The sequence below is a fragment of the Dromaius novaehollandiae genome, chromosome 3, assembly GCF_036370855.1.
Source record: "Dromaius novaehollandiae isolate bDroNov1 chromosome 3, bDroNov1.hap1, whole genome shotgun sequence".
NCBI classification, from domain to species: domain Eukaryota; kingdom Metazoa; phylum Chordata; class Aves; order Casuariiformes; family Dromaiidae; genus Dromaius; species Dromaius novaehollandiae.
In genome coordinates this window covers 82,704,135-82,776,223 of record NC_088100.1, presented here as the reverse complement: position 1 = coordinate 82,776,223, position 72,089 = coordinate 82,704,135, and the positions used below count along the sequence as shown (strand labels likewise).

The 72,089-nt window shown below is 42.5% G+C and overlaps 3 long non-coding RNA genes across 3 annotated transcripts; 2 read left to right on the top strand and 1 right to left on the bottom strand.

Moving 5' to 3' along the window:
• Positions 1-4,620: 4,620 nt before the first annotated feature.
• LOC112993536 (uncharacterized) lies at positions 4,621-10,582 on the bottom strand. The gene is made up of 3 exons (XR_010388471.1): positions 10,016-10,582; positions 8,682-8,865; positions 4,621-6,930 (listed from the first exon to the last, which is right to left on the bottom strand). It is a non-coding gene; the product is annotated as an uncharacterized LOC112993536 (long non-coding RNA).
• A 7,141-nt stretch (positions 10,583-17,723) lies between these two features.
• On the top strand, positions 17,724-20,368 carry LOC112993511 (uncharacterized). Its single transcript, XR_003261731.2, has 4 exons — positions 17,724-17,876; positions 19,061-19,090; positions 19,488-19,549; positions 20,232-20,368. It is a non-coding gene; the product is annotated as an uncharacterized LOC112993511 (long non-coding RNA).
• A 2,661-nt stretch (positions 20,369-23,029) lies between these two features.
• LOC135327900 (uncharacterized) lies at positions 23,030-27,027 on the top strand. The gene is made up of 3 exons (XR_010388470.1): positions 23,030-23,092; positions 23,737-23,813; positions 24,385-27,027. It is a non-coding gene; the product is annotated as an uncharacterized LOC135327900 (long non-coding RNA).
• The last annotated feature ends 45,062 nt before the right edge of the window (positions 27,028-72,089 follow it).

Here is a 72,089-nt window from a genome sequence, read left to right as displayed (position 1 = left end):
CCTAAATAATGATCTTTTTTGAATTTCATTTAAAAAAAAATCATTCTCTTTCTTTGCCTTGTTCATGAAGATCTATAGATAGATGAATTACTTTCCTTGGTAGTAGCTTGTTAACCAGATGGCAGCATGAGGAGGGTGTGTAAAAGGATATTGAGATCTCCACATCCTCGATTCTTATTTCTTTGTGAAATAAGCCCATAACTGGCTCAGTGATTAGTTCAGGAGGATTTCTCTGGAGATCAGTACACGGCTAATATATACTTTGCATGCTCTAGGTCAGCTGAAGTGGAGACTGAGAGACAGTATCTTAATGGCACAGAGCATTACAACCCAGAAGAAATGCAAGACTAATTAAATCAAAGGGATTTTCTAGGTGCTACTGTTCTTGTAATGTTCTCAGCAAATTCTGAAAAGCTGCTAGTTTTCAGAATAATGCCTTTATAGATTAATATTGCTGATTCATAAGAGCTGTTATTTATGGTGGAAATCACACAACTGCCAGGTCTAAAGGCTTCTTTGGGGCTGAAGGCTTTCTGTACAGAAAGTTGTTGTTTGGAAACAAGGGACTGGTGTGTTACTGTAAAGGATAGGTTGTAAAAGGGATGCTTAAAAGGGGCTCAATATGGTTTGGCCTGCAGCCAAGGTCTTGCATAACAGGATGCCTCATAAAAGAAAGCCTCAGAGCTGTATGGTCAAAAGGCAGACATTTCTTTTGAGCAGAGATGTGCCAATGGGAGGCTCACTGACAAATCTTTGTTCATTATTATGTGTGCATATAATTAAAAAATTTTGGTGTTCACAGCCATCCCCAGATAATGTTGACTGATTTAGAGTATCATACTTTAAAAAAGGAAAAATAGAATAAGACACACCAAATGAAGTTCAGCCAAGGATATTTTCTATGGGTTAACTGATCAGATAATACTGTCCTTCAAGGAGTAGAAGTAGGAATGTCCCCAAACCTTGTGATGAGGAGCACAGAGGTGGAAGCTAGACTTGATTGTGAATTTGGGGTGACTGCCTTGCAAAGGCAAACAGCATCATGATATTCAACTCCGGGTAATCTGACAGGAGTTCAAAGAGCCATTTGCATTCAAGAGGCAAGCCAGGATACTTCTATGCTGGTATCAGAAACTTCACTGAAAACTAGCTTTCAAATGACAGTGGAAGAAGACTTTTAACTCCAGCCTAATTGGCAAGTATTTTCTTGTTTTACATTTAGAATGCACCAATTGTATTTTACAGTAAGGTGTGCAAGAACTCCATTTCTGGCCCCTTTCCTCTTCTAGAGGCAAAACTTGATGTCGGTCTCCAGAAACCACCAAAAGCAAGTGTAACAGGCTGGCTCCTAGCTTTGCAGCTCAGGAAATGAAGCAAAACTGCCTCAGTGGAAATGTCAAGCACAGTCTCTTTATAATTCCTTCCCATCAACATTATAATATTTTGTCTTGAGGGCTGCTGACGGTGTTACTGCAATATATTCAGGCTCTCCCCAGCACCTTAGTGAAAAAGTGTTTGCCAAAGCCCTCTTGGGCTCCTTTCAGTAACTCCAGAACCAGGATTGATCCATTAGTCCTACACGAAAGCCATGAAGCAGGGCTGTCACTCCTCAGCAGCTAAGGTACAAGTGGCTTTCTAGGTACCCCAAACCAATACATGCCTTGGTACATCCAGTTGGAAAATGACTGCCCGTGGCAAAGCTGTTTCTGGGGGGCAGGTTGGGTCACCTGCCCCCCTCTGCTCTCCGCTGGTAGGGGTAATCTCCTACAGCCCATCTCAGCAATTAATACAGAGAGCACTGGCAGTCTTGTCACTAGTTTTCCCTAATAGTAAAATGCTGGATATAAAGAATGCCATCAGCCTCTGCCCTCTGTAAAGCTTCTTGTTCCCTATGTCTTAGAAACAGACCGAAAGGCTGAGACTACTCGGATTTTCACTCAGATCACAAACACAAACCTCTCCAGAACCTGCTATTAAAAAGATGATGGCTTAAAAGAAGATAAAATATATGCAGTGTGACACATTCAGTATGCTTTCTCCAAAGAAAGCCTAGGAGTTGCATAAAAAGAGCCAGGAGTGAATACAGAGTTTGCCAAACCTCAATATCTATATCATAAGCCACAAGCTCTGTGGTTAAACTCTTCAGTGATCAAGAATGAATATAGACACAAGTATATACAGCCTAGACATGGCTTCCTCACTCTATCAAAGAAACAATGCCGAATACCAACGGCCCCGGAAGTTCCCCTGCCATAAACAAAGTAGTTTAGGAGACAAACCTGTCTCACTTCCTGCCTTCAAACTTAGTCTGGGATGTCTAAGGACTTGCACCTTTCAAGCTAAAGGAAACTGGTGTTCAAAATAGGCAATACAGTTGCTATATTCCATCACGTTTCCTGATGAATGTAGAAGGTGGGATGAATGACTGGAAAGCGCGACTCCAGGCAGTGCCTTTCCGCATTTATTAGCCAGGTCAGAGCTTCGAGGAATCCTCATCTAACCAGCTGGGGAAGGACAGATGTTCTCCAGAAGAGCGACATCAACAACAGATGTATCTACAGTCAGCTTCTGGGCAATGCCTCCTACAGCTGCTTGCTTGCACAGCTGTGTGAATTATCCACCCCCAGTAATCTGCTGTCCTCCCACACTACTTACCATGGTTTGATATGCGTCTTAGAGGAACAAGTTACAAACTGGTCAACAGTCAAGCTTACTACAGTCTTCTGAGGAGAAATCAGCTGTCAGCCTAAGAATTAAGAAAAAACTGTCGTGCACAATCAAGGTTCATACTTGGTATGGCTGTTCTGCATGTGAGTATAAAACCAAGACAGAAGAAGATCCTCTCAGGGACAGTTTATCTCTCAGTTTAACTGATGTAAATCCAAATCCAAAGTAGATCTTCTCCTTTCAGCACTCTGTTCCATATTTACACAGTCAAGAATGAGAGAATAAGGTTGTCAAAGCCAAAGACACTTCCTCAGTTCCCAGTGTGTGGTCATGATATAAAAAATTTGGTGTAATTACCATTTTGCAACAGCTCACTTTCTGTTTAAGTGTGCTACTGGGATACATCAAAGGAAGAGAAAAGATAGGGCCACAGCTTTAGACTCAGGAGATGAGAAGCTTGCTGAGGTGTTGCAAAGAATCAGAGAGAAATCAGGCAGGTTATTGCCCTCTGGTGCCCATTTGATGCTGCTGTTCTGGTTCTGGAAGCAGAAAAGGTTCCTCTGAGCTCCAGGAAGCAGTAACAGCCCTTTGGTAGGTTAAATCAATAGGTAACAAGTAAAGAAAAGCCTTCTCCATGTGCTGAGCTTCCAAGAATAACGTGAACCCATTGTTGTAAGTGCTCTCCTATTTAATAACAGCATTTTGTTTAGCTATGGAAATGCTTGTATCTAAGCAGTTACAGCACAGAGTACCTCTATGCAACACTTCCAAAATGATATGCTACCATGCTATAGCTTGCTTTTGCTACTGAAGAGCGAAGCCTGTGATAAACTGCTTGATAGAATAACAGCATGTGAGGGACAGAAAGGGTTTTTTGGCCAGTGCAGTGGGAATAAGGAAGCACGCTCAGTAGTCGGAGCTGATAGAGAGGTCAGGAGTGAGACAGCCTCCACAAGTATTTTCAGACCTAACTATGAGTCCTCTTCAGTTAAACATCTGGACACAGATCTAAACTAGATCTGAGTCTACTCACTTCAATTAGCCCACCTTTCATACATCTGGGGTTGATGATGATCTTGCTGATGTCTCATTTTGTTGACCTCAATAGGTTCAAATTCCAGACAGATAAAAAACAAAAAGCAAAATTGGAATGCATAATGGGTAACAAGAGGAGAAGGAGGCCCAAACTAGAGTTTATGTTAGTGGAATCAGAAATTACAATGTTATCACTCAATATATCTGCCAGCGTTTTGATGTAGACATGCTATCGTATAATCCTGATTTAATTCTACCAGACACATTAAAAAATAAAATAAAATCAAGGCCTGCCCCAACATAAAATGTAACTAAAATTCTGGCATCACCATATACTTTTTTTTCTTTGTATGTATACATTTCTGCATAGTTTGGAAGGTAACCATAGCATAGTCTAACAGGAGTCAAACAGGTCAATCTCTGTGAATTCAAGATAAAACTGCATGCCTTGAAAAAAAAGCTAGGTCTGGAGACCAGGCTTGAGATAAACAGCAATCTGAAAGATAATAGATTTGCCTGACATTGTTGTGTCCAGTAAATCATAACAAAACTTCAGAATATTGGAGAGAGGCCAGGAATTGGTGACTTTATTGTTTTATTATCACATTTTAGAAAGGTAAAACTAATAGCGCTGTTTACTTTAATTAATATTAACTAATTCTTAACTCATAGCTGCCCAAAATTATCCTCTTCGAACCAAAACATCCCCACTTTTCAGCTATGTTGAGAAAGTGGCCTGCTTTGGAACAGGGAACTGGGAATACAGGAAACAACTCTCTGGAGAGGAATATGCACCTGCTCAGGCCACATTTTAAACTCACTGCTCATTGTCCTTTTCCTATAATGGAGCGATATCTGTAGAAACACTTTGCCTTGTTAAAGGTAAACAAAATGACACTGCAAGGAAAACCAAGAAGACAACTCTTTCCATAGCCACATTTCAGACCTCTCTTTATTGTAGAGCTACAGTTACCAAAGGCCTTTACCCAATGTGCACCTGGTGAATACATGCAAAATCTGCAGTGGACAATGTGAAGAGATGAATGTGTGCACAGGAGTAAAATACAGGCTGTGGTGTACGGTACTCATTTCTAGGACAGAGACAGTCAGAGCTGGTTGCTTCTAATTTGCCTGCTTGGTTTCTTTGCACATATCTAGCAGTCTGGAGAACAGGCAGCTCCAGGTATTTGGTGCATGCTCAGGCAACATGAAAAATGGTGCACTGGGCTAAGCCAGTGTTCGTGTAGAAGGCCTCCAACTGATCTCTGCTGTTGTCAAACTGCCCTCGCTGTTTCATCAGCTTCAAAAAGTAATGCCATAGAAAAGGAGCTGAGGCATCTCACCGAGGTTTGTGGATGTGCCTACCACAACCAGCCACCTATCTTGAAAGAAATAGGCTGTTTCCTTGACAGCTGCCTTGGAAGCTAGTGAGCTTGGCTCTCCTTGCTGGGACCTATGCATCTCTGATGAAGTTACATGCCATGGTTGAATATATCTTCCATGGAGCAAATATTGGAGATGAAAACTCTTCTCTTGCATCCTCTTGCATAATGGGAAAGGGAAGAGTGACTCATTCTCGAGTACTGATATTAGTATGTTGGGGTTTGTGTCTAAATTCCTAATGAGCAGACTGTAAATATTTGCTTGGAGTTTCTTCTCTTGCAAGGCTAGACAAAACTCTCTGCAAACCACTTTGTTTTTACCATACTTGTGTTCTGATATCTTGTTTTAAAACATTTTCATCAAAGAGATAGTAGAAGAGTTTCAAGAATCTCACTATGTTAATCCACAGGGTCAAATTCAGAGGTGAACTGTCAGTTAACTCTCTAGTGCTCAGATCTTGTCAGAACTATGAACAGCTGCTCCCTTGGTGCAGAACAAGGCCACATCTACAGGATCTTTGCAAACAGATGGAACTGAACACTGTCTGCCATCCTTGCTGATGGGATATGAAGTGAATTGCCAGATTTTACTTTTTACCCCAAAATGTTCCTCTTGTGCTTTTGTCAGGAGTCAAGCCTCGACTGCTCTTACAAGATCCAATCATTTGAGTTTCCAAATGAGACGTTCCTCACAATAGATAAAGCAATTATTTACAAGATGACTGTGTATGTTCTGTGACTCTGTTTCCATGAGTCGAAAGGAAATTTGCTCAGTGTGCTCATGAGGTCTCCTTTAGATTTTCTTCCTTTCTTGACTTGGCAATGAAGGAAATAAAGAGCAAGCGACTTCCAGGAAGCTATGCATCAGGCTGCTTACATTTCTAACAGCACACTGGTGGCAGGCATTACCTGCTATAGAAGGTCAGAACATTTTCCTGGTCAGTCTCACGCTTCCCTTATGCTCCAGACACTTCAGGCCTGTTTGACTACTGTCGGGACTCCATGCTGAAAAATGAGATGTCAGGGACACACATGATGAACCTTCTCCTGGGTATCCACAGTTAAGGGTGATGTTTAAAGAAAAATGTGGAAGATTTTTAGAATATTCCACAAGTACTAGCCATTCCTTACCATGTGTGTATGTATATGTGTGTGTGAATGCTTGTGTATATATTCACCTGCATGAGTGTCTTGCTTCTTTATGATTCAAGATATTCAAGTGCCAAAAATATTGATGTCATCTGACCTCATGAGGCAGTCTGGCTTTCTTCAGATATCTGCTTCCAAATAAGTAAGAATGACTATTTTTTGCGGTATCACTTGTAGATGAACATAGAACTGGAAAAGAAGGACTGCAAAGATTCAACCTGCAGGGTCCAGCCATTTCAGCTGTAGATTTACAGACAGAGATTAAAATGTGTAACTTGATGAAATTCAAAGTTTCAGGGATAGAGATTCCACATTTATTACCCTGAGTCCTTCAGAACATATTGCTAAGGATCATTGAAATTCTGTAACTGTTTTTTACATACAGAAATGATCGTATCAGTAATGGTATGGTGGAATGAGTCTCCATTAACTGTGATGTAGTGACACAGCATTGGTTCAAAATGGTCTTCCAGACATACAACTGAAAATGCAATAGTTCAGGAAACATCAAATAGAAAAATGGGCACTGCCCAACTCCCTCTGTCTTCTTTAACTTTGAGTTCTCTTCTGTTTGCTTGGCTGACTGCAAGATAAACTTTTCCACCTTTATTCTCCAAATCTGTACTTCATTCAGATGATTGAAAATAAATTTTTTTCTGTGAAGTGCTGAGAGTGATTCAGACTAATCTCCTTTACTCTGATGGAAAATTAGGAAATAAAGAATGACAGTTATTTCATTTATAAAATCAGCTACTTTAACCTGCTGTTGCAATGTCCTTTTTCAGATAAAAGTAATTGGGGTGAATGTATAGCAGACAAAGGCTGTAGCTACAGCTCTTCCACGTTGGACATACCTAGTGACGTGGGAGGAGCAGCTGTCACTTACAACATCAATGAGACATGGGTTAAAGCATGGTTAAGTCATCTCTATCATCATTGTTCAGAAATGAGATGCAAGTATAACCTAACATCTCCCATAGATCAGGCACTCCCCCACCTGCTGGATCACACCCTATGGTTAGATATCTTCCTCAGGAGGAGGCTCTTACACATTGGAAAAGTGACACTTTAGAGTCAAGATCTTCCTTGCAGAACTGGGAGGAGGTTTTTGTTCCAAGGGACTTGCCTTCAAATGTGGGACTTGATGAAAGAAACAGCTTAGCCTCTAGTGAGGTAGAAAGAGCTGCACCCACTTACCACTAGTACAGAGCTTGACCACCTTAATCAAAAATGGAAAAGCAATACAAAACAACTTGACCTCCTCTGACCTCTTCCATGCAAATTCAATCATTAAATGTACTAGAGGACAAACATAAAGCAACAGCAAGAGAGAAAACAGCCCTTTTCTGATGAAGTTTAGAGTAAGTTGAGAAGTCAGCATGGTCATGCAAGGAGTAAAAGGTATGTCCTAGTGCTAGGTTTCACTATCAGCTGGCTGGTTGCATCAAGAGACATGAGGGAGCAGGCTGAGTAGGACGACAGGTATTGGAGGCATAACCTCCAGTATCAGATTATAAGAATGCTCACACAGGATAAGGCCAGAAGTCCATTTTCCCAGCCTCTTGTGATCTATAGAGATTTCCAGATCCAGAGCTGCTATTTTTTTGTTCAAGCTCCCAGCTACGAATATAGTCCCAAAAGAACAAGAAGGGGTCTTTCAAAAATACCTGACAGTTAGGTGGAACCTGACAAGTCCTGTGCTCCTATACTGTCTGATCATGTTAAAAATACACAGCTATCTCCTCTGTGCAGAATTAGAGCTAGGAGGTCTGTACCCACTTTGTACCTTTCCTTTCCAGGGCATATGAAGGTCCATGGAGTGGGGTAAGTTAACAATTGACTTGGCTCCAAATGCACTGGTTGTTTTTTGTTGATATAAGTCATTGTGACACAGTTTTTGGTGTGAGAGTGATTACTGGAGACAGAGCACTCCCACGCCAGGCATTTTTATTAGTGTCTGAGCAATGCTGGATGTGAGAATCAATTAGTCACTGAATCTGTCCTGAATTACAATTATATTCAGTGACTAATTGTGTGTGTTGTGGTCATCCTTCCCCTCCTCTAATGTGTTCCTGCCAATTAAGGATCCGGAGAAGATCTTTTTCAGCCTCTTATGTGGATGCAGGTGGGAAGGAAGATGCTTGTGGAGAGGTGAAGGGAACGAGAATTAAGAGAGTTTGCAGTACAGCTAATTTTTACCATTTGCTTAATCTATTACTAAGGGTCATTTGTCAAACTGTGGCTGCTGCTCCTGCCCCTCCTCCTCTTGTTCACAGTAATGAACAGCCTGGGAAAAAAATATTCCCTTTCCAAAGGATCTGCAAAGAGGAAGAGTTTATGATAATGGTCATGAGAAATGAGGGAGTTGTGCATGGATCAGTTCCCAGGACATGAAGGCCCTCAGCACACACTGCACCCAGGAAATGAGGCTAATCAACACCTACTTACAAGGACAGTGAAAAGAGTCTCCTCTTGGTGATGGTGATACCAGGGTCTTTGCTTCTTGCTTCCTGAGGCAAGTTGCTGAGCACGATACCCAAGCAATGTGGTGACTGTCTCCACAGGACTTTGTCTTTGTCTGATGGGGAGTTGCTCCTCAAAGGAATAAGGACGTTGTTCGGTACAAAACCAACTTGTCATTTGGCCAAAAGACAAAGGCAGGGACAAAGTGACAACATCACATAAAAGTTGCAGAGAACATTTTCATGGTAGAGACTTCAACTGTTGTGGAATGTACTCCACGGGGGCAAGCACGCACTGTGCTCTGCCAGCTGATGATAAGTGGTTGGTGGGACCTCTTGGTGGGAAAATGAATGAACTTTTCAGCTAGAGGGTTGATGGTAAAGTAAATGGTGGTATATGAGATATCTGAGGTTTGGTAGTCTGTCAGGTTTGTGACAGTTTTGGAAAAAAACTAGAAAATAGCTTTGAAAATTCAGTTTGGTCATTCCACTTTGGATCTAATTATTCTATCAGCAAAAACAAGCTGGTCCATCAGTTTGGAAAGCAATATAATGACATTGCCTGCAGCCAAATGAGGGATGTGTCACATTAAATCTCAATAGTCAAACTCTACTTTTTAAAAGAGCTTTTATTTTTATCTGGTGTGATTTCACTGGAGACAGTAGAAGTTGTCTCCGCATTCTTTATATATAACAACCAAGTGTATAAGATTAAAGAGCTTTTACAGAGACAGGATATAAAATCAAGTCAGGAAAAAGAACAAACAGATTAGCCTGGTGGCCTCTTTAAAAGGGAGTACTTTTCAAAGAGAAAAAGCTGTGTTAGTGTGCCAGTCAAATGATCAGAGTTCTGTCTTACAGACCTTTGGAAGGATTGCAGTTAAGGTGTTTGGTTTAATAATTAATAATAGTTTAATTAACTGAAGATTAGTTATTTAGTTGTTGGAGTGATTGTCTCTTTCTCAGCATGGCTGGCTTTGTGATATCTAAATGAGCTTGAGATGGCTTGCCTTTTTTATGTATATGGAACGTGGTGTTTTATTCCTTAGAAATGGGGGTGTATTAACTAATAAAAACATAAGGGGAGACTCTCTGGGCAGTTTACTCCAGACCTCTAGCAGCACAAGCTGGACCTATGTCCAGCTGGACCTAGGCCCACTCTGTAGCACTGACTATACTCTTAGCTCCCTGAATTTCCAGGACAGGGACCTGACTGAGGCATGCCATGCTACGCTTCTTGCTTTGCCTTTTACCCACAGTCTTGAACTCTTTCTTCATGTAAAACAGAATCCAAGGAGGCAGGAGAAAGATGGCACTCACCTGAGTTTCGTCCTGACATGGGAGTAAGCCCAGGCCCCACAGTCTAGACACAGCAACATGCAATCCTCTTACCTATTCCCTTTCAGGTGCTGGTTAAACTCCATCCAAAAAGCACTTTGGCATTCTGCTTGCATTTCTTCTATCAGAAAGTTCTTCCAGCACCTTCATTGTTTGGATTATTGGTAACCTACTTCTTTTCCTAATTTTATTCAGGGCTGGTTAGTGTATGTTTGTTCATGTGTCAAGGTTATTTTTAGCTTAAATAGCTCTTCTCAGCTCTCTGAGGTTTACCTCTTCTTGGTATATTTGCAGTCAGCAATCACATCCGCTGTCAGCCCTTGTTTTGCCAAGCAAAAATAGCTGATTTCTACTAATCCCTTGTAAAATGAATTCTTCATAAGGACAGCAAGTTACAGAATAACAGGCATAGATAAGTGCCTTCACTTGCAGTCAGCAGCTACCACAGAATCTTCCTATGCTAGAAAAGGAATTGCAACACACTTCAGCTCATAATCCAAGGCCAACATTTTCTAACACAGAGGCCAAAGTCCTTAATCTGTGATGAGGCATATAAGTAAAAGGTCACTTATACTGAGGTGATGAGCACTTTCATTGCCTATTGACTGCAGTGTCTCTAAATAATTTTCTTATTAACGAAGATCTTGAAGTACTAAGCATCAGCACCAATGCTGGACAATGTTGCCCTAATTGTTGGTCTTTTCTACTGTATTTTATCATATCCACACTATCCGTTCATGGGCATCCAGATCTCACTAGTTATTATAGCTCCTGACACCTGCCTGGAGTATGTAAATCTTATTTCCCCCCCAGCATAGGTCAACCTGAATCAAAGAGGAGACATGCATTCTCCAAGGTCAGAGAAACTCAGAAGTAGTCAAAGCAAATGACTAGTCAGGGATTCAAATCCTCAGACTCCTCCATTGATCTTGCTCTATTCCAAAGGAAATCAGAAAAGGAAGAAGACCAGAAAACTAGTCAAAATGTTTTGGGAGGTGGATGCTGATTAAGAGGTGTGGTGATGAGGTCATATTTAAGATTTTTTTCCCCCTTTTGTTTAACTGTCTAGATCCAGATAAAATCAGTAGACATTCCGGATATGCTTTGGAGGGTACAGTTTAACTTTTCTTTGATTTCGTCAGGCTGTACACTGGAAAGACAGGAAATGTCCATCTTTCTTGTCCCATTAATCATTTTAATTTTCAGCATTTTCAGTAGATGGCATGGTCTGTCAGTTCTCTGGGAAAGAAATGGCCTTTGTGCAGTTTTGTCCATAAATGGCCTACTGCAGTCCCCATTTGTGTTTCATAAGTGCTTCATCTCTATAAATAATATGAGGGTGCGATGCCCCAGCTCTTTGCTTTTGGCATTTTAATTTCCTTCCAGCCAGTATCTTTCTTTAATTCTTTCTTCCATTTTATTTATCTTTAATGAATAAGATCAGAATGGACCTGTCCTTTGTTTATTGAAATATTTTGGCTACAGCTTCTTCAATCTGCTTTTACATTTTGGATTAACTCATCATGGCAATGGGAACTCATGGAAATGACCCATATTTATTTACTGATTTAGATTTACTATGAATGTCTCTGCACTGAGTGCTATGAGCACTGGCCTCAGTCCACCAATCCTAGCTTCTCCAGTTACATAGGCAAAAATGTAAGAAATTCCTTAATTTATTACAGAGTTTTTAGGTTTTCTTTCAAGTAGTTCCTTCTCAAATTTCAGGGAATGCAACAAAAATCTGAGACATTTCAATAGAAGTTTTCAAATCATGGCAAGCCATAACTGCATTAAAAATAGGTGACATAATTTATTTGGTGTGACTGTACAATTTTGCAAATGTCTATCTTTTTTATTTACCTTGGCTGCTGCATTATGAGATTTAAAACACTCCTTCATGGCACGGACTTCTCCTTACCCAAAGTTTTTTCTGCAAAATCCTTTTTCTCTCTCTGCTGGCTCCCTCCTCCCTCCTTGCAGCCTGGCCCCCTAAGGAAATAACTGCCTTCTTCATACTTGACCATTGTTTCCAGCCCCTTGCTGCCTGGAGTTTAATGTTGGCTTGCAAGAGAAATTAATGGTAGAGAAATATAACCTGGGGACACTTTTGCTGAACTCATTGGTTACAGTTTACTAAAGACAGAGAGCCAAATTCCCAGCTAGGGTAACTTGTTTCATTTCCACTGACTTTCAAGAGGCTCTGAAGTCTAAGGTAAGATGGACTGCATTACTTTTGTGCTGGAGAGTATCTCATCCATTAGAAATGCAGCTGAAGTTGGACTCAGAAGGCAAAATACTGTCTGGAGTTAGATGGCCACAAGCTGATCCTTGTTACCCAAGAGAGTGGATGGAGGCAAGTGCCATAGCCCCATGTAGCCTGCCTTACACTCCGGCAGGACCTAAACACCTTCTTTCCCTGTGGACCTGTTGCTCTGCCCTGGTCCTGCTCTCACCTCCATAGTTTCCTGTCCCCATATCCTTGTCCTCACCAGAAGGCCTGCATGTGGGGCACCAACACTAGGTTGGACCCTGACCTAGGAGGGTCTGTGCCTGCAGGGTCAGCTCTGTCCATGCTTAATCCTCTGACAAGGCCAGGATTTAGATCCTGCCACTTGGGCTTTGTTGTTTAACCCTTCCAGTATGACAAACACATTTTCACAGCAATGTGAGATCTGGTCAAAACAGGGCTTGTAAGAGCTCAAAACTGAAGACAGAACACTGAAAGGAATTTGAGGAAGTAGTGGAGCAAGCCTGAGAACCTGCTTGCTTTGGAGAAACATCATGGCAAGATGACGTGAACTCACAGTGGTAATGTATTGCTCTTTTATGGCAGCTGGGGTCCCCCTTGGGTCATCAGACATCTTTTAAGTGATGTATTGTCATCTGGTATAGTAATTCAGTCCTCCTGAACCTAGAAAGTAATTTTGTGAACAGCAGCAGTTTGCAGATATCATGCATCTACTCAAATCTTAGTCAAAGCATAAGAAACTCTTCCTTTTTTTACTCTGGTGGATATGGGTTTTCTCTCCAGTGTTCTGGCAAAAGCAGCAGTCATCGGACAACTGAGTTGAGATACTTCAAGTCTTCTGAGGGAGACAAAAAATTTGAACTTTTCTCTTCCTCTGGTCTGATCACTTGGTGCCTATTCATTCTACTCCTCCTTCTGTCTGCTTGGGGTTCATCTTAACTAAATAAAAAATAGTTTGTGCCATCCGTAAGATCTTATGGTACAAATAACCTCTGCAGCAAACAGTCTAAAAGATGAAAAGGTCAAAGTAAAAATGTCACTGAAGCTTATCCTGGCCTTTTTAAGACTTGTTTCCTACAGGGAAAACACAATATATTGTTGTTATTCACTGGACTTTTTTTGTAGTGGGGAAATTGGTCCCGCTTCGTGTGTACCTGTATACACCAGAGTCATGAGGTAAAGGCCCACAAGCTTCCCTGAAGCCTCAGAGCATCCTGAGCTACATGAGGAAGGACAGAGGGAATTAAGAAGAGGAAATAAAAAGTCAAAGGAGAAATAATATTTTACAGAGTCAGGTGCAAATCTGCTAGTTATGGTTATGCTCTGGGACAGTATCCCTGAGGCCCAGACACAGCCTGTGTAGATTCCTGGGAGGTAATCCGCCTAAAATACAGCCATTAGTACACAACATAGTCACTGCTTCTCCCACAGGCCAACTTAAATAATACATATTTAATGTGATGACAGGCTTTGGGGGGATGGGCACCCAAAGAGAAAAAGAAGAAAGGGCCAGAGCACCACGCAAGCTGGGGAGACGCTCAGATTTGATTTCAGACATTAGCAACACTTGGAGGGGCTGGCATGTGATGAAAGGGAAAATTTAACCCTGCCTTGCATGGTGGATTATTGTAGCACTGATGGGAAAAATGTCCCATTTTCACAGCTTTAAGCACCAAAAGACCTTTCTGCTCACTGCTCGAAATGCCTGAGTGATCTCTCACCTAACCGGCCTTCATGGAGCTGAATAATTTTTATAGTTCTCTTTTAACTTTTGCCTAAAGAGAGTGTGCATGTGTATATCCAGCTCTACCCTCCCCGCCTCTCACAGCTAGCAATGCTTACACTCCTCCTTGCTACCTAATATCACATCCTCATTCATACCCTGACTCCAGTTGCTTGGGCTCAGCTACAGAGAACAAAGAATTGGGGCAGAACAAATCCGTGCAAACTACTTCTTAGCATTATATCTAGATAAGTAAAGACTCTTTTGTGTCTGATGTGGTCAGATAATGAAAAGACCTTGTGAGAGACGAGGGCTATTCTATCTCCAGTACCAGGAAAAGGGTATGGCAGTGGGAAGAGATGAAAAATTTCTCTTTAGACTGGTAGTTTTCACTAGATGAAACACAAGCTGGCATTAGACTCATGCTAAATAGAAGTATGAAATCTTTCTAATTCTGTATCTGTAAAGGAAGTGAACATTTAAAATGCCAGCACAGCAGTCAGTTGGGGATATTGAAGTTTTTATAAAGGGACGCTCTGTAGCTCAATTTCATATACTGACATTCTTAGTTGAACCTTGATCCAGCAAAGGACTTAACCATGTGTAACTTTAAACCTATTTGTTATCTCCATGGTACTGCTTGTATACTCTTAAAGTAGCAAAGCAGCAGAAGTGCTTTGGTGTCTCAGAGATGGCCCAGCACATTTTGAATCATGGACACGGGGCTCAGTTTCTATGTAATTCCATCAACTTTGCTATCTAGTGTTGGCTTGTCAGCTTAAAAATTAAACTTTGAACTACCTTTCATAATTAAGGCAGGTTTAATTTTGCCAGGATCAGGAAACAGTCCAAACAGTAAACTTGGGACAGGTTCACCACATGTTTCAGAAGTTTATGAACTTAGGTTGATCTGAGGTGAAAGCCCATTTCAAGCAAAACTCCACCCTTGTAGGCAAGTTGTGCCTAATTTACTGTGAGAAATTCAAATTTAATTGCAGGAGGAGGAAGAAACTTCAGAAAAGAGTTTTTAGAAATCTATGCGAAAGGCTTCTAAATACAAAACAAATTTTGTTTTACAAAACAAATGCACTCCACTTTAGAGGTAATTATATGCAGAGGAATTTAGACTTCATTTACTTGACAAAATCTAAGAGGAAAGACTGTATTCCCAAAGTGAAAGTTAGAGCAACATGTAAGAGGCATTGGAATGACACAGTAAGATATCCAAAAACAGTCCCAGAGACACACAGTAGATTTGGGAGTGCTCTTTCAGAGAGTTATTCTTTCTCAGGCCAGCAGCTCCAGAAACTACAATTGGGTTGGTGCTTTATATAAATTCTAGACTTTATATAAATTCTAGCCTAAAACTGAATGTTCTGAATGCTTACCCAGACATTTTAACCTATTTCTTTTAGACAATATCTTTGTCATACACAAGGCAATGGAAAGAATAAAAAGGAAGTTAATATACAGGAAATTTCATTATAGAAAAGAAAGCAGGTGTCCCTGAAACAGCCATGGAGCCCCAGTTTGGCAGATATTTTCAATTTGTTTAGAAATAATTTTGCTGTTCATTTAAAATTTCATGTGCCCAGCTTGAATTCTTTCCCCTAATCCCCTAATTTTTTGAAACTCAGGAGTGTTTTCCTATACAGAAGAAGGGGCAGATGCACAGCTGTACACAGTTTTAAATCAGATTTTAATGTTTCGTGTGTCACTCTGAAGTCTACTTTTAAAACTATTTTGTCCCCATTTGTTTGCCCTTTGACCCATAGAGAAGTTTGACTCGTGAATTCTTGCTCCCTACAGTGCATTTCCTGGCAGAATAAATGGAGTAGCAGGTCTTACAGGCTCAGTGCTGCTCTGTTCAAACAAAACAAAAATCCAGCCATGAGACACACAGAAGGCAGGTCGAGCCTTTAATCTTACCAGTGAGCAGGGGACTGAGTAGAGCATCTAGAAGTCATTAAATCTTCAATTTTCTGCCTCTCCTTGAGGCTTCTTGTCATTTCCTGTGGGATTGCCACAGAAATCGGACTCACTTCAAGTGCTCTGTACATTTTGGGTAGAAAAACTGCTGCAGAGAAGGGAACAGAGCCATGAGATAAAGCTTCCCCTCAGATAGCCAGGCATAACTCTCATTGCAAGTAGACTAGTCATGGCAGAAGGTGAAAGCTGGCTTCCAGGTGCCATGAAAAAGAGCAAGGAAAAACCTCTGCCCATGCTGGTGTCACAACAGTGGTGTCACTACCTGCAGTGCCTCCTGCAGCAGGCACGGCTTCTCCCCAGGGGTGTCTGCCCACCATTTAATTGATGACAGCAGTTTGCAAAGACATTTCCCAGCTCAGTCTAAACCAGCTGACTTGAACACTGCTAGCGGAATAGCCTTATCAGTAGGCAACTCAATGCGACTTAACTTCTTATTTACTCTTGCTTTGCAGCCTACACAGAGAGCTCTTCAACCTACTGAATTGGTTTAGACCATGGCGGGAGAGTAACTCACTTGTAGTATGGTCTTTGAGACTCTTTGCTGCTCTGTCCTGAAGTTCCAGGCCAAGCTTCTTTTCACCCTCAGCCAGTCTTTGCCACTACTAGTTAGTGGTCTGCCCTCCAGACTGAAACCCTTGGTCCATGGAGCATGTATATGGTGTGAGGAGACCATGTTCATCTCTCCCAGACTGCCCTGACATCGTGCGGAAGATCTGGCTGAAAGAAACCCCTGTTTGACCACTCATCTCTGTATTTCTTTTGAGGGCATAACAGTTTCTCTTCCTTGGTTCTTTCAGCTCCCTGGGATCTCCTCTTTCTCTTGATGCTTCTCCGTAGGCACCATCATTGCTTCTGCCTTTTGGGTTCATTGTCAACTTGGTGTTTGGTTGTCTTCTTTTTTCCTCTACCTTTTATACCCAGGTGACTTCAGTCGCACCTTAGACTTCAAAAACAAACCCTGTGTTGACCAACATTCCTCTCTATCATGGCTTCTCCTTTTCTATTCTACTTAACATTTCTGCCTGTCGCTTCATCCTCCCATCTGGCTGTGCAGAGCCAGAACAGCATGCACTGAATGCTCTTCCTTTGCAATACTCCCCCTTGCCTCTCTCACAGACAGTAACTCCACTGTCATCTACATCTGCATCGCCACTGGTAGATTTAATTCCTCTCTCTCCTCCCTCTCTATCACTCTGGCTTGTTACTGAATTCTGCAGAGTATTTTCTTCCTTTCCAACACTATCCTTGTTTTTCTTCCTATGCTTACTACTATGTGCCTTGCCCAGGCATTGATTAACTCTTGCTTTGATCTTTGCCACTTTCTCCTGTCTGCTCTCTGCAGCTATCTGTTCACAGCCCTGCCAGAAAGACTTCACACAGACTGCCTCTACAAGCATCACCTTTCCCTTCTCCTCAGACACACAACTTCCCATGCAAACCCCTTCAAAGATTCTTATCGGCATCGCAGGGTAAAGCTGAGTCCCTTTTGTCTTTCTCTTTGAACCTCCATCCAGCTCTTCTCCAGCTGACTTCCTTGCTTTTGTGTCATCTCATTCCTTGTCCCATCTGAATAGCTCAGGGTTCGTCTCTCATGGCCCTCCTCGCGCATAGTATGCTCTTCTACATCTTATATATACTTAAGGAGCTCTCAAGATTCATGTATTCAAATTTCTTTTTAGCCTTGAGCCTCAGAAACATACTTCCAAAAAGAAATCTGGTATTCTCACTTGTTAATATTGCTTCAGGAGATGGACCTTCAGAGAAAGATGCACTTTTAAGAAAAATATGGAAGATTGTGAGACTTAAGATGACACTGCAAATGTTTGGCAGCCTTGTAGTTTCAAAGACCCACACCGTTTTGTTTTTGCCTCAGACCCTAGGTAAGTGTATAGTTAAACCTCCACCTCACACCTTCTTTGTCCTGCTAATAATTCATAAGAGGAAGATTGCTTTCCTTCCCATTCTCGTGCTGCAGATGCTAAGACAGCTATCTCCATTGTACTCCCAGGGAAATTGGGCCCCACTTTTCTACAGTTAACGATTGTTTTTTCTTAATAGCAAATACCATTCAGCCAAACCAAAAGCCTGAGGAAAAGCAATTTTAGGTTCACTTCTTAGATAAGAAAGAAAATTCCTTGCTGTTACTGATTCCATAAAGGAGAACGAACTAACCTGCAGAGGCGAATAAAGTCAGCTCTGTATTTCAGCTCTGGCTGTGGGCTATGTTAGCACAGAAGACAGACAGCTCACAAGGGATTAATGCAAGAGATATAGAAGAAAGAAAATCATTTGGTTCTCCCACTCCCCTGAGGGGAACTGTCTTTGTTTTCCAGTACTGAGACTGCAATCATACTGTTGATGATCTCCCCACAGCAATTGTAATTCATAACTTTCTGGATAAGTCACTTGGGGGCCAGCTCTTCTAAGTTTTCAGATTTTTCTGATGAGCCCCAAGGACTCTTTTGTCACTCACTAGTATTCCCAGAGCGGTAGGTGTTAGCTTGGAGAAGGAACTAGGAAACACTCGTTCATTACTTCATTGGTGCAGCGTAGAGCTCCCCCTCATTTGGGTGTGAATGTCAGGATGGCTCCCACTGCTTTATCTGCCCAGCTATGCCAGTATGCACAGGTTGCAGGTTTGGGTCTATGCATAATTTGAAAAGTAAAACTGAAGATTTTGAAGAGTTAATATTGAATGCAATACTAACTCATACCTATACTGGCAAGGCCAGGAACATAAAGGTTATTCTCTGAGCACCCTCCAGGATCTGCATGGGTCTCATGTCATAAACGATTTGGCAGAGATGTATTTCACTCCGTTTCTGGCACTGATGCCTGTGTCAGTGTTTGTTTTACTTTGCTTTGAGCTTAATAATTGGCAAGTCCCAGAGTGGCAGCTGGACCAGCTCACCACGTGCCCAGGGAGCAAGGGGATGCTGTTGAACAGCAGTGCACTGCTGTCAGGGTGACGGCTTCCTTGAAAGGCGGTGACAAGTGGTACAACAGTAGGAAATGTGTTTTCCAAACACACAACTTTAACCACTTTCCCTCCTTTCTCTTTCAGCTTTTCTTTTCATTTGCCTCACAGGTACAGGTATGTACATCAGCACACTCACACGCACACACACAAATACAGCAAGCATTTTTGTTTGCCTGCCCTTGCATGGATAAACCCTCAGGCTGGTTTTTCAAAAAGACAAAGGGAAAAAACGTTCCCACATATGGATTTTGCAGGAAACAGGAAGTAGGTGACAGCGACCGGGGCTTTGACCTGGCAGACCTCTCTGTCTAATGTAATGCGATCTTGTGGCGGCTGGGAGAAAAAAGGGAAGAGAAGTCTGGCTCTGGGACTGCAAATCACAGACTGTGATGACAAGAGGGGGGCCTAATAAAACTCAGCACCCTTCACTTTCAAATGAAGTGAGTGGAGAGGGGGACTGGGGAAAGGATAATTTATTGCCTAAAGATATCCTTGGGTATCTCTTTCCTAGAAGTGCCTTTCACTGGCCTGTAGAGCTTCAGTGATGGAAAATGTGACTACAGCTTGAAGCAGGTAAGGTCTTTATTTGAATTAATTATAATAGCTATAACTGCAAGATTTAAGCAGTGGAGGACGGTGGTGAGAAGGTCTTGCATTGCCCTGATCCTGTCTTGTCACCTCGTCCCCTGAGTCTCATCTTCCTGAAGGACAGCAGAGTTGCCAGAAAGGAAAGGCTGGGATGTCCGGATGACTCAGGATGACGTGGCCTGCATAGGTGTAGGCTGATGAGAAAACATGCGATCACTCTAGCTTTCCTCTGACCATTGATTTCTGACTTTATGTTGAGGAAGCCACAGGAGCAAGTGAATTTAACTGAATAGTGCTGCTATTTGTTGTCAGGCTGTTCAGTTTTTAGAGTGACTGTGATCAAAACAAATCAGCTTTAAGATATGCTCCTACAGGGATGGGGATTCACCGGATCAACTCATTTGACTGGAATGGCTGCAGAGTCATATGCCAGGACATACGGGGCGGGGTGTGGGGGGGTGGTATCTGGTTCCCTTTTGGAGGAGTCATTGGTTCAGTTCTGTATTCTTTATTTCATTTTGCTGCTTTTGTTTGTTTATTTTTACTATAATTTCCAAACAAAAACAAATCAACAGTAACAGACAGACTTCAGGATCTTCAGAAATTCTGCTGATATAAGCACTTGCCACACTGAAATACTGACATCTCTTTATAACTTTGAAAACAGGCTGAAAGCAACAAAAACACAAGCCCTGATACAAGATTCTGTGCAAACTTCTTCTGGGTTGAGCTGGAAATGGATGGCTTTCTGAAAGGATTTTGACAGCTCCGCTTTTCTTTTCTTTTTTTTAATTAAATTGAATAGAAAGGAAAAAGGAAAGGAAAATTAATTAAGAGCTTTTTGTTTGTTTGATCTTAGTAGACAGTTAAGCTCAATTTTTATTGGATCTTTAGGCAGGGATTCTGGTTTATTTATCCAATCTGTCTGACGATTATTATATTTCTGGTAGGGTGAACACCAAAGAATAAATGAAGGATAATGAGATAAACAGAGCCAAATGTGGTTGTGCCCTAGAGCTGGCCCATCTCAGTATACAAGTGTGTGTTTCATCTCTCCGAAGCAAAGATTTCAAGACTCAGCTGGCATCAGTAAAGAAGTATCATGCTGGGAGAGAGAGCTGTCACCCTGATGCACGGCAATCTGCCCGCAGCTCTCCCTGGAGAGGGATGAGGTAGGAGAGCTGCATCTGCAACATTTAGCTCCTGGATGTACTCAGTATAAGCCAGCTTACCAAGTCCTGCACAGCTGAAGTTGCGGAGCTTTTCGCATGCACCTAAGAAAAGCTGGTGGGTTTCAGGGCTGTGCTGGAGGCTGCTTGGTATGGCCAGCTGTTAAAAGTACAACTGATTCCCAAAGCATCTGTTAAAAACTGCCTCCAGCAAGCTCCCCCCGCCACTGCTGCCTCCCCTCCGTCACACCGGGCTGAGCAGGCAGCACCTCTCCTCCTCTGCCCCCTCCAGGGGTCCCACCCCACTCCTCCCTGTCTGCCTAGACCCTGCCTCCAAGTAAGCCCGTGAGCCAACACCCCAAGGAGGTTTCATGACAGAAGGTAGCTATATTTATTTCCTGTGTTCCCACAGGTTGCTGCCTCTCCCCTCACCGATGCTGTGACAAATCTAACACATGGTAGAGCTGCTCTTGTTTTCCCTTGCCAATAGCCTCCACTCCTGGGAAAGCTCAGGGAAAGTGAAAGCAGAGTTGTCCGACCCTCCTGAGACTCACTCCTCCTTGCCAGGGGTTTCTCATTCACACAAAAAAGGTGCCTCTACTTCATTTCCATGGTGTTATTCAAAACATGCACGATCTTTGCACCACGCCTAAGCTGATCCCAATCTCCAGCATTGCTTTTTTTGCCCAAATTAGCCAAGACAAAGCGCCAAGAATCTTTCCTTCAAAACCATGGAGGCGGAATTGGGATGAGGCTTTCTGACTCTAAAACAGTTCAAGTTAGACCGAGCCAAAGTTTTCAGAATGACACCTTAGTGGATTTGCTTTTCCACCTCAAATCTATATCTTTTGAGTTTTTGTGGTTCTGCAGTCACAATATATATCTTCTTTTAATTCTATGCACGTTCATTTTTCATAAATCTTTTCTTCACAGAATTCCTGGGAAGCAGGAGATAATTGTGTTACCTCCATTTTTACACATGGAAACCTGACACCAGCTAGTCCCAGGCAGACTTGGTCCAGTACTGCAGTTATCATATTAACTTTCCCAGCCTCCATATAACTTAGAGCCAGTTAAAGAAAAATCCTATGCTATTTTGCCCCAGATGAAAAGCAAATTAATTTTAGCCCTAGCCCACCTCACATCTTTTCTTCCTGATACCAAGAAAAAAAGAAGAGAGAGTTCGATCTGCTGTCCTCGAGGTATTCAGGGTTAGGAGAATCATATAAACATCTAAATAGACAGGCAGAAGGAAGAAAACATGACAAAAGAATAAATTTTCAGCACATCAAAAAGTAAAAAGGATTAGGGAACTGACCTGAGGATTGCATACTCATTTAATGAATGCACTGGGTGTGATCCAGTCTGGAAGAGTTCCCATGAAAGAGCAGTTTTCTCCAATGGGGACAACCTTTGTAGCAATAGATAAGTTAAGAGAAAGAATATCAGTGTAGCAGTCAGTGATGGGTGAATAGAGAGAGGTTTCTATCCTCAGAGAGAAAGTGTCCAAGCGTTGTGTGCCTATTAGAACTTCATTGAATTATTTAAACATCTCTTAAATCTGTGAGATTGCACCAGAAATCACATAAGCCCAAGCTATCTTATGAGCTCATCAGCACCTGCTGCTTCTGCTCAGGACTTAAAAAATACCTGGAGAACAGCCCCTCACACTAGCACAGCTTAGGGTTGTAGCTTTTCCATTTCTGCTCCTGGATATAATTCAAAAGAGTAGATGCCAGTTACATTTGAACATTAAAAGTAAACTGGATCAAGACAAAAGTACTTGTCATATTGGATTGGTACAGAATACTCCTAACCTGTTGGTGAACAGAATATTATTTTGAGAACAGGATACATTTCTATTGCATACTGTATTAATATGAAAATAAAAATAAGCAGGATTCTTTCTGTCACATATACTGTTAACATTAATATTTACTGTTGAGCTGTGATTTGGAAGCAGTATTTTTCATTTTTTCTTAAGTGTTTAATTCTGTACATTGTATAAGAGATCATATCCCCCCCTCCATCTCCTCTGGGGTATTCATGCTCTAAACTGGAAATATCAGAGCTATTTCTGTACTACAGAAATGTAGTACACTTGCAGATCAGCTCAAGGGGTTATATCCAAGTGCTGCTAGGGTGGAGTTGACATCTGGTTAAACGTTAACGCGGGGCTTGGTTCCATCATTTTACAATGTGTAACCTGCTGTGAGTAAATGATAAACTGTTCTGGGTGCAGCCCTGGTTGCCAGGTACTTATGTTTCACTTTGCTGCTATTCATAATCAAAAAAAGTCATTTGAAAACAGGAAAGCAGAAAAGATGCTGCATATTGTTTTTTTCCTCTCCTAAAAAAGGTAAGTAGATAAACATTACACTGGAAACTATTTTGCCTAAATCAGTATTTTCTATATGTTTTCAAGGCAACAACAGAAGGTGCCAAACTGAAAACAGGAAAAACTAAATGTCACAGTAGGACAGAGGCTATCAATGGCGGCCTCTCATACCTTAAATGACGCCAATGTTTCTCCCTCTCTTTTTCTTCCCTGCTTGTGCCTTAACTCGCAGTATGAAGCGTTAAAACTTCAGCACAGAGTGGAAAGTGGCCTGCAGCTCCGCAAGCCGATGTGACATGCCACACTTGCAATGTGCTCACTCCATCTCTCCTGCACATGCAGCAGTGCAGGCACATCAGTGCAGCTGGGCCACGTCCCAACACTGCACTGGGGCAGGCTCTGCTCGTGCTTGGGCTTGATGCCATGGTTCATCAAACATGTGATGATAAAACATGCTCTGGTGACACTGAAATACTACATCCTTGCCGATCTTCTGACTTGGTGGAGGCAGGGGGCAGAGAGTGCCTTACTTCTGTTTGTCCTCTTGAGATAAAAGGTGTGATAGGATCCAGAAAAAGGTTAAATACTCATACAGAGAAGAAAGACATCTGTAGTCATGTTAACCAGGACAGATATTACAGTAGCTATTAATCTTCATGTTCCAGGCTGTAAGCTCATCATGGGCTGAGTGCCTGCCTGCCGTCCCGGAGGCTTGTGCAGTTGGCCGCATTCATCCTCTGAGGTGAGAGGGGAGGGCGTCACCTTCCTCCACAGTGTCCGCTTTGAACTCCGGTCAGTGGCAGGATGCTGGGGGAGACAGCCGCGGCTGTGCTCCTGTACAACAATACTCACACACCCTCCGCATAGTGGAAACAGAGCTGATGCAGCAAAATGTCACCTCTAATCATGCTCGTCCCTTTCACTTGCACAAGTGCCACACTTACCAACACCTTGCAGCTCCCATAGCCCCTGAGGAACAGTCCAGTCTTTAAATAATTTCTTTCCAACCTGAGGGCCCGGTCCTGCTTTGTTGTAGACATCAATGTGAATTTGCTGCCACCACCTCCCGTGAGCAAAGGTTTCTTATCCTCAATGCTGGGAGACTTTGAGATGTGAAGTCAGGCAAGAGGATACTGTGGCTGCACATCTGCAGAAAATAATGCACAACTTACCATTACTGACAGGTGCTGGCTTTCTTGCCTTGTTTGAAATGATAGCATTGGTCTTTGATATGCAGAGGTTTTATGCAATTATTTATTAGTTCTCCTTTTTTTTTTTTTTTTTTTTTTTTTTTTTTTTTTTACACATTTCAGTTGTCCTTGCCCACCCTTGTTTCTCCCTCCACCTCACATCAGACTTCCTGTGGCACTTTTATAAGCTGCCAGAAGGGAAGTGACCTGGTTACGAGTCCAGCTCTGCAAGCTGCCTCAGTAATGCTTTTCCTCCCCCTGCATTAATGCTGTGTGAGCACAACGTCCTCAGCCTTTCAGTGCATTTGAAGCAGAGACATTATGGTCTGCGCTGCAGTTCGTGGTGGTGACAGCTACAATCATTGACTTGTGACAGCTCTGTTACGAAGTGCGTAGCCACTGACTTCAGACAGATGCTCCAGAATAAGATTATAACTGTATTTCTATTATTTTAATCAGTGGGAACTGCTCACAGCAAGTGCCTCTCTGAGAATAACTCATTAAACACAGGAGTTGACCATGGGAGGAGCCACCTAGAGCCCTGGACGGCAGCACTTACGCAGCAGGATGCCAGTGTTATCACTAAGGAAATGCACACGCTCCACTCTGTGTACGCAAGTGTCCTCACTAGTTCCTGAAGGCAGCAAAAAGAGAAAGTACTACCCAGCCTAGCTCAGTGCTCTTAGTAGTGTTTAATGCAATAAGATGTTCCTGTTCATTTCTGCTCTTCTAAATAGTGAGGCAGTCAATTTGCTCTACTCAAGACTCAAGCTCTGACCCTCCAGTCATGCTCTGCAAAACTTTACTTCCCCCCTGCTTTGCCCCTTTCTTTGGTTTCTCTTTTCAAAAAAGTTTTGGATATATAAACTCCCTGTATTAAACTGTCCCTGGATCCTTCTCGTTCTATGTGAAACCCAAGATTGTAATATAATGGCTAAGATTTTAGGATTTTTCTTGCCACAACCCAAATATCATAGATGTTAAAAATAATAGCTGGTCATCCAGTCTGTTTCTTTGACTGATGCACAGTTATATTTTCTTATCCAATCTAGATCTAACCACCTACAGGTTAATAATAGGGGTATCACTTAGGAAGACTACCTGATACAGTAAATACATGATCTTTTCTTTTCTGGAATTGTATCTGAGTTCCCCGTATCTAAGTTATTCCCCCTCAGTGAAGCCTTGTGCAAGAACTTGGTGATGAAAAACAGAGAAAGCAAAAGCTTTAGAATTGCCCTATTTTCTTTCTTTTCATGAACTTCCTTGTTCAGTGTTAGAAGAAAGCCACTTTCTGAATACTTCCTGTTGTTGCGTGAGATGATCTTAGAAGCTGACTCCCTTTCAGCCACTAGAAATGGCAAAATATCTCCCAAACATCACTATTCCAGAAGACTTCTGGGACTAGATCCCAACTGGTAGCAATCAATCAGCCCTGTGCCACCAACAAAAGCAGGTCCTCCTTTTCATTAGAGAAGTGCATGGAGCTCAATACAGATGGCAAAGTAAAAAGCAACCTCATTTGCTTAGGCCAAGGGGAAAGCAAAAATGAAAATCTGCCTGCAATGAGGAGCAAGAAAGAGGACTACTTTCCAGAAGTATATTAAATATTTCTCTCTCAAGTTAAGTACAGTAATATAAACAGGCATATGTTTATGAAATCGAGCATGGAAATTTCTATTCAAGACCTAGAGATCTAGCCCAAACCTGGATGCAGTCAATAGGGATCTTTCTGGGATAGCCAGCTCTGTGGGCCATTGCTGCGGAGAGGCTGCTGCAGCACCTCCATCCTACGATCCCTGGCCTGGTTCCTTGTGACCTGCTGACATTTGTCAGTGCCTGCAAAGAGGTGCCCACACATCCAGGCAAAATGCAGAGGAGTCATGCCAGGGCTGTGCTGAGAGAAAATCCCATCTCACTTCTCCCAGGCATGAGGTCTAGACTGAAAAATAAAAATAAACCTGTTTGGTGAAAGCAGCTGGAGAACTATTTCACATATGGTGAAAGCAGCTGGAGAACTATTTCACTTACAATTTATTTTCCCCCAGAATACAAGGTCATTATATTTCATGATCCAGTCTTGCTAAACATTTGAATTGTGTTTTTTAAATGTATTCAACTTTTGTCTCTCTCCCACCTGTAATAAAATTTTGTTCTTTTCTGCCCATATTTATCAGCTTTCTAAATCCTTATTATATGTCTGTTCTCATCAGGCTTTTTGTATGTCTTCCAGCTAGCCATCTTCTATAAGTTTTGTTAACACATCATTAATTATTTCCATGGGTCATTAATAGACAAGTTGAAAAAGGATCCAAAGTTCACTCAAGCTAAGGAAAAGTGTCTCATTTATTTTTGTGTTTTGGATCAAACCTTGAAACTCATCCTCAAACAAATCTGTGCACTTGCAGTCTCTTGACAGATAATTCTCTACAGCTTGATATGCTGGGACTGTACCATTCAGTCATGCTTTGCTTAATGCCACTTGGAAATGTGTAGTTCTCATGTCTGTTCCCATGGAAAGACAATTTGAATTAATTTTTTAGTGTTGTGCTGCTCTGTGAAACACGGATATCAAAGGATTTAGTAAATGCAAATCTACTGTGTATCCTGTAATCCCTGTTCTCCATGCCTTTGCTGTCCTAACCAGAACAAAAAGCTCTGAGTATTCTCTGGAAGTATTCAATCTTTGGAAAAGTATTTCTTACAATCCTTTCTTGATAGTCTGATGCTGGAGGATTATCCATGTTAGCAAGTCCATGCCCTATTAAATGCATTGCTCCTTACACAATCTCTGAGCATTTTTGTTTTTCATTGTAAAAATACACTTCAGTCTGTTCACTTCTTTCAAGCCTATCAAGGGGAGGGGACCAATGCTGCTTCAGTGAAGCAGTTTTCTGATAATCTCTCAAGTTTCTTTTCTTCTTCAGATGTCAGAGGAGACCCAGCTGCACAACTTCTCACTGTTTAGTCTACCAGCTTTGAAAAACCAAATGCTCTGCATGAAGCACTGCTACTGCTTTCCTATCCTTTCCTCCTCCAACCTCTTAAGCCAGAACCATTTTGGGACCGGAACCTGCTCAGGAAGCACATCCACATTCCCAGTCCTAATAGCCAAACATGCCAGTCCCACTCATATGTGGCCCATTCACCCTGATGGGCAGTCCAAGGCAGAAGGTTCATTTCCATATGGATATACTGTTGGAATTAACTTCCTTGCCTCCCTTCTTCCTGCCCTCTCTGCTAATGTATCTTTTGAATAGAGTGTGATTTGTGGGAATTTTAAGTGGTTACCCAGTAGGTCATGCCGAAGGACTTCAATGGGTCTTCATTTACCTACAAAACACTCTCGTCAGTTACAGTGTGCACCTTCTCTAAGGAGAACAATTCTCAACTAATATATAATATTTCTGAAACTGTGTTTCTGCAACAATTCTGTCTCAAAACTCACTGCAGAAGTGCCCATTTGTAGCAGGAATAGCTGTGTGAGCTCTGCTGTCTGAAGCACTAGAATGTCACTGTCTTTCTTCCTGTATTGCAACACTCCAGGAAGATACCTGTATGTGGTCGTCTCTACCTGCCTGAGCTGGGTCTCTTAGTGAGGAGATCCCTGGACCATGTCTCAGGTGTGCTTTGTATATTCACTGAGCTGCCTGGCCAACCATTCTCTGGTATTGAGGGACTTCCCCAAAACTGCCATTTCCTGATTCAGATCCCAGAACAGCCATGCATCCAACTGTAGCTCACTGAAACAGACAGCCGTCAGCTAGACTTCCTCTCTCTTTCATGGATTAAGCACGTTTGTACAGTAGAGTAGCACCTCTTCCCTCTGGTCCTGCTGGCAGTGTCTCATGTGGCCACAGGGGGCCAGCCAGTTGCTTAGCATCCAAGGAGTGATGGCAGTGACCACACTGGGGGCTCAGCTACATCACGTGCTTGTAGCTTATTCCTGGCTTCCTTCTTCTAACCAATTTTGCCTGTCCAGTGCCCAATAACATGTTCTAAAGTAGTAACATACATTGTGCAGCCTTCAGTATACTCCTGACTTCAGCTTTCCACCCTTCTTTTAGCAGGCCTAGAACCTTCAGGGGATATAAACTACAGAATAACTTGAAGAAACAGAAACTGGTGGAGTGTGCATTGCTACTCTTTTATTGCAGAGAGGTGGGTGAAGAGGCTTATACTGGTGCGAGGGATATCCATGTATAAAGGACTTAATCATCCTTATGAAGCTGTTACTTCATTGTTCCCATCCCTGCTGACTGATATGCGGCTGTTTTCATCTCCTCACACAGCAGGGTACAGATATGCTTTCATCATCTGGAAAGTAAAGTCAGTCAGTCCTTGGTCAGTTATGATCACCCTCAATGGCCCACTTGGGAACAAAATCTTCAACAGCTCTCCTGTGGATCAGTGATGCAGAAGGGGATACCTGGTTTCACAGTCCAGGGTTCACAGAACATGCTGGTGCTCAGCAGCAAATGCCCATCCCTATGTGGAAGGAGGGGGAGAGAGAAGCTATTAGCAAGGAGGAAAGTCTTTCCCAGCTGTGATAGTATATTGGGAAGCAGATAAACATTATACACTCTGGAGGGGGTTGTTATTCATTCTCTTTTAAGAACTGAGGCTGTCTGCACACATTTGCCTGGTGTGACATGCCCTTTTGGCCATGGGTTTATAGGGTGACTTTGAAAAATGTAAGCGCTTTTGCTTTTCCAGCAGGAGTGAAGGATGACACTGTACACCTGCTTCTAAGCTGTTACTAGGTTTTGATTTAAAAGAAGAAGAAGAAAGGACACAATTAGGCTGGGGCACTGCTGATGGAAATGCCCCTCTCTGGCTGCTCAGCATTGTTCCCGAGGCCAGGCCTTTGTGCGGAGCGGCAGTCACCATGGACAGCAGCCTTTCCCAGCCGCCGCTTGGCCCGGCCGCCGCAAGGGCCTGGAAAAGGACACAATGAGGCAGAATTTGATTTCCTTTGATACCACCTTTACCTATTCTACATCTGACTTATTTACAATCTTTGAGCACAAAGGCTTTGTCCCGCAGTCTGTAATAAAGTGGGGTTTATTGTTCTTTCTCAGTCCTGCTTTACAATATTCTCTGACCCCTTGGCAGCCATACTCGATTCCCTAGAGGTCTTCATACACTTGATTGGAAGTTTACAAGCAAGCGCCATTTTTGTGGGTCTTTTTTTGTTTGTTTTAACCAGGGTCAGTGTGGGTTACTGACTACAGACATTGTTAGAGTCCTCTGTAAATCCCACCAAGTTGTTATATCAAGCTGTGACACATATCTAGTTAATCCAGTCAGATACAGCTTTTTCTGTATGAAGGCTATTTTGTATGTCAAGTCTTACAAACGACACTATTAACTCTGCTGATTAAATCCACTGCAGTTCAACTCAGCATTTCCCTTCAAGCATCTGATCTTCCATGGTCAGTTTTTCTTTGTCTTGACATTTACATCCTGTCTCTGACTGAGTTCAGTGGGATGGGACATGGTGGCTGACCCACAGGACAGAATCCTCAGTCCATCTGGAGATTGTTTGTTATTAATGAAAATGACTACAACTGTCTTTTCTGAGTTTCCCAGTTTGCTGTGCCTTATGCTTTCCTCTGGCCTGAATGTATTGAGCAGATGATCTCACATTTCAGTTTATACAAAAAAACCCAAGTAGACAAGATATATTTTCTAGCTATATTAGGCCTTTTAATTAATATAGGATATTTCTGGATAAGTAGTAATTACTTTGAAGAACAAGTAGAATTTTTGAAATGATAAAAAGCATTATTTAGTGACTTGAATTTTTCCCACAGGATTCTTCCAGGCCAGATCTAGGCACAGTGCTAGAGCATTATGGAGAAATTACCTTTACTGTAACAGATACCGGTTTCATTCAGAAGACAAGGAAAAGGACACACATCAGAGGATGTGGCTTGCTTTTACTGTCCTGCAGACTGTGAACAAAGCCAGGAACAGAAGAGGACCTGGGATATCTGGGACTGGTCAAGCAGCAGTGTTGCTGGGGTTATAGTGCATTAGGTCAGGGTTGGAGAGCTGCATGACTGGCTGCAAGTACTTTGTACATTTGTGCCAGGTGGGAGTAACTGGCTTCTTAGTTGTCTGTATCTCTTGAATTTTATTGCCATAGGTTGAAGGGAAAAAAATATAAAAAAAGAAGATAATTTCTAGAAGGATTGAACCAATTTGACATGACTTTTCATTCATAAGCCAATGGAGGCTTTTATGATTCTATTTATCTCCCATATTTTTACAAATTTGTTTAATTATTTGTTCCAGTACTGTTTCAGAAGTTGAAGTTTAGATGACTAGCGTATAATTCTCAGATCCTCTTTTTTCCTCCTTTTGTCATTACATATCAGGCTAGCCTTCCTTATTCAGTGTCTCACCTGTCCTGTTCAGTCCCTCATGGAAGATGGAAGACCAGAAATGGCCCTGAGAACATCACAGCCAATACCAAAGATCCTAGTATGAGGTCTGGCAGCCTTAGCCAATTTCTAAACCTTCATTTTACCAAAATACTGTTCTTTCTAAGGAATCTTTTTGCTGGTCTCCCTTTTGTAATAAATATGTTTCTTGTTACTTTTCATGAATCAAATCTAGAAGGGCTCCCTATTCTATTTATCTCCACCTTCTGAATAACAAGTAGCCACTGATGACTTCCAAAAACTTGTAGGCTGGTCTGTGTCTTTTTCCAACAAAATTCTAATTAATTAAAATTACCCATTACAACTCATTCTGGTGCTCTGGATGATTCTGCCCGTTGCTAACAAGACAAGTTCATCTATGTGATTTTCCTTGCTTTCCTTGCAGCTGTATTAGCCTTCCACTGATACTTTCCTCACTGATCTGAGCATGTAGCTCCAACTCAGCTACTAATGAAGCCCGGTTTCATAGGATCATAGAATAATCCATGTGGGAAAGGACCTTTGAAGGTCTCTACCCAGTTCCCTGATCCAAGCAGGGCCAGCTTCAAGGCTAAGGCAGGGGCTCAGGTCCTCATCCGGTCGAGTTTTGAAATCCTACAGGGATGGAGAGTCCACAGTCCACCTGGGCACCTGTCTCCAAGCTTACCCACCCAATCTGTGAAAATTATTTTCCTCCAGATTTGTGTCTTATGGTTGTTTAACACTGATGATGAGGAAGATATCAGCTGCAACTGAAACTTTCCCAGCCCTAGGGGCCAGGATAAGGCCTTCCCTCCCTCTCTGTCTCACCCTCATGGCTTCTCTGATGTCTGCTGAAAGCTGAGCTCATGTCGCAGGTTTTCCCTCAGTCAAAACACTTATAAGTTCCCCCCTGGACTCAATATTGTTTTCCTGAAATGTAAAGGAACTTGATTGTCACAGTCATCTTTGTTACCTTTATATCTCTATTAAATTTTGTTCCAATAGAGCAACAGCTTCACAAATTACTAAGACACACACACACACACACACACACACACGTATGCACACACACAATCACAAATACACATGCACATAGAAATATTTGCAAAAAAAAAATGGTGTTAATTTTGTTTTTATAGGAAACCAGACTAAAAATGACCCACAACATTCTACAATTTTTAAGTACACTCTTATGTGCTTACTTATTAGTTATTTGTGTTCATTATGTCTTCTTTAGTAAGTATCATTATTTTTTACTCTAAAACAGGATGACCCCTGGCAGGCATAACACTGCTGTTAAGACATCTAGGTAGACCCAGCTACGCTAGTGTAGTCCTTTCACCAGGCAAGCTTATTTCTCTTACGGCAGAACAGGGATGGTTTGACTAAATCAGTAAAAAATGCAGCTTGGCTGGCATTACTGTCGCACACAGGGACGATACTAATATGTCAGTATTTTTATACTGGTGAAACCCGCCTACTGTAGGCTAGGTCCAAATAAAATATGGGAAGATCACATGAAAGTGGCTCCTCACAAGCCTGTTGCATTCCCCCTGGAGGCACAGTCAGGAGCTAGAGGCAAGAGCAGCCCCAGGAGGACACGAGCAGGTTCAAACACCCCTTTGACCACAGCTCTGTCCCTGCCGAGGCGAGTGGCTGTAAAGTATTGCACACCTTGAAAGGCTGTAATTATAGTTTAACTCTCTGCTTGACCCTGGGAGAGAGGGGAGCAGAATAAAATCTTTGTCCTGGCCTTGCTTACTTGCAAAGGAAGAATATCTGGGTGCGGGTGTCTGCCCTCCCCACCAAACCCCAAATACAGTACAGGCTGAGCACTGCTAAGGAAAAGAGACTTTTATTTTTCTGCTCAGCAGAGCAAAATCAGGGCACAAACTAGCTTTCTGCAAGCAGAGACAGGCACCAAATTCATTGGATAATCTGCTGCAAAGTGTTTGCCCAGCTCTATTAATTAATGTTTGTGAAGCACTTGGAGGGTTAAATGCCCTTGAGCCGTCATTCACCTAAGCTTTGCCCCCAAACTGACATCAATGAAAAGTCTTTAATGGTGGCTGTAGCAGCAGCAGCAGCAGCCCTGAATTTCCAAACCCTCCTGAGGCAAGAAGAACATGATTTTCCCCTTCATTTTATGGTCTGCTGAATCTTCTGTTTTTCTTGTTGTATAGCAGGAATAATGTTCATGGCCTTGGAGTATTCTTGTGGTTTTTCAAATGCCTCAGTTTTAATTTGGCATCTTCCACAAAAAGATTTATTGCCTTGTATACTCCTTTACTCTGAATGTTATTCCTTCTCTCATCTAACAATGGGTTCTCGCATCTAACAATGGGTGCATAGAGGAGTTTCTCAGCTGATCTGGAGCTGTGCCTTGTGCATTCTCAGGGAGGGCTCACACAAGAAGACAGCAGTCCTCTCATAGGGAAGAGGCATCAGCCTGTACCTTTAGCAGTGGTTTGAGTTCAAAAAGCTCATCTCAGAAATTAAATAATAAAATGAAATGGAATGGAATGGAATAGAATAGAACAGAACAGAACAGAACAGAACAGAACAGAACAGAACAGAACAGAACAATAAGCTTTGGGAATAAGGCATTCTCTTCAGCAAAAGGCACCACGGGACAAGTGACAGCGATGGGAGTTGTTCTAGCTAGTGGTGTTCACACTCTCACAGAGGCTGAGGAGGCAATCCTGCGATTTGGGTCTCAATTTGATTGAGACCCAAATCCCTCTAATGGCTAGCATTTGGGTTCCCTGCCCTCTAAAAAAAAGCTACTTGTATCATATAAAGAAATGAAATATAGCATGCCCTCTGCTGCAGTCTGTTGAAGAGATGGGGGCCCTGCCTATTCCCCTAACAGACCTATGTTCAGATGCCTGAAATTCAGATTCACCTCAATAGAAATGATATTCTTCAGTTTCAGAGATGATAGAGCCTTCATCAAAATGGAGGAGGTTTGTGATTGCCTCTCTCCATCCAAGCACATGTCAGTTCTGATAGCAAACGGGGATAGCAAAGCCCCCCTGCCCCGTTAAATGTGCATTTGATACTCCCAGTCGCCTCCCCTCAAACCCTTGCAGATCCCTTGAGAGTGGTCACTGCCACAGTGCCTACGGTCAGGGGAGCACATGAACTGCAACCTCAGGGTGCTTCATGGCTGTGAGAAAGGAAGGGGCAGAGCCCCTGCAGCCCTTTTACCCTGAATGGCCACTGCATAAGGGCTAGAGGGCATTGCTACTGCTTGTACTGTAGTACGTGGTAGCCATGGCTGTTAGGCTACCACACACCATGACGGTGCTTCCAGCTTGAAATCAAAATATTCAAAACATACAACTTACCTGCAGAACTCTGTCAGTGCCCCATGGTCCTCCTGCCACTCCTCTGCACATGCGGCTGCTCCGCAAGCCCATAGGGAAGTCCACAGGGTCATGCAACCCTGCATGACCGCCCACTGTGCCAGATTGCAGTGACACCCTGCAAAGTGGAAGTGATCTGATCTGCAACACCTGCTTCAGCCTAGGGTTTTGTGGCAGAGTGAAATTATAGCACTAACCTAAGCAGTAGATTGAGGCAAGGTCCAAGTCCATAGGAAGACTGTGAACAGCTGTCATCAGTTTTCTGCCATATGGTACAACAGTGTGTGTGTATGTGTGTATTTCTTTCAGATTATGTGGATATTTCTTTTAGATTATAATAGTGATATATGTCACTAATATATGTGTATCAATTCAGATACATTCTTGAAGATACTGCATTTTTTAATATTTTTATCTCATTTTGTCATTATACATCTGAAATTAAGGGAACTGTGCAACACTCTGTGTTTAGCATTAGGCAAACCTACTTTGGTAGCTTCTGAAGTGAAATAAATTAAATGAATCTATTTTCAGTTTGGGATCAGGTCAGATAAGTACAAACTCCCTTCCTCTGCCTGACCTGCAATCACCACCCCTCCTCCATCAGCTTACAGTGGCAAACAGTGTCCTTCACATGTTGCTGAGCAATATGAAATAACAAGGGAAAGATTTCCTGCTGTGGACTTGATTTTGATTTCCAGGTGCAGTATCCAGCAAAAATTACGTAATGTATGGAGCGCCTCGCCTTTCCTAAGCTTCCTCGCCTAAGGTCACTGCTGCCAAACGTTGTTCCAGCTCTCTTTGGATACGATAAAAGAAAACTGGCCACTTCCCGCCCTCCAACCACATGGCCATCAACTGCAAACCAGGGCTGTACCTTGAAGTAAGAGATTGCATCTAGTAGGTGGTGTGCAAAGCCCAGAATCAGGATTGTCCACGATTGACTGAAGGCTCAGAGTTAAAGGGGCATGTGATGTTTCCCAGGACACTGCAGAGCAGCGTTGAACTGTGCACGTGTCTGCAGCTATGTTCGCCTTCAGCAACTGCCCAGGCACTGGGGGCAGCCAGGAGGAACTGGAGGGCCAAGGAGTAGCTGGAGAACATTGACCTCAGTGGGTCAGGTCTTTACTGCTATTCATCCTTAGGTTTTATCTCCCTAGGCCTCAGATGAAGAGAAAAGGACATATCTGAGGGACAATTAAAACATATTAACCAATGCATGCCTTATTCTTTGGGGAGAAATGACCAGTGTGGAGGTAAGAAAGGACAGTGATTGCTGTGAATAGAGCTAATAGTCAGTAATCTCTCCAGAATGCCCTAAGAGGTGCACGGGCAGCTAGCATCATTGCAAAGAGGGAGCGGGAGAGCAAGGGGAAGGAAAAGACTGACAGAGAGAGAAAAAGAGAAAGAGAGAGAGAAAGAGAGAAAGAATAACACATACAGATTTTCTGTCATGAAGGTGCAGCTTTCATTGTTACATGCCAAATACTCATAGATTTAGCACATGCTGCATCTTCTAGGCCAACAAATTCTCTGCATGTTATATCTGACAGCAAAGATGGAGAAATAGGAATATTTTTCTCTCTGAGGAAATCTAGATTAAACCCCAGTGCTGGCGGAAAGTTGCAGTGGGAATTTTTGTCTTCACATGAAGCCTGTGCTTTACAACAGCCTCAGCTGAGCCCTTTCCTGCCTCGAGGGCCCGAGTTCAGCCCAGCCTATTCCCGTTGCTGGTCAGTGGCTTTGAGCCTGTTCCTAATCTCACCAAAGAGGTGCAGCAGCTGCGTGCACGGCACATCCCCATGTCTGTGGTGGCTTGGGAAGCTCTTTGGAAGCAGCTGTCACCAGATAGCTTGTGCTACCCCTACACATCACTGCAGAGGGCTATTTCTCTCTGGCATACCCTCCATCCAGATGTCCAAAGCTAACACCCACGCTGGGCACAGACCTCGCCACTACGCAGCAGCTCCTGGGGTGTCCTTGCAGCACTTCGATGGGAGTGTCAGATAAGGACATCCCAGAAATAGCATCTCAAAAGTCAATGCAATTACTCTGCTTCATGGAGCTTCATTTCTCTTGCATGAAAAATGTCCCCTCTGCTAACCACTCCATTTGAAGGTCCATCTTCCATTGTCCTCTTTATTCAGTCAGAGATGTATTTTCCCATCACTTCTCCCTTTTTGCTTTGCTTTACTGAGCCAAAATGGCCAATGTCAACTGTGATGCAGGGGAGAAGAGCAGCGGAGTTGCAGCTGGGCTGAGGGGAAATGGCCTGAGATCTGGCAGACTCTGCTGGAGGCAGTCTCAGAGCTGCAACCTTCCTTTAACCCACAAACATTCTCATTTGAGCACTGTGAGCCTGAACAGCCTGACCGAGCTCTCCAAATATCTGATGCGCCTTTCATTGACACACAAGGCTGGTGGGGTGGCTGGGTGGGTGTGCATGTGTGTTTGTTTGAGGAGGGGATCGATTAATTATGTGGTGATGGGAGCAAGAACTCTCCCAAGGCTCCGGGTCTGCCCCCTTCCAGACTTTACTGGCATTTTCTGAACATTTCTATTTACCTCAGCAGGCACAGCTTGTATGCAAACAAATGCAAAAATGTTCCATAATTGTTTGGTATGATGGGAGGTTGGGATTCTCTTTTTTTCCAAGTATTGTTTCTATTTGTCATTACAGCTCACTTTCTAATCTATCTTTGGTGGAGGTTTGTCTTTTTTTACATTGTCAGTTGTATGTAGTCAGAGCTCTCTTCTCTGGCCTGAAGAGGCATTTAAGGTCAACTGTTTTGGGGGCGGGGTTGTTTTTCTTTTCCGTTTTCTTCTCAGAAAAGACAACCAGCAAAGACAGGAAAAAGTGTTTCAGTGGAAAAGACAAATATGTAATTACCAAAAATAAATATATCATTATTTGATGGGTTTCATGCATGTTACTGTTTCAACTGCTCATGAATTTTCATCCAGATTGTAAAATATTCATATTTATATGATACTCAGAAAGAGATGTAATGCCCTGGAGAGGCTAATTCTTGGTTTGCAGATTGTTTACAAGCTGTCAATTGCAATTTGAATATATTTGCAATTCATAGGGTTGATAAATAACTTAAGTCACAGGGTGTATTTTCTACTCCTGAGCTGTAGTACATCCCTGTATAAGTAACACTAAGATAGGTATGCATTTCTCTCTCCATCTGCCTCTCAAATCACACATTTAATGAAAGAAGCAAACATAATACCCAAGAGTACCTCAGGAATCTCATAATAGTATTCTGCTCAGCTTCATTCCCAAGAAGCCTCTGATCTTATTGCATTGTGTGTTGCCACCTTACGTTGAGTCCCACCTCTGGGCAGAGAGATACATAACTGATACACGAGTTATTTCTGTAGGTTTTTTCTGTATGCCACCTAGCATACTTCAGCACATCCAGCCAAAAAGTAATGAAAGGAAAACTATTCAATAGTTACTACAAGTTTTGCACTGGAGTCGGTAATTCCAAATTCACAGAGTTCTGGTTCATTATTCTAGATGTGAGAGTGTTTCCATTCTTTGAAGGGATGATTTTTATGATTATCACTGTATCATTAGATTGCATTTTACAATAAATATGCCAAATTCAGTATTTATTTCTGGCTCCTACTTTTTCCTCCATTTTTAAAATGAACTTTTGTAAATACTTTCATTAAGGAAGTAAGAATCTTTGAATATTCCCAGGTAGTTAGGTTATTATTTCAAGGAGAAAGGCTGCATTTCATTTTGTTGGTGCTTGGTAAAAAAATTTCTTAATGTATTTGACCTTATTACTGAGAAGAACTTACCCTAGAAAGGCCTTTCACATCACCTCCTAGTGGAAACAAAATGCTCTGTCTTGTTCTTCTCCTAAAACTTGGGATATTACATTGCATTACATGTGGCTTGCCTATGCATAAATATACATAGCCACTCTGTCACAGATCAACATTTTCAACTGGATGCATTTCCCTAGCTTTACAATAGCTTAAGGTGATTCTCTATCCTTAGAGTTAGAAACTTTTTTCCTAATTTTGAATCCACATCTCTTTTCTGCAATTTAGCATGATGATTTCTTGTCCTCTGCACCATAAAAAACAAACTATTCCCTCTTTCTTTGTGGCAGCCTCTTACATAACTGTGACTTCCAGTGTTACAGTCTCCCCATTTTGTCTGATTTTGTCTGATTTTTCTTACTAGATGGCATCTTTCAAGACCCCTGATGATTATCCTTACATTCTCCTAGACTCTTTCTGGTTGATCTGCAACTTGAAGTCCAGTCCACAAAACTTGACTTTGTATCAGTCCAGCCTTGGTTAAGCAGAATGGAAGGGTGGCTTAATGTATCTTAGATGTGATACTCATCTGTTCCTGTATGAAATTTGCTTTTTACACAAGTATGACAGTACTGAATCATTTTCAGCTTGCAGTATACTGTAACCCCTGACTTTTTCCTACAGAACTATTATATAATGAATTTTCTCTCAGCTTGTGGTTGTGCAGATGATTCCTTGCAGCTAACAGTTACTTGCCTCTGTGTTTACTGAATTTCATTTATTTTTTTTCAGACAAGTTAGCCAATTTTGTATGTCCACTTTATGAGGACCTGACAGAGGAGACTGATCAGTTTGTTTTCCAGCACATCTGTATGGATCATACAGTTTTTGGTCACTCTCATAAATATTCCCTGCTTGGATCCCCTAGCCTATATGAAGCCTTGGACATCAATCAGTTAAAATATACCTATGGGTATTTATTGGCTTGTCTGAGAAATGTTGCAAAAAATGTCCTAACAACTTTTCTCCAGGCAAAGGGCAAGAGAACAAAAATACTTTCTAGGTCTTTGTAGCACAAGCAGAGAGTAGGGGAACTATTACAAGTCCTACTCTTTTCCTTTGACTTAACAGCGCCAGGCCTTCTTTCTCTTTTTCATTTGCCCTCAAACATTTAAAAGTTGTTTGCATCTGGTAGCTACAGGGGCCTCCATGGAGGTTTCCAAGACCACCTTTCTGCAGAGCTCCCCACGGGAGCAGGGGGCTGTAATCCAGGAGGACCTTTGTGACATCCTCCCTGCGGCTAAATGGTGAGATGGCATACAGTGAAGACAGCTGAAGCAAAGGGTCTCTAGTTACTATGACTGAGGGTGGGAGAGCAACAGAAATGGGACTGTGTGTATCCCAAAACTGATAGACTCTCTAACAGTGAAGTTATTCATGTTCTAGGGAGAATTACTTGCAGATTGTGATGCCAGACTGTGTTCTGCGTGGACACAAAACATTTTTAAGAAAACTAAGCAGTCTGATAGAACATCTCCATGTAGACCAGCCACAAGTCTTTCCCACTCTCATTATGTGAGGTTCTTCTCTGAACTGTGTCAACCCACCATTAGCATTTGCCATGTGTACAGAATCAATTGTTATCCTGAGGAAAGGGATGGATGATGACATGCTTAGATAGTAATGCTTTAAATTAAGATTCCTGAATATGCTTCTGATGTACAGAGGTTAATTAAGAAGCTATTGTGAGCTGAATTAATACCATTTGCTTATTGAAAACATAAGTCATGAGAATTAACAACAAAGTCATAAATATATTTCCCTAAGGGCCAGATCCTTCAGCTCTTACTCACTTGAGAAATCCTTACTTATATGAGTAGTCCCATTGAGTTAATTGAGACTACATGTATGAGTACATTTATCTATATGACAGAGGAGTTACATGGTTGGGTCTCACACCAGTGTTAATCTAATATGAATATGTTTTTAATGATAAATTGGTATTTAGATGGACTATAATGATTGTTTATACCCAAGGCTTGTTTTAATAAGACTAGTTTAGCCTGCCAAGTAAATAAATCCAGCTCATTATTAATAATCTAGTGACAGAGAACCAACAATTACTGATTAAAAGCAGAATTCTGACATAGACAAAAAGCAAGTGTGAGTTTTCATTAGTACCATTTAAAACACGTACATTTTCTGTGATAACTGAAAGGAAAACTGGTACTACAGCACTGAACTGAACACCACAATCCCCAAGCTAGTTCTGGGTGAGTTTGCCTCAGAAGCAAAAGCAAAGAAGAAGCCTGGGTGAGAGGGAGGGTGCTTAGCCTGGACTGCACCAACCCAGCCCATCCTGCTGTTGCAGTCCAAGATGCTCATGCAATGTGGTGTTGCACTGTGTGTTGTAAGAATACCAGCTTCCTTGGTGCTAGATCAAGGATCTCTCTCTACTCTGCTGCAATGCTTCTTTATTGTCAGCATGTCTAGGAGTCAATGATCTCTCCCATGGTGCCAGCCCAAGGCATGTGGCTGGCAGCAATGAAGAGGTGCAATCTTCCTGTGCTTGTTGTAAACAGGATGGAATTGTTCCACCATGGCTGTTTTTTCCTCAGGACAAGAACAGGACCACCAGCATCAAGTGATCCACTGTCAGATGGGTTGGGACGGAAAAGAGGGCTTCATATTTTGGAAGTTCCCCTTGGCTGCCACTGCCTCTGCCTGCTTCACTGGCAGAAAGCTTCTGTGGGGATGCCTGAGTGTCCGCAGAGAGCAGGGGGTGCAAAAAGAGATGCCATTCCTTCCCCTGTGGGCACAGCCCTTCATGAGAGTGCAACAGCACTCATAGTCAGAGGCAAGAACACAGCGACTGCAAGAGGAGAGGAATTGTGGCAGCATGCATTCCTTAAAAGCCCTGTGAAACACCTCTGGCTGAGGTCAGCCACAGCATGGCTCTCTTGCTTCCTACATCCCTCCGGTTGCACCTGAGCTGACTTCAGCAGATTGTTTTAGTCAGAAAAGTTACTGGGGGTTTGCTTTTACAGAACTTTAGCCTACTGGATTTGAGGGAAAAGGGGAGAAGAATAATCAGTCAATTGGACTGTTTCCATCAACAGCCAATAGTTTGTTTTGGTTTTTTTATTTTTATTTTTTGCTTCTCCTGCTCGTATCTGTGTCTTCATAAACTTCACCTTGCACTCCCTCAGTGCTGTACTCCTGGATCCCAATTTCAGTGCTAAGAATGGCCCAAGGATACAGAAGGAAAGGTTGTCTTTGCACCATTTCCACCAAACAGAATGTTTCCAGAGATTCTCTCTCCCTTGAGATATCCAGCCTGGGTTGGGTTTTTTGTTTTTGTTTTTTGGGGTTTTTTTTGGAAGCTCAAGAGTTATTCAAAGTCAAAATAATGCCACATTTAAAGACCAAAAGAAACCAAAGCAAATTGGCCTCAAACCTTTGGCAATTTAACCATTGGAAACTGTTATTAATGCATACTTTGACATTTGATTGATTTTCAGTGTTGGGAAAGTAAAGATAATTTATCATTGCACATTTTAATTCCCTAGTTTCCTTTAAATTTCTCACAGCCGTGCCACCCACGTAAGGAATACAAACTCAATAATAAGTAAACACTAAAAAATTCCTTCACTGATTTATAACCATCTATGATAAAAGGGAAGGTTGTATTTTGGGAGAAACTACTCACTATTGGGCCTTTGTGACATTTAATTACTCTTTCCCGCTAGTTACTTACATTGTAAACACTTTCTTTCCCCATCCTACATCAGAGGTATGTAACAACTGTAACAATTTAATACAGCAAATTAAAAAACAATAATAAAAGCTTCCTGACTGTCCTGGGAAGCTCTATTATGCTCCAGGATTTGGTATTTAGTTAAACAAGCCTATTTTTTACTGTATTTTTACAAAAGTAAGCTGTCACCCATGAAAAGCTACAAAGACTGTGTCTTCCCCAGTGGCACCCCAGCCTCTCCCTTGGTCTCCATGGCCACTTGCACAGAAGCAGAAAGAGGAGCAAGGAAATGGGTCTCGCTCCGCGTGTGTGTGGTCTCGGGCTGTGCCTGACAATGAAGCCTATACACCCTGCAGCACTGAGTGCGCGTACCCAGTGGGAGGGGGGACCACGGGGGAGAATTCACACATTTGTTGGCAAAGGTCTCTTCTGTTTTTAACAGAGGGGAAGGAAGGAAAGAAAGGGGCAGAAAGTAGCTGGGGGACAATGATATCAAAAGGAGGAAAAAAGCACGGGAATAGAATAACAAGGCAAAGATCTGTAGTCTACTTTTATGAAGAGAACAGTTATGTAACAAGTCAAGGCAGGCCATAAATGTTGGCATTTGTGTTCATCTGTGAGTCCAGTGCTTAGCAAAGGGTCTACTAGAGAAGCTGGCCTGTCAGAAGATACTGCAGGAGCTGGGGTATTCCTCAGCATATCTCTGGGGCCCTTTTAATGCTCCCCAGGGTTCACACATCCTTCTGCAAGCTGACAAGGTAGAAGTTAATGACAGTAGTTAACACTTTAGATCACCAGGTCACGCTGCCTTTGCTCCCCCTTCAAGCCCCTTCACAGCAAGCAAACACACAGGGCTGTGGACTGGAAATGTGTCCTCCGGTACTTCCACAATACAAACAGCACGGTAATGGAAAAACAGTCTGTTTATGCTAGAGTGTTAGCAGATGGTAGCTCCTTCCCTCTTGCTCGTGTGCTCGCTGCCTCTCTCTGCTGCTAGCCAAGCTCTCCTGTGCGTTCCCATGACTGTTGCTAGAGATAGACATTCTCCAAAGCCTATTGGTGGGGAGTTTGCTGAGCATAGATGAAGGTAGATCCCACATGCTCCTCTCAGGGACTCATGCAGAAGCATTGACTACAAGGGAAAGGGTGCAAAGAGATAACCTGTAGCTATACCTATTGTAGCTAGAGTATTGCATAGATGCAGCATGCCTCTACAGAAAGATAATCTCACACAATTTAAGAACTCATACTGGATGGATCTCTGAGCTAACCTAATCCAGATATGCAGCTGGATCTGGTTCTGACCCCTGCAAGTTATATGCTGTTTTCAAATGCTTATGACTCTGTTGCACCTAAACTTTTCCACTGAATATTCACAAGACTATGGTTGACCCAAGAGCATTGCTGATTCTGTCTACGGACTAGAAGCGTTTTGTGTTGGGAAGCTGAGTTACTCAATACAAGAGTTAGGCTTTCTAGGATGGTAAAGGGTGAACACTCACATCAAGGAAGCTGATTGCTGCCCTGCTGAATTAGCTGCCCCCTGACACAGGACAAGCCTTGACACACAAACATCCACAGAGGTCATTGGCTGTCTGCTTCTTGTTGTCTAACAGAGACCCAGGCATCTCCACGGCAGGAGTTTAGGGAGCACAGGGCTGCCCACTGTGTGGGTGACAGTTGTAGTTGGCACTTACAAAATGCTGTGCTGTGCTCTGACATCAGGAGTGGGATTCACCTCATGTCACTGCAGACATCTCCTAGAATAGCGTCTCCTTTAACAGTCAGGGGAGAGATACAGACATTTCCAACAACCCATCTGACATGCTTTAGACTTCTCTTTTAGGAGGAGGTGATTTACATTGTGACTCTTGCTGTTTCCAGGCTAGAAAGTAGGTACCTGGCTGAGTTGCCAACAATGCAGCTGTGCACACTTTGCCAGATGAATCCCAGCTGTCTCACATCAGGCATCAAAAATGAGTGGATATGTCAAAAAGGTTCTTCTTGGGTCTCTGTGTTCCCTGCTTCTCCAGCTCTGCTGTTGTGCAGAAAACATCATCAGTATTTGTGAAGTACTTGGGTATTACGGTTTTTACCCAGCAGTGACCAGGAGGGAATTAGTTTCTCTGTATTCAGACCAGGGTTTGGGTATCGCTGGCCAAATAAGACCTTAGTCCATATGTAGTGCATTGAGCACAGGAAGGAATACAGGCTAACATCTATTTGCTGTCGTACATTCAGAGCTATAGGCAGAGGTAGCATGGATGGGATGGGGAGCTGGCATTGCAGCTGCTAGTGTGTGATGGGAAATGAGCATGTGCTTGGTAGCAATGATGGCTGCAGTCTCCTTACCTTTTCCAGTAAGTTCACATTTAGTATTGTCAGCCAGCATCAGACTTGCTTGGGGTACGTAACAGCCTCTGCACATTTGGAGCAGTATGACCTGATGTCCCTGCGTTCCCAGGCAGCCTAGAGACACAGTGATGCCAGTTACTTCAGGTCCCTTTCCCTTTTCTCCCTTCACAACTATCTTGGTGTTGAAGCTAACCAAGCCCCTCAGAGGCAGTTGTACTTCAGTCAGTATGGACAGCAGTTTTAGCAGACAAAGCTAATTTAGACTTCTCCTTTGAGACATGCCCTAAGATTTGCACACATGAAAAGTACCTGGAAACTTAAAATGTTGAGACAGCTGTTAGCTGGTGCCTCAACAGGAAGCAAAGGGCAGGGAAACCAGCAGCCCCTTCCCAGATTATCTTATTGCTACTCATCACCATCAGCCTCTTTTAGCCTTCCAGTCACTGTACAAAGCATTTGATCAGGACTTCTTTCTCAAAGGGTGCATTTAGCAGGAGTAACCCGGAAAAGTACCAGTCAAAACAAGAAGATTGGCAGTGCTACTGGCTGCACAGAGAAGTGAGAGCAGGGCAGCAGCAGCGCTGTGGCTCCAAATGCTCCTCACACTTTTGTTTCAGCCATAACGATCTGGCTTTGCAGCCTCTACCCTGCTCCCTGCCTGCAGGTGGGACTGTCAGCCCTCATCCCTGAGGCTGCCCTCCTGTTACACAGATCTTGGTGTTGCCACTTAGAGCTACAGTGGAAAGAAAAGTGAATGAAATGAGGCTGCACGTCAAAGCCACCTATGTGGTTTACCTAATCCTGACATGTCAAAACACAATTTTGGGTCTGCATTTTACTCATATGGAAGTGATGGTTGCTGAAAACCATGCATATTTCTTCAGGGAGTTTATTTGCTTTTCACGGTCAAAGTCAAAACTACTCATTCAGATTACAACAGCAATGTATCATCCCTTGGTAATGCAGGTATGCAATTTCCTCTTTGCCTCTTGGAGAGGTATCTTGCCCTGCTCTTGGCTCCCTACAGCATATCTGACTGTGCTAGAATGAGTCTGTGGCTGTCTCTGTCTCACCACCCTGTCATAGGAAAGCACTATAGGATCCCTTGCAGGCATATTTTAGATGTGTAATACTGATATGCTTCATAAAACATATCAGTACATTTCACAAGTTACTTCCAAAAATTAAGCCTCCAAGCCAAACAATACTAGGGAGTGGTAAGCATCCCACATGCCAAACAAGAACCAGCACACAGCTGAAAGCCACTGGCAGAAACACGCAGCAGTTGGTGGCACAACAGGAACTGTTTTTCCCTGTCCTTTCTTTGAATCTAGTGGTTGTGAAACCATTAACTCTAGCAGAAAACACAGAAGGATGAATTCATGTTACAGCATATAATGGAAGGTGAGGGGTATTCATTTTCATGGCATGAGGATTCACTCTGGGCTTTCCACGGAGCTGTGGTACCAGCATGGACCAAGCACTCCATAGTCTATAGTGGGTCTGGGCAGCCAGCATCTCTACGAGGAGAAGTGTCATTATGGGCTTTTCATATCTAACAATCTGTGGCAGAGCAGAAATTCCCTTTCAGGTCTTTCAAATCATTAGGTAACTGTATAAGTTTTCTGAGACACCAAAAAAGCAAAACATAACTTCCCTACACCCATTACACACACACACTGACAGCCATCAACTTCCCAGCCACACATGCCAGGGCCTGGCTGCCCAGTTGCTTCATAGTTATGGTCTCTAATCTCACTTCCTAGGCAGAGTGCTGGAGGAAGGTCACAAAGCATTTATTAAGTTTGCTTGCCCCAGAAAGGATGTGCAAGGACATGGCAGGTCTCACCTTGCTACACACAAACTCACAGCTGCCACTAACTGCGTCATTTATTCCACTACATCAGTTTGTTCAGTTGAGTATAGCATACAGTATTTTGAAGGCAGGGGACCCTATGTTTCCTTGCTAGCCTTCCAAAGTCATATGAAACACTAGAGGAGATAGAGAGGAGCAGCAGCAGCACACTCCACAGGCAGTCTCACGGGGCAGTAGAGACATAAACTGACATAAGGAATACAATTCAAACAAATCAAAATGTTTGCATAAATTGTTTTTTTTTTTTTTTTTTTTTTTTTTGCATATCTGTGGATGACAAAAGTGAACTAAAAACCTGTCAGCAGTAGAAGTCCTCCATGCCCTAAAAAATCTGGAGCAATCTCCTTCCACTAAGGCCTGTAAGGATGACCAATTTACTGGAACCAGAGCTTCACTGGGGAAGGAAGCTCTGTGGATTTCCACATTTAGCCCAGGGAAGACAGAGCTGTGATTGGGATAGCAAAACAAACTCAGGCTAAGAGGCAAGTGACCATAAAAGATGTAGAGTCAGTTCCTAAGTAAGAGATTTTCCCAGTCATTTTGTAATAGCGTACGTGGATGAACCCTATAGATTAATGTTCATTTCACAGAATCACACAGAATAGTGGAGGTGGGATGGCAGCTCTGGAGATTGTCTGGTCCAACACCCCCACTCAAGCAGGGTCAGCTAGAGCAGGTTGCTCAGGACTGTTTCTGGCTGGGTTTTGAATATCTCCAGGGATGGAGACTCCACAGTCTCTCTGGGCATCTTGTTCCAGTGTCTGTCCGCTCTCACAGTGGAAAAGTTTTTTCTTATTTTTAAACAGAATTTCCTGTATTTCAGTTTGTGTCCATTGCCTCTTGTCCTGTCACAGGACACCATGGAGAAGAGTGTGGCTCCATCTTCTTTACTCCCCCCATCAGGTGTTTATACACATTGGTCAGATCCCCCTCAGCCTTCTCTTCTCCAGGCTGAACAGTCCCAGCTCTCTCAGCCTGTCCTCATAAGAGAGATGCTCCAGTCCTTTAATCATCTTAGTAGCCCTCTGCTGGACTCACTCCAGTAGCTCCGTGTCTCTCTTGTACTGGGGAGCCCAGAACTGGACACAGTACTCCAGATACGGCCTCACCAGGGTGTGGAGCGGAAGGATCACCTCCCTCAACCTGCTGGCAATGCTCCTCCTAATGCAGCTAAGGATACCATTGGCCTTCTTTGCTGCAAGGGCACACAGCTGATTCATGCCCAATTTCTTGCCCACCAAGACCCCCAGGGCTTTCTCTGCAAAGCTGCTCTCCAGTGGATCAGTCCCCAGCCTGTACTGGTGCTTGGGGTTATTTCTGCCCAGGTGCAGGACTCCTCACTTCACTTTGTTGAACTTCATGAGGTTTCTCTCTGCTCATCTCTCCAGCCTGTCCAGGCTGCTCTGAATGGTGGCACAACCATCTGGTGTATCAGTCACTCCTCCCAGTTTTGTATCATCCGCAAACAGCAAGTTCACTCTGTCTCATCATCCAGGTCATTGGCACCAGGATTAAACCCCTGGGGTACGCCACTAGTGACTGGCCTCCAGCTCAACTTTGTGCCACTGACCACAACCATTTGAGCCCAGCAATTCAGACAGTTTTCACTCTCCTTCACTGTGCATTTATCTGGTCCATATTTCATCAGTTTGTCTATGAACATGTTACAGAAGATTGTGTCAAAAGCCTTACTAAAGAAAAGATAAACAATATCAACTGCTACCCCCTCATCTACCAAGCCAGTTATTTCAGCATAGGAGGCTATCATGCTGGTTAAATATGATTTCCCTTTTGTTAATCTATGCTGACTACTCCCAATCACTTTCTTGCCCTTAGGATGTTTGAAAATGGCTTCCGGGATTATCTACTTCATCCCATTCCCAGGGATCAAGGTAAGGTTGCCCAGCCAGTAGTTCCTGGGTCCTCCTCCTTGCCCTTGTTGAAGACAGGAGTGACTTTTGCTTTCTTTCAGTCCTCAGGAATCTTCCCCAGTCACCTCTGTAATTCAAAGATAATTGTGAGTGGCCTCACAATGACATCAGCCAGCTCCCTCTTCCCTCTGCTGCTGATATACTTGTAGAAGTCTTTCCTGTTGTCCTTCACACCCCTCACGATATTCAACTCTAGATGGACTTTGGATTTCCTAACCCCATCCCTGCACACTCTGACAGTGTCTCTATATCCCTCTCAGGTCACCTGTTCCTTCTTCCACCTCTTTTATATTTTCCTTTCAAGTTTGAGTTTAGTCAGGAGCTCCTTGTTCATCCATGCAGGCCTCCTGCTGCCTTTTCTTGATTTCCTGCATGTCGGGATGGACCATTCCTGAGCACGAAGGAGGTGATCCTTGAAAATCAACTAGATCTCTTGGACCCCTCTTCTCTCTAGGGCCATATCCCATGGGATTTTTCCAAGCAGATCCCTGAAGAGGCCTAAGTCTGTTCTCCTAAAGTCCAGGGTTGTGGCTCTGCTTTTTGTCCTCCTCCTAAACCGCACCATCTCATGGTCACTGCAGCCAAGGTTGCCTCCAGCCTTCACATCCCTGACCAGTCCTTCCTTACGAGCAAGTCTGAGGTCCAGCCAAGCATCTTCCCTTGTCAACTCCGCAGTCACCTGTGTCAGGACATTATCATCAATGCCTCCAGAAGCAACCTAGATTGCTTGTGTCCTGCTTTGTTGCCCCTCTAGCAGATATCAGGGTGAATAATTACCTATGTGCTGTGGAGAAAAAGCAGTTGTAGGAAGGAGCTGGAAAAAAAATAGATAAACAGATTGACTAGCTGAGATGAAATGCTTCTGAAGTTGTAAGGGAATTGGATGAACCATGGGTTCACGCATAGAGAGTCAAGATCTTGAACAAGAAGTTGAAATAGGAGTTATGATTGCTTTAAGGAAAGATAAAGTAGTGAGTCTGGTACTGGTCTTCAACCAAAGTCTTTTTTAGTTATCACTAAAATGCAACAAATTTCATGATGAGAATGCAGAAAGGACCAGGATCCAAAACCTCCATCACTATAACGTGTGGAATTCAAGTATGAGTGCATTTGCTAGACTAAGGGCCTTGACCCTGAGAGAACCAGGAGAAGCAGAATGGCAGTGTTGCATGTTTCTTAAGTGTTAATTAATGCTTAGCATCCCTGAGAATCAAGTGACCCACAGTAATCATCATTCTATAGTTTAATTCCTCTGTCTTCACATGTAGGGAAAGAGAGGTAGGGAAATTAAGTGACTTGCCAGAACAGGTATTAGCATCTAAGAATTACCAGCACTTCATTCCCGGCTCATCCCAGATCACACTCCTCTCTGAGCAGGTTTCCAGAAATCCAATTATACCTGGCAGACCTGGTAGCTTTTAAAATCTAATTATAATGGAGGGAACACAGTACACTGGATGCATTTTGTTAAGCCATTTGACACCTTGCCTCACAAATTAGCCACCAAAAGTGAAATTCACCTTAATTCCAGCTTAGATAAGGACACCAAAAATGGGGAATTGGCTGGAGGAATGGCAAACAGCTTGTAATTAGAAACGGCAATGTCGTGAACTGGAGGTGGCTACCTTACATTTGCAGATTATATTCAATTTGGGGTGACTCAAACACGAGTGAAGGAGGAGGAGGCAAATAAAGGTAATCTGGAGAAGTTTAAAATATGAGCAGAGCATAATAAAAAAGAACCCAAATTGCATTACCTATAGACTGAAATTTTAGGTGTATAAATATTGGGAAAAGGGGACACTAAAAAGCAGAAACATCTGTAGGACCTAGTAAGTACTTTAAAAAACTATCAGACAGTAAAACAAGTATGTTTTGGCAGCACAACAGAATGACAAAGAAAACTAAGATTATATGGGGCTATGCATGCAGAAGACTCATAGTAGGCAAACAGGAAGAGGAGAATCCTTTCCTGCCGAGATTGTGTGAGACACTGCTGACATGCATCTTCATGTTGTAAATTCAAAAGAGAGAGGAATAATCCATGGTGGTGCAGGGAGGAATAAAGAAGAATGATGTTGCAAAACTGAGTGAAATCAAACATTTGTGATGAAAATCAGGAGAAACATCCCAACATTGGATCCTCTGACCCTGCCAAAAGTTTGTCAATGGGCTTGATGGAAACATTCACTGAGTCAGAAAAAGCATACTTAACACCGGTGTGGGAAGGGCACGTGGAGAGGGTTCATTATATGGTTTAATATGCATTATACATGTCTTTGCTGTAGGTTAGATTTGGAGAGAAACTCAGTCCTCACTGATCAGGGAGAAGATGGATGCCCTGCAAAGTGCAGGGTTTCATGACTGTCTAGACAGTGACCAGCAGGACAAGTTATTGCTGGAAAATGAAGAGCATCCTTTACAAATGTTGAAGAGGAATGAGACCCCTCTTTTTAGGATGGGCTGCCATGACAGCTGTGAATTGTGGCCACCTCTGTGGAACCCATCAACTCCCCAAGCAGGGGAGACAAGGACAGCCACGAAGGTCAGAGAAAGGCGCTGGTTTCCCAGGAGCCCCCCACCCTCAGCCCTCATAGGGAAGGCGAAGCTCTTTCTCCATGTGTTGTCTTCACTCAAAGAGGGCTGCCGTGCTTGGGAGGAGTTGCAGGGATGTCTCCCACCACAGGAAGCAATGTGAAACCCCAGTGGAAGGAATTCCAAGGAGGGGAGGGGGAAACAGATTTACATCAAAGGCCTTGCCTTTGTGTCTAGAGTGTAACAGGCTGTGGAGCTGAAATATAGATGGGCAGAAGGAACCGGGACCAATCATTCATGAATCAAGCCTGGAGAAAGTGAGAGACTGCCAGCAAACTAATACTGAATGTACACATTAAAAGCAGCCATAAAACTACATTACAACAGTTGGGAACCTGCAGCCTATCTCATTTTTCCCACCTATCTTCCCAAGCAGCTTTCTTCCCATCCCTTTGTTTAGATTGTTAGTTGTACCACCTACATTTGTATGGGAGAATTAGATCAAAACCTGTTCTCCTTTTCTCAAACCTTCTTCCACAACAAAGGATAGAAAAAGTGGTAATTGATACATCTGGGATTAGGCATATTTGCAGTTAAGAGCCTGGTGACTTTCTTCAAACAAATGACCAAACACAGAAGTTCATTAACCCAAGTTGAGTATCAGAAATATTTTCATCATAAAAGCTTATGATTAACAGAGTGATCAGTGAGTAAATTTCACATATTTAACGCTAGCAGAAATGTGGCTTTATCACCTCACTTTCTTTCTGCAGTGTAACGCATGTTATAATCTGCAAAAGAATGAAGAAAGGAACTGCCTGCAGCAGCAAACCAAACCACAGAACACAGGCAAAGGCTTTTTAGGGGAAAAAAGGTGGATTTGAGGAGTTCAAGAGGTGGCTGTTTTATCTATCAACAATGTGCCTTTGAAGGAAGGAGAACTTTTATACTGAGGCACAGGAGTCCTAGCTGGAGGATCTACAGTATCTAGAAGTTCTTCCATGAGCTTCTGTTAGTCACATATAAGCATCTTTGAAGACCTTTTCTTGTGGTCTTCATTTAACCACTCTGGACATCCAGTCTTAAAGGATTAGTATCATAGTGGTTCTTGAGCCTCTTTAGCATGACTGCAACAGGAGGAAATATGCCTGAGAGAGACCAAGAAACTGGCGGAATGCAGGATTCAGGATTTCAAGGGCACGCTAGATTTAATACTGGCATCTTGTTCATCCCTAACAAATGAGGGGCCTGGCTCGATGCATACAAGACACTCTGCTCCAAAGGGCTCATACTGGAGTTATTAATGAGCTCTCAGTCTTGCTCCAACTCTAATTTGCTGATTCTTTAACTAAATACAGTGTTGGGCTCCCTCCCAATTTATGTTCAAAATATTAAGCTCCTCCTTCCTTTTGTTTGCAACCTGGCTGGGATTCTTTCAAACTCTCTCCATCCTCCCTCTCAGCTTTGCTTGAACTTTTCTAAAGTAAAAACATATTTGCATGAGGGCTTAATTTGGCAACAAAGGATTTTGCTGTTAAATTTACATTGGGAACTTGTCCCACATAGCACTGTGAAAAATGTGCTTGGACATTCATTTTGAAGAGTTTTGATTCTTGTGAGTATTTTGTTTTGCTTTGAACTGTTGAAACAAAGCTGTTTCAGGCATTGGTTGTGCCCATTTCAGCTGGGTTTGTAACAAGAAGTCAAGGTGTGTCACTTCCTCACTTCTCTGTGCTGGAGCTAGGTAAAATCCTTCCTTGCAGGAGACAGAGGAAGGTGAGCAAGTAGCATCCCACCTGCCTGCAATTAGAAGGGACCAGCCTTTGTTTCTTGGATTTGTTATACCAATAACAAGAAGACCGAATGAATCAATCTAGCCTTTGCAGAATGACATTAAACAATATAACCATTGATTAAGCCTCATTTTCATTGTAGATTTTAGCCTAAAGTCATAGTCTTGTAACAGAAAAACTTACCACAAAGCAGGGGGCAAAAATATTTTTCTTTTTGTGTTGTTCTAAGACTGCACTAAATTACACATCTGAAATAAAAATCATGAATGTAGGTTTCTATTTGAGACTTTTCCTGCTAAAACATGGTTTTACCCTGGCCCTCTCTTTTTGTGCTTCTAAGTCAAGTAAGGAAATGGGATGTAAGGAAGGCAGCTTCTGGAAAGATACACTAACGGTTACATAACAGCAAATGTAGGACTAATGGTACGTTTATTGCAAAAATCTCAGTGAGTGGTGAGTTCAGAACAGGGTCCTGAAATAAATCATCAAAATCCTCATGTCTCATAAGGCTTGTAATTTTCTAAATAAGAGCTTTACCTGAGCTATCTTGAAGTGCTTGGAGGAGCACAGAAGAGGCATGCAGCCTGTAGGAAATGTTGCCAAACTATGTTCATGTATTTGAGGTGCTCAGAAGACCACAGAATTTCAAGAGGAGATGGGTTTCACATCCATGGGAAAGAGCTGGAAGGAGATTTGGGCTCTGATGGCAGGGCAGGCCCGGCACTGATCTGTATGCAACAAAGTGAACTAAGGCATGCAGAGGTCCCCCCAAAATAGCTTGAAACCCCATTGGATCTTGCAGTGAAACTACTGCTGGAACGCCAAAGAGCCTGGCCAAAGGGAGGGAACATTATGTTGCATCTTTAAAACTAAGATCCTTACATTTTTGCAAAACTTTATGCAAAAACTATGTCAGTCATAGATTAAACCTGTAAAGAGAAGCTGTCATATGTATTAAAGAACTGCATCAAGGATCTTCCCACATACTTAATATTCTGGTTTGTAAAGGTGTTCTTATTTCATATGTTCATCATGGGCTAAATGCTACTAGTATTTGAAATGTTGTCCATGGGCAAGATGAACAATGATCATGGTCGAAGCCTGAGTTTAAGTATTATTTCTGTATTTTCCATGGCTAGTTATATCTCTGTAAGGACTGTAACTTTAACATTGCATCTGGAAACCAAGATCCAGGCTCTAGGGAGGGACCTGCTCCCTTGTCTCTTTGAGGGACAAATTTATTCTGCCTGGATCAGGAAAGTCAGTAAAATTTGCTGAAGTCTATGTAGAAGTTTCTAATTGCACAAGGTGGACTATCAGGCATAAGGCACGAATAATAATTTTAATGTTTAAATCTAAGAACAAAACCCTTGAAACATTTTCTGGTCCTAAGAAAGGTGAAAGTAAGTAAAAGACCGAGCAAAAGCTGTGAAGGCAGCAGAAGTGTATCACTTCTGGTTCATGTATATCATTCCTACAGATCCCTGATTATGACAGGAAATGCAATACTGTTGCTTTCCAAGATTCGCACACAATTAAATGGCACATGCTGGCAGAACTAGATCTTTGTGTCTCACCAACAATACATTAGTTTCATTGATAAAACAATTACAGACTTGGTTAAAAAGAGTGTATTATTTCTCTGTTGTTACTGCTGTCTCAAATTAAGGTTGTATGATATTTGTTATACACAGCTGAAAGGCAAATAATCCGCTGGCTCCTTGATTATTTTCTAAGCAGAATAAACTGCCTTAGAAATATTTGAAAATACAAAGAGAATCCTATAAACAAACAGGTTGTACTCTTGTAACAGGCAGTGCATCAGCATTTCATCAGTGTCCTTGGCCAAGAAGCTGATGCTAACTTTGGGAGATACGCCAAGTTAACAGAAACAAATTGATGGAAATCAATACTACTTCATTACAGCCAATCACACAGCTTGTAGCCGACAGAGTGTTACAATATATGCAAAAGATAAGTTATCACTGCATCTTTATGGTCGTTAACAGGTATTTCCATCAGTTTTCTTCCTCTACCAGAAAAATTCAGAATTACTAGGGACGTTTCAATTTGTGAGTCTTGAATTCACGTAAACTCTGAGCCCCTCAAGTCTCAGGTGGTTATCCACGCAGTGAATTAATCTTAAAATATTCTCAAACTATTAAAAGTTACTTTTGTATGGTAGACTCACCAGTTACAAATTTTAAGCTCTATAAGTATAACATATAATAAGGATCATAAAGAAGGACTGAATGATATGTAGGTGTCTTTCACATTTTACTAAAGGTTGGGGTTTTTTAAATAAATTCTTAAATGAAAGACAAACTGTATGTGAAGCTCTTTATGACATACTTCCTTCATCAAAGGACAAGTTACAGGTGAGCATTGCTGGCAAGGTCTGTGGTCTTTAATATAACTCTCTCCTAAGAAACACAATGGCAAAGCAGAAGAACAGGGATTTTAAACAATAGCAAGAACCATCCTGATTTAACATTTCCATATCAACAGTCCAAATTGTCTTACCTTGATTCAGTCCTTTTCTTCTTTGAAAGAATGCTGACTTTTCAGGACACTTTAAATATTATTAGAGAGCTGAAAATTACAGAGTGCTGGATGGGACATATTTGTATCAGAAGAAATACTGCATGATGAGATATTTAGCAGAGAGTGTGTGCACACCTCAGAGAGGAAATATTAGAAAATCATCCAATCTTTTATGTTCAAATTTTTGTTAGCTCAGCTTCCTAAAACCTGTGTTTTTTATTATGTTTATTCTTACCTCAAATTTAGTAATGGAAATAATATTTATTTTGTGTAAACAGGTTTAAATACATTACAGTGACCTGCAAAATACAGATTTTGTTGAGGTTTAGCTTCATATTGAAGTTAATTCTAACTATGGACAAAAAGTGTTTTATGAATGGATTTAAAATTCCAAAATGCATTTTGACATATTCCAATTTATGATAATCAACATTTTAGATAATAAAATGATGCTTATATAAAGGTATTTTAAATTCATTAGCTGTAGAAACATATCTTTGAAAGACATATATACGTTATGTCAAGGGGGGTGGTATTTCTTAAAATGTCCCTGAAAGGATCACCTGTGTTTTCATGAGGGTGTCCCTTATTTTCATGTAAGAAAGATGATGCTCACAATTGCTTCAACTTCTGAAGAAAGGCAGCCCCTGCTTCTTCCACAGGTCCATGCGCTATGGGAACAGGTACTGTGTCCCACTAAGGGCAACACAGTCCACAATTTCTGAATCAGCATGACACAACACTGCTTTATGAACCAACAGTACAGAGCAGGAGAGTGAGAGCTGCAATGAAGCATTTAGTATTTAATTTTTCTTGAACATCTCCAGATGTTGTATAATGTATCAGCAGGAAACCGCAGTTTAGGTTTTATAGTGACTCAGATACCCATATGTGATTGTTTGTTTAGGTTTCTCTACAAGGACAGCAGGGCTGCACAGTATACTTCACCCTCTCTCATTTTGTAGGCAGTAGCCCCTTGTTACTAAAGGGGTTTACTAAAACCATGGACTCACAAGCCAAGAGGGCTTGACCAAAGCATGCCTAGAGCCTAGGCAGTTACACCACACAAGCTGTGCCAGTGCTGAGCTACAAGTGCAAGGAAAGCCATTCAGGTAAGACGATGGCACTGCAATGGGCCATTTTTCCTGGAACAACCTTCTGTGGTCTAGCTGGGATATGAAGGAATCAGTCTGAGAAACTAAAAACACAGGCAGAGCCTTCTCTCTGCCCCACAAGCCGTTTCCTCTAAAATTAAGCTCTTGCTTTGCTTTTAGCAGTATGCTGCAGTTGCAAGCTCTAGCTTGTAATAGTGATTGTAGACAATAGTGATGTAATAGTGAAAAGCAAATCATGGTGAACATTTTACTCTCCTGCTGGAGGGGGGACCTTATCCATTGTAACAGTCTTGGGCTCCTTTGTGCTCCAAACTGCTTTACCCTAGATCAACCAACATATGGTCCATAACTGTTTCTAGCATCTTGTTTCATTGCAATGACATGTTGCTAAAGGTTTCTCCATAGACAAACCTGCTCTCCTCAGAGTTATTCTCCAGCCAGATGTGTTTAACCCAACTTCTTTCATAGTACAGCTGGTCCTCAATAGCCAGCAGATGTTGCTACTGAGCAGCAGAAAGGCTGATATTCCACCTCCCTCTGAGGCTGAGAGTAACCCAAGGTTCAGTTTGTGTCTACATGGAGTATAAAAGCCCAACCCCAAATGTCAAGTTTGAGTCATCTCTGGTTAGTTATATGAAAACAGCAGGGACTCCTGAAATGAGGGAGGTATGGAGATGCACAATGAACAGAGTAGATCTCAGAGCAGAAAGTTTTCTCCAGTATAAGGACTCTTCTGGTACTTTGTGGGCTTTAAAATCTATACTGGAATATCAGTCTTACGCCACTGACTTCAGCTAACACACCTGAGCTTTACACCAGTGTCCAATCAGTACCTTTAGGTCTGTTGGACATTCAAGGGTAAATGTTCTCTTGGGCATTTTAGGCACCATTTTAAGCACAATTTCAAGTAGTGCCTCACAGTAGCCAATGGGATGCCCATCTGCAAATTGTGCTACTCAGAAGAGGAACCTCACAGAGAAATTATAACTGTTCTAGAGATCATCCTTTCTCATAGAGTATGTTGCAAGGGACACTCAAGGAAGTAGATTCAGAGGGACTTTCTTAACTTTCACTCTTCTGGACTCTTCATATTACTCTTGTGAGCAAGAGAACAATGATTTGCATAATAAAATCAGTTTGCCTCCAGTTTTGAGCACTCCATTGCAGGGGTTATGCAGGTAGCTGCACAGAGGGAATTTCCAGCCTCTGTGAAACGGGTCAATACCACAAGACGACATCTCCGTAAAGGGAAGTGATTGTGCAAACACAATAGCTTCAATGTGAATGTTGCCCTATTTTTCAAATACAGTGTCAGCTGGGGGAAGGGGAAGACAGTTGAAGTTGCCTAGGGATTTTTTTTGTTTTCTGTTGCTATTGCTCATTTCTGTTAAAGAGCCATCAATTTGGCATCATTTCACAAGGAACAGGAAACTGACACCACAATGTGAAAAATATTCCCAGAAAATTGAAATTTCAAAATGTAACCCTGCCTTTTTTCACATTAATTCATCCAAAAATTCCCCTGAGACTCCCTTAGAGGAATGAAAACACCTGAAAAAAAATTCTTCTCATTATCTAACTCTATTACTGTTTAACCACTTGTCAGCTTTCAGGATGATGTTCATTACTCCTTATTGGTCCTGTCACTGACATATGGTTGCAGATGAGAAGGTACTCGATTTAACGAGGAGTTTTAGGTATGTTTGGACCATGAAGTCCATCTACCTTCATTGTAATGTATGGACAGGAATCACTTCCTTAGTACATGGTGTCTTTCCCGGCTAAAAGCTTACCATGAGAAAATTGTGTCCTAAATATGCAATGTAAACCTGCTTGAAAACCCAGCTCCTCCCCATGAAACTCCCTCCTGGTTATGACTGGGATTTTTTTGGCAGAAATGTTAGGGGGTTGTCTTTTTCTATCAAGAAATGGCAAAGTCTGAGATTTTCCTGCAGAAATGACCCTGTCCTTATTCTCCTGAAACCACCTGTGTTCTATAGGATTGCTGGTCCACTGGATACAAGAAATTTGGACAGAGTAATCAGCATATGTGATCTCACATATGTAGCAGGTCTTAAGGGAGTGCCATTTCTAGTCATAGATAGATCAGAGGTGTTACTTGATCCTTGTTTTAAAAATGTCCTTTGCTATTATATTGCTAAATGCTGCAGCACATTTTATATAGGCTCCAAACGAGAAAATCAAATAGACAGAAGACACTACTTCCAAAAGGTTCATCCATCTTCTTCACTATTTAGACATATATAGATTACTCTTTCTCTAATGAGCTTATTTGCTAAATAAATGTATTGATATCCTGCATGAATTGTGGGATAAACTAAAACCCAACAGATACATGTATTCAGAGAAAAACTAAGACACATTGCATCACAATATATTACAACACTTACAATAACATTGCCAACAATGTTAAGAGTATAACATTTACATTCAATATCTCATTATTTTTCTAATTCAGTCATGGCCTGAGACAAGGGCCTAGTGAAATCCTACAGAAAAAGAACAAGGATTGCTGATGCCACGTCTCCATGGCAGCACAGCTAATTTGGCAGGACAACCAAGAGCACAGAAAGAAAAAGAGGTTATTTACAAAGATATCTTTGATAAAAGGGGCTTTGGGGACAGGAAAATGGTCCAGGAAAAAACAAGTCACAGAAACATTCCAAACCTTTAAAATAAATTCTTTAAATGACTGAGAGAAAATGAATTGAAAAAAAAAATTTCTTGAATCACTAAGCACAGTGAGTTTCATCATTTGTTGTTGTACAATGCTATAAACCACCCTGAATGGCCCAGAATAACATTAGTGGTTCTGTGTATTGTAACCACTTCAATCAAGGCCTTTTGTTTTGAATCACCTGCCCTGCCTGCATTGGAGTGCCTTTTATAGCCTAGTTGCAGCACAGAGATCTAATTTAGTTCAACATACAAAGAGGAGTGAGGAAGAAAAAGAGACTCATCTCTTGCTGTTTGTAGCTTGAATCCACAAGAGAACAACTGCAACAACAAATGAAATGCTTAGGAGAATATTTTAAAATTCTTCAGCCTATAATCCCAAAACAATTTGTGAATCATATTTTTTTTATCATTCCTAAAAGATGCAGATGTCTGGGCTGGACACAGGTGAATTGCTGGCCTAGGGCTGTGGAAATGCTTGCTATGCTCCTTCAAAGGTGAGAGAGGGAAGGGGAAATAGTAAAGAAAGTTCATTCTGAAACACATACAGCAGAAGGCATCACGTTCGTAACAACTCCCTTTGAAAGCTGAAGGACAGAATTGCCTCAGAGTATTTAATGTGGTTAATTTTCTCTCGAAGAGGGCTTGCTTGAGGTTCCAGGCAACAGGTTCAGACCCTGCCTAGGGCCACGTTATAAGCCTTCCCTGTCACCTTCCATGTTTCATCTGTACAGACAGTGCCATGCTTAGCAGTGCAGCACAACAGCCATTCTGTTAAACATAAACTGTGGCAGGCGTGGAAGCTTTGTTTGCACTTAGCAAGGTGTTCTTGGACCAAGGAACAGATATCGTCTACCATTGTGTCCATGATTATGTTGCCTTTATCTTGCCTGGAGGGAAGGGGATTTTTTCCCCAGTATGCAGTCTTAGCCCGATGCCTGAGCACCCATGGCTTTCAGGAGGGGTAACTCTAATGGAGAATGGCCACCAGAGCCCCAGGCCCCATGCTGCCAAGCACCTGTCTCAGTGCTTTGAACCAGAGCCTGGGGCATCTACCCAGGCAGGTGCCCTTCCAGTGCCAGCCCCTGTCCAGCATGCACTGGGGGCATATCCCTGGAGACCACAGGTACCACCAGTGCTCTTTTGTGTGCTCATCTCTACAGTGAAAAATTTGGCGTTGCTCTGAAGGCAGCATGGTTCTAGGGCAGATTCTGCAGCTATTTACATAAATGCAGAGATGATGGTAGTGAAAATAGTCATGTGAGTGTGCGTGTGCGTGTGTGTGCATGTGAACCCACTAGGTTCAGGGTCTGAATTAGCTAAACACAACTCTGATCTTCAGAATGTATACTCATGAAATAAGCATGAGATCTCATTTATGGAATACCTTTTAAGTCTTCTTGTCTGGATTGCACCTCTCACCTGGAGGAAAGCCAAGCTCTTAATTCTTTTTGCCAGTTTATGAGCAGAAGTTAAAGAAGGATTTTCCAAATGACTTATCTAGATTTACATAATTTCAAGAACGATGTTACTGGATACTAGAGAAACATTCGCACTGGTTTTCAGTCTGCTTGCTACTTTCTACAATGAACAATTAATACATTAAAAAATTAACTTGCAGATGAAAGAAAAGAGCAGTCTGTGGAAGTTGAATAATGACCTTATTTTAAAAATCTCCCTTGAGTAACCCCCACTGTTGCCTCTTGCACAAAGAGAGAAAAATTATACACTCACATCTTTAATGTCTTTTTTGAATGCTGATGAAATGATTAGTGTTTTGGAGAAGTCTGTGCAGATGAAACGACAGCAGCAGGAGTAGCAGCCAGTGATATTAACTAGAGACTGTGGCCTAGGAGATGCTGTTTTGCAGTTCAGAAAGAGAAAAACTAGCAAGCTAGATTCAAATTAATAAACTTGAAGCAAGCTAATATAATATGGGATGGGTTTTGGAAACAAAAGGGCCTAACAAATTTAGAAAAAATAGCATTCTTGCAGAGCTGGAAGAAGTTACTTATTCCAGGCTGATTACCTTAAACACTTATCTAGCAAAAAGGTGAGAACGTTTAATATCTAGTTGTGGACGGAACCAAAGAGATCTTATCACTGCATTTCACAAGGGGGAGCCTTTCTGCTTTAGTAAATTAATTCCCAAGGTCCCCTGTTACTGTGCTACTACCAGGTTGTCTTATCGTTATGCTTGGATCTCACTGAATGTTTTTATGTCTACAAATGACTGGTCTGATGACACAGAAAGCCATTAGAAGGCATCTTTCTCTGAGGGATGTGGGTGCTGGACAGGATGGACAACCCTTAGCGCCAGCTTCAACAACAATTTTCACATATGTTCTTAGACAAGTCATGTAATTTGCTTTATTCCTCACCCCTACAAAGGGATTGCAATTCCCAGCATCATGGGGGTATTGTGAGGAGTCAGAATAAAATGCACTTGAGATAGTGAATGTGAGGACATCAGACACTACGCTAATAATGAAATCTAGCTAAAGTCATTTTGTGGTTGGACCAAAATGTCACTCTAAGAGTAAGATTGCCATTAAAGAAGACATCCTTTCACTGAAGACTATTAGTCTAGTTAAAAAGGGATCCCAGACCAGACTTGATTGCCATATTAGTATGACAGCTCAAAGCTGCCTATACATATATCCCAGTGGACATAAAATTCATCAGATTCTTCCACAGATTTTCTATATGTAATTTGCCAGTATTCACTGTTCAGAGTGCTGCAGTGGCTCTAAGGTGTTAGTTGACTTTACCCCTTCTTGAGGTCGGCTCAGTATCCTTGCTGCCCAACAAAGTCAATGGAAGCAAAGGTATTCAGGACCAGATGCTTACTTTTCCTAGGCATTTTATAAAACCAACGCAATGCTTATCTTTAAGCCCCTAAAAGCATTTTCAGATCTAGTTTTCAGGTCTTTGTGGTATCTAAGCTAATTTCCTGATCCATTTCTGTTTGGAAATGGCATAGATATTGCATAAACTATATTAAATGTGCTGTAATTAATGGTTTACTTGACGAGAAGGCAGATTTCCTGCATCTGAATGCTTGAAGAGTCACATGATTGTCAACACCCCAGTGACCTGTGAATGGGCACATCACTACTGACCTTCCAGCGAACAGTCAAGATTCGTCATTTAGTGATCCTTTCCCACACACATTAAAGTGGAGGGTACAAGGATTCTCTTCTGTTCCTTTGTACATTCTGTTCAAGGACAAGTCCATGTAGTCAGGAAATGAATAGACTGCTCCCTCCACAAATTATCTCAAAGATACCACAGTGACTTTCTCAAGTTCCCCTGAGTTTGCCTTTAAGTTTCATAGACTGCAAGGAGAATACATGGCTCAATCCCAAGTAAACATTTCCAGATGTGCCCTGCATGCTAGGGAATCTGCTGATGATGCTGCCTTCTAGACTAGGTTGCCCTGAATGTCTTTTGGATTAGTGTGACTTACCTCATGGTGGGCAAAAAACAGCACATCCAGGTCTGGCCCATCATCAAGAAAGATCCCATGGCACTTTTTGAAAGAAGAGAGATGTTTGAATTTTGTGTTTCAGCTAAATTGCTCCTTTAATATCTTCAAATTTGGTTGTGGCTAAAGACTTGACTTAATAAATAGCTTTTCCTCTGCTTCACACTATGATACTCAGCAAGTCAGCCTTTCTGTGCCATTTTTTTCCTGTATATTTTGGTATAACTATCTAGACTACTGAGCTGATATAACTGATTATTTCAGCACCTATGAAGTCACGTGACTTATGTTCACTAGTGAGAGCATTATGTCGCTTTCTTCCCTATACACTGGTCTATCATGTTCCTGAAGAAGACTGGATGAACACATTCACTCCAAAGTGTGAGTGCATGATCCCAGCAGTGGGGTCTCTGTATTTTTGTCAGGGGTATGCGACAACCCTGCTCTTCCAACACCTCAGCACATCAGGCTTGCTGAGTGCACTTCATGCACCTGCCCTAGGATAGCCAGGTCTTCACCTGGATGCACAGGAAGTCCAGCCACACAGCAGGTCTTCCAGAAGCCCAAGACAAGAATCCAAAATCCATATGCCATGTTCAGAACTTCCAGGCTGAAAACTGGCCATAGCGTGGCCCCATCAATGCACATCATGGATTGTGTGTTTTAGGGAATTTTTCACATTGAAAGAGGTTTTGTTCAGGTAGCACTGGTTCTCCTCATTAAAAGGGTTAAGACACCATAGCCTCCCTACACTAGCAGAGCTCCATAGAAGAGCTTTAGGGAGATAATGAGGACTATCTGCCCATTTGTAACCACAACACCAGCTTTAACCAGGCAGAATGTTATTGCTCATATAGTAACATGGCCTAGCCTGTCATACAATCCATATTGGTCCAGCACAGTCAAGAGAAAGGCTTTTTATCTCACCACAAAAGCAAAACAAGGACCAAAGAAAGGTTTGTGTTTATTGAAGGGACAATATTAAAAACAAATGCAATCTCAGCTACACTGACTGGGGACAAATTTTTAATTTACAGACACATAATTTCAAACTGTATTTTTAGACTGTATCACCAGAAGGTTTGTAAATATGAGACGAGCAGTTATATCCAAGCTGAGGTCCAAAGAGAGAGATTAGGAATGAATTAAATCACAGGTCAATGAACACCTTCCCTTGATGTGCTGTCTTAGTCCATAAAGATATCTTCCCTTTTCCTAAAATAGTAAAACTGGCTGCCGAATTAAACAACCTGTTAGTCCTCCAATCTTTCTCTAGTGGGGTATTTTTTCCATGCAGCTGACCATGTCAGACTGACATCCTCAGCAAGGCTTGGTCCTAAACACTAAAGCAACAAAGAAAGAATATTAAAACCTAAGGAAGGAGAGGAAAGGAATCATGTGTGAGGCACCAGAGGAAGACTCAACAGATACAGGTTGGATTTCAGGCTTTGTCATGGGCTTCCCACAAAAGCTTGGGCAAAAATCTGTCCATTGAATTGTTAACTAAAACAAGGCCAGGGCAAGGACTCAAGTACTGGCCCACAATTGTCTACACTGTTTAATTCTTAGCACACTCCCTCACATGGCTTTGGCCCATGCTGACTTGATTTCACCCAGACAATGTCAGGGCATGGTTGAGAGGAAAGCATGTGCCAGGGACTATCCCAGCAGGCAGCTTGGATGGAGTTCCCCCTTCCCCAGTCACTATGGGGGAGTATTTAGACATGTGGACACAAACCACACCATCGCTGGCCTGAAGGACCACAGACTAGGCCCTCTCCTATTTTATTTGCCAGTATAGATGTAGCCTTTTTTTCTCCATCACTTTGTCTGCCCTACTTAGACTGTAAATTTTTTGCAACGAAGCAATCTTTTAAAACATTTGAATGATGCCTGAGACAATGAGATCCCAGCCCTTGCTGGGGGTTGCCTTTGCTACTGAAAGACCTATTAAAAAATTAAAAAAAAAAAGGGGGGGGGGGAGACCATTTAGCTCTGGAAACAGCTCTCAGTTTTTCTTCTCTTTAATCCATCCATGTCAACAGCATATCTTCATCCTACAGTGGGGCTCTACAGCTATCAGAATTTGTGTTAGCTCTCACAGGAGGTCAGACCTGGCTTTTTCAGGCCCTGTTCTCTCCCCTGTTCATAATCAGGGTAGCTTCCAACATTGCTGTTAGCAAGTCTACCCCCTGCAAAACTCCTGTCTCAGGAGCCCTTAGATTCACTACTACTTCAGCTGCCTTGCTAAGGAGGTAAAGACGGAAAGATATTCATTCTTCATTGCCTGTTCCTCTCTGGCTTCTCCTCCAGAGGTGGACCCAGTCTCTAGACGAGTCCATCATCCTCAGGCAAGGTTAGCATATCACAAATGTCATTCTAGATATACCCATTCTGCCTGGGGGGACAGGACTTCTCAGCCAAGTCCCCTGCCACCCCACTGCAGCACTGGTGGATCGTATCAGCAGGTAGGCACAATCCCAGATACGAAGTGGTGATGCGGGACTGTAGACTAGTGGCAGACTCAAGGGCAGACAAGTGCTAGAAAGTCTCACTGGACAGCCAGAAGCAGTGGATGTACATCACGCATGAAGGAGCCCTACTTGGTGTGTGATGTAGGCATAGAGGAGGCTCCCCCTGGAGCCTGCAGAACAGGTACAGTCAGGGCACTTCTGCGCTTGCCAGGATCTCTGCTGTGCCCTAGGAAGTGATCTCATGGGGCAGTGTAGACACGGCTTTAGAGCACATGAAAGACTTGTTTGTGTTTTTATCCAGAACTGCCAATCCACCTGGATATCACTTGTCAGCTCTTCGGAGAGTCTATCAACTTTGGATCAGAGAGTTCTTTGGCACTGCCTATTACATCGTTCTTTTATTTTCATTAATCTCATTAAAATGTCAAACTTGCACCCTGTCTGCAAACTCTGTATTGCACAAACCAGTTTATCAGCACAGGATCTTCCCCATCACATATTGTCAAAGCAAATGCAAACAGCCTGTACTTTTTACCTCAAACACTGTTCTTCCACACTAGTACTTAGCCGAATAAATCCTGAGTTGCCATAGGAGATTTTGAAAGGGAATTGAAGAGTTGCCTATAACTCCTGATGTTCAGATTGCTTTGATATGTTTTCCAAGTGAAATAAGATTGTCAGAAGTGAGTCAGTTTTGTCGAATGGGTGCCAGCAACCTTTAAGCAATACAGAGCTCTTACTTTCTATAGGCTAGGATTTATCTGAGGCTCTCCAGATGAACTTGTTTAGGATCTCTGGGGTCAATCACAGAAAATGTTCATCCCTCTGAATTCCCATGAGAAGCTCTAAGCCCTGAAATGGCAGATCCTAAGAACAATCTTTGCATGATAAATTGTTCTTTGACAAAATCTAATATCTAATTTCAACACAGCAGCAATACAGCTTCAGTCAATGTTAATGAAAGGGCTACCTTTTCTTGCTGAGAAATGCTATGTTGGATCACACTGGGAGACCAATGAATTGTGGCACTGAGCCATATTAACCTCTCCCTCGAAAAATTTACAGAAGGGAAAACCCTGTTTGCAAACCCCAGCATGTTTCAACATGTCAGAACCTAGTATAACTTTAAAAGCAAACCCAGGGCACCTGTAATCATAAAAGGTATTGAAATGATGGTTTCTGGCAGCTGGGGATGGGCAACTATAGAGAAGTGCTTGCTGCTTTTCCTCATACCATGACAATCCAGCCTTTTTCTCCAGGTCCTGCTCTGTGCTATGGCTTCTCTGTTGCACAGACTATAGCTGTTTCTCATTCCCATCACTTTAAAAGATCTTATGGGCTAGACCTTCATCTCAGTTTTTTTAACTGTTGCTCCCAGTATCTTAGCAATATCTCATTTAGTCACTATCATCCATAGGGTCCTCTCTATGCCTACAGCTTCTTCCTTCCCTGTGCCACACTGTTACGTGAGGAAGTGTTGCACCTTTCCTATTGCAACTATTATTTGCAGCATGTCAAACTGCTTCTGGGGAAGAGATTTGCAGGGAAAATGGCAGAGCTGTTTTCTCAGGAACAACGTCTACTTAGTGGGACCTGAGAGTGTCCCATGACACCCTCAAGACCTGATGTCCTGAACATCTTGGCTGTAGAGCTTATGAGGCCAGTCTAGTTATAAAAGCAGTAGGGCAACTCTTGAGCTTTCAGGGTATTATCTGAGGGAGGCTCAAGAACTAGGCAGCTGCCCTGGCTGCCCTGCTATGGGCTATGTATTGCTGGCTGGTTTGTGGAATATTTGCTAGTGGACTTAGGTTATTCCACAAACCAGCCAGCAACACATAGCCCTGGCTACAGCTATGAGCTGCTCAGACTTCTTCCTTCTTCCTCCCTCCACTACACACTACTCCAACACATCTGCACTTCTGAGCAAGCGCAAATACTGCCCACAGCACATCTATGAATATATGGCCCATGGTATATGGCCCATGGATAGAGAAAAGCTGGACTGGGGTGGTCTTATCTGGATAAAAAGCATCTCTCACTGTGCACAGGCTGTGACATATTCTACTGAACTAGTCTCTACACCCTGTTCCTCCCGCTTCCCTCTCATCTACCTGGAATCGGATGAGTTCAGAAGGCCTGGGGCTGCTCTTTGCAATCGTCTCGGTTATGAGGTCTCAGAAAGGCCTTTGTGGTCCAGGCCTGAACCACCTTGCAAGATACCTCCCACTCAGGCCTACATCACAGAGAGACACGAGGCTTCAAGGTCAGAAGTATCTTTCAGATAAGGCAAGGCTACTCACCATAGGAAAGGTTTGAACAGCAAGTGTTTCCAGTGGTTCCAAATTAAGTAGTCCCCTGGACCAAGAGCTTTTGGCCCCAGCAGCACAAGCCTCCATCAGAGAAATCCACAGACAATTTTACCTCAATAACAACCAAGGATGCTGGCTGTCTCCTGGGCATTTAGACTTGGACAGAAGCACACAAGGCAGCCCTTCCAGGCGCCAGTCAATCTGAGGAATGAAGGAGATGGTTTCTGCAGAGGACCATTAGAAGAAAGAAGTGCATCTTTCATGAGTCTCTGTTACAGGATGTAGCCAAGGCTGGTTCCCTGCATGGGCACCAAAAAGGTATTAGTTAGAGGTCCATCCCAACTTTGCACTCCTATGTCCCTCTGTCAAGTCCTTTTGGCAGTGAGGAACCAAGGCACTGCCCAATAATGGAGGCAAACAGGGCTATTTCTTCGAATTAATACTTTTACATTGGCTGTCACAGTTGGTCATTGAGCACACACAGTGTAAACAAGCCTAGAGAGAGATAAAGGGAGTAAGTACTAAAAGGCAAGTGCTGCAATGGCTTGTAGGATAGGTGTCATGTCCAAGGGCACTCCAGGCATTGTGTGGAGAGGATGTGTCTGGAAGTCTGAGCCTATAGCTCAGGCACCTAGAAACAGCCCTCAGTAGCCAATGAAAAGAAGAGCGTTGACATGTCCCAAAGCTGGAGCAAACCTAATAAAGTGAAACACTGCTGTGAAACCAGAGAAGTGTCTAGGTGGTGGTCTGCTATATGCCATACTGGGTCAAGGAGTGTAAAACAGATGGAGGAGTGGTCAGATAGAGGGAGACACTCATAGACAGAGGACATTGAGTGGCTCCATGGATATGGGCAACACGGAGAGCTACTGTGGCTTACACACAGGGAATCTGTCAATGGTATCACAAAACACCAAGAATGCCAAAAGCCAGGAATATATCCAGCTATCCCACTAACCAAGAAATCCTAAATACATGCCCTAAGCAAAAAAAAAAAAAAAAAAAAAAAAAAAAAAAAAAAAAGTTGATCCTGTTCTCAAGTAGCATCTACTTTTCTTTTTTTGCAGGGGTGCATGATTTTGATATCACTTTGACACTTCAAGACCATTTTTCTAAGAAATAGGATGGGAAAGGAGGGAGGATTGTTCCAAAAGAGGGGGAAAAAATGCCTAGAGGCTGAGATTTTGAAATTGGAGTCCCTAAGCAAACAGTCAGCTGGATTATGTTCTGATAGCCATAATTATGTACTTACAACAACAGAAAAAAAAGGTGGCTTTTGCATGCATCCACAATTCTGTTTATGTTCTTGCTTGAAACTGATGGCCAGAAGCTGTTAAGGTATAAGTATCTTAAAGAGCAAGAGCCCACAGATTAGCAGTATATCACAGTAGAAGATTTTTTTAAAAAAGAAGTTACCTAAGATAGCTTTCTGTTGACATCTCCTTGAAACAGTTCTCTTGAGCATGTTACCCTAGCCTGCTTTTCTAACTGCCTGCACGTTAGGGTGATTAAGGAACAAATAAACACAAGGCATATTTCATATATTCCCTTGCCTGTCTTTCATTACTCCTGGCAGGCAATATTTTTCATAGTTCACTTTGTGAACCCTTGAGCCAGCTGGTAACTAAGCAGCCAGGATAAAATATCATATGGCTTGAAGTGTTTCACCTTGCAGTTCTGGATGCAGTTCAGGCTGGATCTACATGTAACAGCATGGATGGATGAGACCCTTTTTCTTAAATGGTGAATGAACTGCTTCATTCTGCCTTCATACACTCCACTAGCTGCAGCTTCCCAGGTGCTGGCAAGACAAATACCCACATTCGTTTCAGCCTTTTTGTCTCATCATCATGCGCATGCTATATATACTGGGGATGACCTGGCCTGAGCTAGTCCCATTGACCTCACATGGAACAGCTAGTCTCTTCCCACTGTGGCAGAAAAGTGCTGACTGCCTCCCGCCTAAATCTAAATCCCAAGATATCTGCATAAGCATCCTTCTGGAACAGCACTGTCCTCAGGCTGGGGACATAGGTCAGGACCTACCCGCTCATGCCATACTTGAAAGGTGCACCAGATTTTAGCCACAGAGAAAATATTATTTCCTGCTCAGGTTCCTCCATAGCATGAGAACCAGGTGCCACAGTCAAAGATTTATCTCTTACCAAATGGTTTTCCCCACCATTGCCTCCCCTACGATGTTTGCCAGACTCTCATACCATATTAAGCTCATGCCATGGTCCAGGTTTACAGAGCTCAGAGCTATGCTGTTTGTGTGTTTGGGAAAGTACAATGTCTTTAGGGACTTGGGCCTTACACTCATCTGATACGTTTCCATAGCTCAGTGTCAGCACTTGCTGAAGAACGAGTAATAATGAGTTTATGACATTTATGACTTTGTACCCAGGAAAAAACATCATTTAATACTACAAGATACACTTGGCACTCCTAAATCTAGCCTAATTATGCATTACTCACATACTCTCTATATATCAATTATACACTCTGTTCAGGGCACAGCTTACGGTTAAGATTCCTTCCTACATCCCACATAAAATCTTGCTTCCAACTGATGTTAACTTTGCATAGCTTTAATAATCTGAGCTAAATCTTTTGTGTGTTCCGTGTGTTTGGCTCAGCCTGAATAGAGTATTTTTTTCTGTCCCAGAAAATTTCAAACCAAATCACTGGCTTCTGCAAAGGAAGCTAGGAACATTGTTTCGTTCGTGTTAAAAAGAAAAAAGTCAGTCAGTCTTTTCTTTGAAAAGCTTAACTACCCCTGCTTTGGTTCAGAGGCATCAAATCTGGAGAGAGGCTATGAAGACGTGAGTAATTTGTGATACCCATAAAGCACTGGCCAAAGTGAGCCACCTCTTACTAAAGCAGCAGTTTAATTCCTAGCACGGATTTCTGCAGTCATAGCAGCTATGTTCCCCAAAGGTCATGCCTGCCCCAACTCGAGCCATTGCAGCTCAGCTGGAGGCAGCACAAGACCTCTCCCGGCACTATGGATCAGCACAGCTACAGCTTGAGCGTTTGAAATAAGATTAAAAAAGATGACACCCATCTGTGCTCCAAACCACTCCACTGCTGAGCCCAGGCTGCCTGAAGAAGACCAGCTCATAATCAGACAGGGCAAAATTTAGACCTGGGGCATAAATTGGGCCAAGGACCCTGAGAAGGGGGAGGAGACAAGGATACAGAGGTCAGTAAGGAGAGGGGACGAGGGACTAGCTAGGTCAAGGCTTTGTGACCAGGAGAGAGACCAGGGCTGCAGAAGGGAAGCTAAAGCTTCATCCTTCATCACTGTGGCCAGGACCAAAGGTGAAGCCTTGTCTTCTCAGACCTATTTATTGCCTGCTCACAGCCTCCTCTCTCATGTTCTTTGGGGCTTGTCCTTGACTCCATGGGGTGCACTGTTGCCAAACAGTGAGCACTTTTCTCTTATTTGGACCCATGCTGAAGGTTTTTCTTCTGGTGCTCCATTAAACACTGCCAGATCAGAAGCTGATGGACTACTGTTGGCAGTCAGGGCCAGAGTTGGTGATCCCTGGCAGGTTTCAGCCTGCTTACAGTTGGAGATAGTTACATAAGACAGCCAGGAACCATTTGAAAATCTCTGCACTTCCAAGTCTTCTAAAGTAATCTCTGTCACACTTTTCATGTCTCCCCAATGAAATGTAGGATCCTATCTTTATTTCTCTTCTGTTCTTCCTAAGTCATTTTCTTGCAGATTTGCCTAGGTACATGATGATAAAGATACTACAGCCGGTTAGCAAAACATACATATGTGCTTAAATGTATTGGAATAACCTCTTTTCTCCCTGACTGTAGTGTTTATTCAAGAAGAACAGACATTGATCCACTTTTTAATGGCAAGATTTTCCTGTGCTCTCCCCAAGTAAGGGTACATGATACTGTGGTTTCAGAGCATCAGGCAGTGAAGGCCATGATGTTCAGAATTTCTTCTGTACTTCAGCACAAGATAGAATTACTGCAAAAATTACTATAAACTTCTGCAGGACTAACTAGAGACGTGACAGCTGCTATCCTAGATAAACTTCCTTGTCTGATCATACCAAATGAAAATAAGTGCCAGTAGGATTTTCTGGGTAATTTGCGTGAAGGTAAAGGATGTCGGTATGATCCCAAAGTCTTTTATGCTTTGTGGTTAAAACTGTGTCCCACTACCACCTCAATAAACTCCACAAAAGGGATAAACTTTAGAGCCTTTCCTCAGTACAATCATGTTTAACTATGCAGCAATTACACTGAGCCAATTAAAAATGTCTTTCATCTTTTCTGGTAAGTCTGACAGCTGTTCCCCTGTATATGGGAAAATATTTCTCACAAACATTGGATTTTATAGCCATATGAGACCTCGGCATGGGAAAAAAATTTTTGGGTGTCACAGAATCCCAGAACCACAGAGTGACGGAGATGGGAAGGCACCACTGGAGATCATCTGGTCCAACTCCCCTGCTCGAGCAGGATCAGCTGCCAGTCAGGTTTTGAATATCTCCAGGGATGGAGGCTCCAGAACATCTCCGGGCAACCTGCTGCAGTATGCGATTGTCCTCACAGTGGAAAAGTTTTTCCTTATGTTTAAATAGAATTTCCTCTGTTTCAGTTTGTGTCCATTGCCTCTTGGCTATTGTCAGTGGGCACCACAGAGAAGAGTTTGCCTCTATCTTCTTTACTCCTCCCATCAGGTGTTTATACACATTGATCAGATCACCCTGAGTCTTCTCTTCTCCAGGCTGAGCAGCCCCAGCTCACTCAACCTCTCCTCGCATGAGAGATGATGTTCCAGTCCCTTCATCATCTTTGGGGCTCCTCGCTGGACTTGCTCCAGTATGTCCATGTCTGCCTTGTACTGGGGAGCCCAGCACTGGACATAGTACTCCAGATGTGGCCTCACTAGGGCTGAGTATGAACAGAGTGGAAGGATCACCTCCCTCAGCATTCTGGTAATGCTCTTCCTCTTCCCTTGTCATAACTGACAATTATCAACAATTGCCATTATAACTGTAATTGACTACATGGTTGTTAGCATGACATCCTAAGCTGTATCCTGGCTTTCTACAGTTCAACAGTTGGGATGTCCCATACCCCAGAGAAGGATGTATATAATGGGTACATGGAGCAGCCTCTGTTTAGATCTATTTATCAAATACATCACAAGATGGTGTAGTGTAAAGATAGCACCAGCACAAGTTGTGAGGAGCTGGGGAACAAAGAATGCAAAAACAATATCCAGCTTCTGGCACAAAGCTGTTGGGTTCAGTCCTTGCTTTTAACTGAACAAAAGGAATGTGCTTTTTATCTCGTTGTGATCCCTGGCAGCCTGCAGCTAAGACAGGCAGTGCCTTTCCTCTCCTCATCTCCCATGTT